At 43.9% G+C, this 72,089-nt stretch overlaps 1 long non-coding RNA gene across 1 annotated transcript; it reads right to left on the bottom strand.

Moving 5' to 3' along the window:
* Positions 1-12,186: 12,186 nt before the first annotated feature.
* LOC138674008 (uncharacterized) lies at positions 12,187-68,969 on the bottom strand. The gene is made up of 3 exons (XR_011320426.1): positions 68,922-68,969; positions 65,026-65,117; positions 12,187-12,414 (listed from the first exon to the last, which is right to left on the bottom strand). It is a non-coding gene; the product is annotated as an uncharacterized lncRNA (long non-coding RNA).
* Between the last annotated feature and the right edge of the window lie 3,120 nt (positions 68,970-72,089).

Here is a 72,089-nt window from a genome sequence, read left to right as displayed (position 1 = left end):
TAAATTTCTGAGTTTCAAAAATAATTGTAAACTATTTCTGGCTTTGAAACCTCGCTCTTCTGGTGACCCAATTCAACAGGTTAGGATCGTCATTTCTTTTTTGCGCGGCGACCCTCAGGACTGGGCGTTTTCTCTTGCGTCAGGAGATCCTGCATTGAGTAATATCGATGCGTTTTTCCTGGCGCTTGGGTTGCTGTACGATGAGCCTAATTCAGTGGATCAGGCAGAAAAAAATTTGCTGGCTCTTTGTCAGGCTCAGGATGAGATAGAGGTATATTGTCAGAAATTTAGAAAGTGGTCAGTGCTCACTCAATGGAATGAATCTGCGCTGGCAGCAATATTCAGAAAGGGTCTCTCTGAAGCCCTTAACCCCTTCCCGACCCATGACGCCACGTAGGCGTCATGAAAGTCGGTGCCAATCCGACCCATGACGCCTATGTGGCGTCATGGAAAGATCGCGTCCCTGCAGGCCGGGTGAAAGGGTTAACTCCCATTTCACCCGATCTGCAGGGACAGGGGGAGTGGTAGTTTAGCCCAGGGGGGGTGGCTTCACCCCCTCGTGGCTACGATCGCTCTGATTGGCTGTTGAAAGTGAAACTGCCAATCAGAGCGATTTGTAATATTTCACCCATTATAACGGGTGAAATATTACAATCCAGCCATGGCCGATGCTGCAATATCATCGGCCATGGCTGGAAATACTAGTGTGCCCCCACCCCACCCCACCGATCACCCCCCCAGCCCCCCGATCTGGCCGGTACACTGCTCCGGCTCCCCTCCATCCAGTGCTCCGCTCCCCCCCGTGCTCTTGTCCGCTCCCCCCGTGCTCCAATCACCCCCCCGTGCTCCAATCACCCCCCCTGCACTCTGATCCACCCCCCCGTGCTCCGTTCCACCCCCCCGTGCTCCGTTCCAGCCCCCCCGTGCTCCGTTCCACGCCTGCCGCGCTCCGATTCCCCCCCCCGTGCTCCGATCCCCCCCCCGTGGCCCCCCCCACCCCATCATACTTACCGATCCTGCCGGGGTCCCGTCCGTCTTCTCCTTGGGCGCCGCCATCTTCCAAAATGGCGGGCGCATGCGCAGTACGCCCGCCGAATCTGCCGGCCGGCAGATTCGTTCCAAAGTGCATTTTGATCACTGAGATAGATTATATCTCAGTGATCAAAATAAAAAAAATAATAAATGACCCCCCCCTTTGTCACCCCCATAGGTAGGGACAATAAAAAAATAAAGAAATTTTTTTTTTCCACTGTTAGAATAGGGTTAGGGGTAGGGTTAGGGTTAGGGGTAGGGTTAGGGGTAGGGTTAGGGGTAGGGTTAGGGATAGGGTTAGGGGTAGGGTTAGGGCTAGGGTGAGGGTTTCGGTATGTGCACACGTATTCTGGTCCTCTGCGGATTTTTCCGCTGCGGATTTGATAAATCCGCAGTGCTAAACCGCTGCGGATTTATGGCGGATTTACCGTGTTTTTTCTGCACATTTCACTGCGGTTTTACAATTGCGATTTTCTATTGGAGCAGTTGTAAAACCGCTGCGGAATCCGCACAAAGAAGTGACATGCTGCGGAATGTAAACCGCTGCGTTTCCGTGCAGTTTTTCCGCAGCATGTGTGCAGCGATTTTTGTTTCCCGTAGGTTTACATTGAACTGTAAGCTCATGGGAAACTGCTGCTTTTCCGCAGCATGTGCACATACCTTTAGAATTAGGCCATGTGCACACGGTGCGGATTTGGCTGCGGATTGGCCGCTGCGGATTCGCAGCAGTGTTCCATCAGGTGTACAGTACCATGTAAACATATGAAAAACCAAATCCGCTGTGCCCATGGTGCGGAAAATACCGTGCGGAAACGCTGCGTTGTATTTTCCGCAGCATGTCAATTCTTTGTGCGGATTCCGCGGCGTTTTACACCTGTTCCTCAATAGGAATCCGCAGGTGAAATCCGCACAAAAAACACTGGAAATCCGCGGAAAATCCGCAGGTAAAACGCAGTGCCTTTTACCCGCGGATTTTTCAAAAATGGTGCGGAAATATCTCACACGAATCCGCAACGTGGGCACATAGCCTTAGGGTTAGGGTTGGAATTTGGGTTGTGATTAGGGTTATGGCTACAGTTGGGATTAGGGTTAGGGGTGTGGGGGGGTTAGTGTTGGAGGTAGAATTGAGGGGTTACCACTGTTTAGGCACATCAGGGGTCTCCAAACGCAACATGGCGCCACCATTGATTCCAGCCAATCTCGTATTCAAAAAGTCAAATGGTGCTCCCTCACTTCCGAGCCCTGACGTGTGCCCAAACAGTGGTTTACCCCCACATATGGGGTACCAGCATACTCAGGATAAACTGCGCAACAATTACTGGGGTCCAATTTCTCCTGTTACCCTTGTGAATCTAAAAAAATGCTTGCTAAAGCAAAATTTTTCAGGAAAGAAAAATGATTTTTTATTTTCACGGCTCTGCGTTGTAAACGTCTGTGAAGCACTTGGGGGTTCAAAGTGCTCACCACATATCTAGATAAGTTCCTTGGGGGGTCTAGTTTCTAAAATGGGGTCACTTGTGGGGGGTTTCTACTGTTTAGGCACACCAGGGGCTCTGCAAACGCAATGTGACGCCCGCAGACCATTCCATCAAAGTCTGCATTTCAAAAGTCACTACTTCCCTTCTGAGCCCCGACGTGTGCCCAAACAGTGGTTTACCCCCACACATGGGGTATCAGCGTACTCAGGAGAAACTGGACAACAACTTTTGGGGTCCAATTTCTCCTGTAACCCTTGGGAAAATAAAAAATTCTGGGCTAAATAATTATTTTTGAGGAAAGAAAACGTATTTATTATTTTCACGGCTCTGCATTATAAACTTCTATGAAGCACTTGGGGGTTCAAAGTGCTCACCACACATCTAGATAAGTTCCTTTCGGGGTCTAGTTTCCAAAATGGGGTCACTTGTGGGGGGTTTCTACTGTTTAGGCACATCAGGGGCTCTGCAAACGCAACGTGACGCCCGCAGAGCATTCCATCAAAGTCTGCATTTCAAAACGTCACTACTTCACTTCCGAGCCCCGGCATGTGCCCAAACACTGATTTACCCCCACATATGGGGTATCAGCGTACTCAGGAGAAACTGGACAACAACTTTTGGGGTCAAATTTCTCCTGTTACCCTTGGGAAAATAAAAAATTGCAGGCTAAAAGATCATTTTTGAGAAAATAATTTTTTATTTTTTATTTTCATGGCTCTGCGTTATAAACTTCTGTGAAGCACTTGGGGGTTCAAAGTCCTCACTACACATCTAGATTAGTTCCTTTGGGGGTCTAGTTTCCAAAATGGAGTCATTTCTGGGGGATCTCCAATGTTTAGGCACACAGGGGCTCTCCAAACGTGACATGGTGTCCGCTAATGATTGGAGCTAATTTTCCATTTAAAAAGCCAAATGGCGTTCCATCCCTTCCGAGCCCTGCCGTGCGCCCAAACAGTGGTTTACCCCCACATATGGGGTATCAGCCTACTCAGGACAAACTGGACAACAATATTTGGGGTCCAATTTCTCCTATTATCCTTGGCAAAATAGGAAATTCCAGGCTAAAAAATCATTTTTGAGGAAAGAAAAATTATTTTTTATTTTCATGGCTCTGCATTATAAACTTCTGTGAAGCACCTGGGGGTTTAAAGTGCTCACTAGGCATCTAAATAAGTTCCTTGGGGGGTCTAGTTTCCAAAATGGGGTCTCTTGTGGGGGAGCGCCAATGCTTAGGCACACAGGAGCTATCCAAACGCGACATGGTGTCCGCTAACGATGGAAATAATTTTTCATTCAAAAAGTCAAATGGCGCTCCTTCCCTTCCGAGCCTTACCATGTGCCCAAACAGTGGTTTACCCCCACATGTGAGGTATTGGTGTACTCAGGAGAAATTGCCCAACACATTTTAGGATCCATTTTATCCTGTTGCCCATGTGAAAATGAAAAAATTGAGGCTAAAAGAATTTTTTTGTGAAAAAAAAGTACTTTTTCATTTTTACGGATCAATTTGTGAAGCACCTGGGGGCTCAAAGTGCTCACTATGCATCTAGATAAGTTCCTTGGGGCGTCTTGTTTCCAAAATGGGGTCACTTGTGGGGGAGCTCCAATGTTTAGGCACACAGGGGCTCTCCAAATGCGACATGGTGTCCGCTAACAATTGGACCTAATTTTCCATTCAAAAAGTCAAATGGCGCGCCTTCCCTTCCGAGCCTTACCATGTGCCCAAACAGTGGTTTACCCCCACATGTGAGGTATTGGTGTACTCAGGAGAAATTGCCCAACACATTTTAGGATCCATTTTATCCTGTTGCCCATGTGAAAATGAAAAAATTGAGGCTAAAAGAATTTTTTTGTGAAAAAAAAGTACTTTTTCATTTTTACGGATCAATTTGTGAAGCACCTGGGGGTTCAAAGTGCTCACTATGCATCTAGATAAGTTCCTTGGGGCGTCTTGTTTCCAAAATGGGGTCACTTGTGGGGGAGCTCCAATGTTTAGGCACACAGGGGCTCTCCAAATGCGACATGGTGTCCGCTAACAATTGGACCTAATTTTCCATTCAAAAAGTCAAATGGCGCGCCTTCCCTTCCGAGCCTTACCATGTGCCCAAACAGTGGTTTACCCCCACATGTGAGGTATTGGTGTACTCAGGAGAAATTGCCCAACACATTTTAGGATCCATTTTATCCTGTTGCCCATGTGAAAATGAAAAAATTGAGGCTAAAAGAATTTTTTTGTGAAAAAAAGTACTTTTTCATTTTTACAGATCAATTTGTGAAGCACCTGAGGGTTTAAAGTGCTCACTAGGCATCTAAATAAGTTCCTTGGGGGGTCTAGTTTCCAAAATGGGGTCTCTTGTGGGGGAGCGCCAATGTTTAGGCACACAGGAGCTATCCAAACGCGACATGGTGTCCGCTAACGATGGAAATAATTTTTCATTCAAAAAGTCAAATGGCGCTCCTTCCCTTCCGAGCCTTACCATGTGCCCAAACAGTGGTTTACCCCCACATGTGAGGTATTGGTGTACTCAGGAGAAATTGCCCAACACATTTTAGAATCCATTTTATCCTGTTGCCCATGTGAAAATGAAAAAATTGAGGCTAAAAGAATTTTTTTGTGAAAAAAAAGTACTTTTTCATTTTTACGGATCAATTTGTGAAGCACCTGGGGGTTCAAAGTGCTCACTATGCATCTAGATAAGTTCCTTGGGGCGTCTTGTTTCCAAAATGGGGTCACTTGTGGGGGAGCTCCAATTTTTAGGCACACGGGGGCTCTCCAAACGTGACATGGTGTCCGCTAAAGAGTGGAGCCAATTTTTGATTCAAAAAGTCAAATGGCGCTCCTTCCCTTCCAAGCCCTGCCGTGTGCCCAAACAGTGGTTTACCCCCACATATGAGGTATCAGCGTACTCAGGACAAATTGGACAACAACTTTCGTGGTTCAGTTTCTCCTTTTACCATTGGGAAAATAAAAAAATTGTTGCTAAAAGATAATTTTTGTGACTAAAAAGTTAAATGTTCATTTTTTCCTTCCATGTTGCTTCTGCTGCTGTGAAGCACCTGAAGGGTTAATAAACTTCTTGAATGTGGTTTTGAGTACCTTGAGGGGTGCAGTTTTTAGAATGGTGTCACTTTTGGGTATTTTCAGCCATATTGACCCCTCAAACTGACTTCAAATGTGAGGTGGTCCCTAAAAAAAATGGTTTTGTAAATTTCGTTGTAAAAATGAGAAATCGATGGTCAAATTTTAACCCTTATAACTTCCTAACAAAAAAAAATTTTGTTTCCAAAATTGTGCTGATGTAAAGTAAACATGTGGGAAATGTTATTTATTAACTATTTTGTGTCACATATCTCTCTGGTTTAACAGAATAAAAATTCAAAATGTGAAAATTGCGAAATTTTCAAAATTTTTGCCAAATTTCCGTTTTTATCACAAATAAACGCATAATTTATTGACCTAAATTTACCACTAACATGAAGCCCAATATGTCACGAAAAAACAATCTCAGAACCGCTAGGATCCGTTGAAGCGTTCCTGAGTTATTACCTCATAAAGGGACACTGGTCAGAATTGCAAAAAACGGCAAGGTCTTTAAGGTCAAAATAGGCTGGGTCATGAAGGGGTTAAGGATGTCATGGTAAGATTTCCTATGCCTGCTGGTTTGAATGAGTCTATGTCTTTGGCCATTCAGATCGGTCGACGCTTGCGTGAGCGTAAACCTGTGCACCATTTGGCGGTATTACCTGAGCTTAAACCTGAGCCTATGCAGTGTGATAGGACCTTGACCAGAGTTGAACGGCAAGAACATAGACGTCTGAATGGTCTGTGTTTCTACTGTGGTGATTCCACTCATGCTATCTCTGATTGTCCTAAGCGCACTAAGCGGTTCGCGAGGTCTGCCACCATTGGTACTGTACAGTCAAAATTTCTTCTGTCCGTTACCTTGATCTGCTCTTTGTCATCATATTCTGTCATGGCATTTGTGGATTCAGGCGCTGCCCTGAATTTGATGGACTTGGAATATGCTAAGCGTTGTGGGTTTTTCTTGGAGCCCTTGCAGTGTCCTATTCCATTGAGAGGAATTGATGCTACGCCTTTGGCCAAGAATAAGCCTCAATACTGGACCCAGCTGACCATGTGCATGGCTCCTGCACAGCAGGAGGTTATTCGCTTTCTGGTGTTGCATAATCTGCATGATGTGGTCGTGTTGGGGTTGCCATGGCTACAAGCCCATAATCCAGTATTAGATTGGAAATCCATGTCGGTGTCCAGCTGGGGTTGTCAGGGGGTACATGGTGATGTTCCATTTCTGTCAATTTCGTCATCCACTCCTTCTGAGGTCCCAGAGTTCTTGTCTGATTACCGGGATGTATTTGATGAGCCCAAGTCCAATACCCTACCTCCGCATAGAGATTGTGATTGTGCTATCAATTTGATTCCTGGTAGTAAATTCCCAAAAGGTCGATTGTTTAATTTGTCCATGCCTGAGCACACCGCTATGCGCAGTTATGTGAAGGAATCCCTGGAGAAGGGGCATATTCGCCCGTCATCGTCGCCATTAGGAGCAGGGTTCTTTTTTGTAGCCAAGAAGGATGGTTCGCTGAGACCTTGTATAGATTACCGCCTTCTTAATAAGATCACGGTTAAATTTCAGTACCCCTTGCCATTGTTATCTGATCTGTTTGCTCGGATTAAGGGGGCTAGTTGGTTCACAAAGATAGATCTTCGTGGTGCGTATAATCTGGTGCGAATTAAGCAAGGTGATGAATGGAAAACTGCATTTAATACGCCCGAGGGTCATTTTGAGTATCTCGTGATGCCGTTCGGACTTGCCAATGCTCCATCAGTGTTTCAGTCCTTTATGCATGACATCTTCCGAGAGTACCTGGATAAATTCCTGATTGTGTACTTGGATGACATTTTGATCTTCTCGGATGATTGGGAGTCTCATGTGAAGCAGGTCAGAACGGTTTTTCAGGTCCTGCGTGCTAATTCTTTGTTTGTGAAGGTATCAAAGTGTCTCTTTGGTGTGCAGAAGGTTTCATTTTTGGGGTTCATCTTTTCCCCTTCTACTATCGAGATGGATCCTGTTAAGGTCCAAGCCATCCATGATTGGACTCAGCCGACATCTCTGAAAAGTCTGCAAAAGTTCCTGGGCTTTGCTAATTTTTATCGTCGCTTCATCTGCAATTTTTCTAGTATTGCTAAACTATTGACCGATTTGACCAAGAAGGGTGCTGATGTGGTCAATTGGTCTTCTGCTGCTGTGGAAGCTTTTCAAGAGTTGAAGCGTCGTTTTTCTTCTGCCCCTGTGTTGTGTCAACCAGCAGGGGCTGTTTTGTCGCAGAGAGGTTCTGGTTGCTCGGTGATGAAACCATGCGCTTTCTTTTCCAGGAAGTTTTCGCCTGCTGAGCGTAATTATGATGTGGGCAACCGAGAGTTGCTGGCCATGAAGTGGGCATTCGAGGAGTGGCGTCATTGGCTTGAAGGAGCTAAGCATCGCGTGGTGGTATTGACTGATCATAAGAACTTGACTTATCTCGAGTCTGCCAAGCGCTTGAATCCTAGACAAGCTCGTTGGTCGTTGTTTTTTGCCCGTTTTGACTTTGTGATTTCGTACCTTCCGGGCTCTAAAAATGTGAAGGCGGATGCTCTGTCTAGGAGTTTTGTACCCGACTCTCCGGGTTTATCTGAGCCGGCGGGTATCCTCAAGGGAGGAGTAATTGTGTCTGCCATCTCCCCTGATTTGCGGCGGGTGCTGCAAAAATTTCAGGCTAATAAACCTGATCGTTGCCCAGCGGAGAAACTGTTTGTCCCTGATAGGTGGACGAATAGAGTTATCTCTGAACTTCATTGTTCGGTGTTGTCTGGTCATCCTGGAATCTTTGGTACCAGAGAGTTAGTGGCTAGATCCTTTTGGTGGCCCTCTCTGTCGCGGGATGTGCATGCTTTTGTGCAGTCCTGTGGGATTTGTGCTCGGGCTAAGCCCTGCTGTTCTCGTGCCAGTGGGTTGCTTTTGCCCTTGCCGGTCCCGAAGAGGCCTTGGACACATATCTCTATGGATTTTATTTCTGACCTTCCCGTTTCTCAAAAGATGTCAGTCATTTGGGTGGTCTGTGATCGCTTTTCTAAGATGGTCCATCTGGTACCCTTGTCTAAATTGCCTTCCTCCTCTGATTTGGTGCCTTTGTTCTTCCAGCATGTGGTTCGTTTGCATGGCATTCCAGAGAATATCGTTTCTGACAGAGGTTCCCAGTTTGTTTCGAGGTTTTGGCGAGCCTTTTGTGGTAGGATGGGCATTGACTTGTCTTTTTCCTCGGCTTTCCATCCTCAGACTAATGGCCAGACCGAGCGAACCAATCAGACCTTGGAAACATATCTGAGGTGCTTTGTTTCTGCTGATCAGGATGACTGGGTGTCCTTTTTGCCTTTGGCTGAGTTCGCCCTTAATAATCGGGCCAGCTCGGCTACCTTGGTTTCACCGTTTTTCTGCAATTCTGGGTTCCATCCTCGTTTCTCTTCTGGACAGGTTGAGTCTTCGGAATGTCATGGTGTGGATACTGTGGTGGACAGGTTGCAGCAGATTTGGACTCAGGTACTGGACAATTTGACCTTGTCCCAGGAGAAGGCTCAACTTTTCGCTAATCGCAGACGCCGTGTGGGTCCCCGACTTCGTGTTGGGGATCTGGTTTGGTTATCTTCTCGTCATATTCCTATGAAGGTTTTCTCTCCTAAGTTTAAACCTCGTTTTATTGGTCCGTATAGGATTTCTGAGGTTCTTAATCCTGAGTCTTTTCGTCTGACCCTTCCAGATTCTTTTTCCATACATAACGTATTCCATAGGTCATTGTTGCGGAGATACGTGGCACCTATGGTTCCATCTGTTGAGCCTCCTGCCCCGGTTTTGGTGGAGGGGGAGTTGGAGTATATTGTGGAGAAGATTTTGGATTCTCGTGTTTCAAGACGGAAACTCCAGTATCTGGTTAAATGGAAGGGTTATGCTCAGGAGGATAATTCCTGGGTTTTTGCCTCTGATGTCCATGCTCCCGATCTTGTTCGTGCCTTTCATGTGGCTCATCCTGGTCGGCCTGGGGGCTCTGGTGAGGGTTCGGTGACCCCTCCTCAAGGGGGGGGGGTACTGTTGTGAATTCTGTGGCAGAGTTCACTCCTGTGGTCACAAGTGGTACTTCGGCTGATTCTCTCTGGGATCTTCCGTTTGTGGAGGAAAGTGGTACTGCAGCTTCTGAGTTTCCTCCCTCAGGTGATCTGGTGAGCTCGTTAGCTTCTTCTCTACTTAACTCCACCTGATGCTTTGATCTATGCTTCCTGTCAATGTTTCAGTGTGGGACTTGTTTTTTCCCTGGATCATTCCTGTGGCCTGCTGCTCTGCAAAGCTAAGTTTTGCTTATGTTATTTTGTTGCTATTTTTCTGTCCAGCTTGCTTTATTGGTTTTTCTCGCCTGCTGGAAGCTCTGAGACGCAGAGGGACCACCTCCGTACCGTTAGTCGGTGCGGAGGGTCTTTTTGTCCCCTCTGCGTGGTTTTTTATAGGTTTTTGTGCTGACCGCAAAGTTATCTTCCCTATCCTCGTTCTGTTCAGCTAGTCGGGCCTCACTTTGCTAATTCTGTTTCATCTCTATGTTTGTGTTTTCATCTTACTCACAGTCATTATATGTGGGGGGCTGCCTTTTCCTTTGGGGAATTTCTCTGAGGCAAGGTAGGCTTATTTTTCTATCTTCAGGATTAGCTAGTTTCTCAGGCTGTGACGAGGCGCCTAGGTTCTGGTCAGGAGCGCTCCACGGCTACCTTTAGTGTGGTTTGATAGGCTTAGGGATTGCGGTCTGCAGAGTTCCCACGTCTCAGAGCTCGTTCTATTATTTTGGGTTATTGTCAGTTCACTGTATGTGCTCTGACCTCCATGTCCATTGTGATTCTGAATTGCCTTTCATAACAATAAACTCCCTTTCATCCATGATTTCTTCCATTTTAATTCTCTTAACCTCCTGGCTCTAACTGAAACCTGGATCCAGCAGTCAGACACCACCGCTGCTGCTGCTCTTTCATATGGTGGACTACACTTTTCTCATACCCCAAGATTGGACAACAGAGCAGGTGGAGGTGTTGGTCTGCTCCTATCAACCAAATGTACCTTCCAAGTTATCCCCCAAATACCCTCACTTGTCTTCCGATCTATTGAGGTCCATGCTGTCAGACTCTACATCCCCTTCTCCATGTGAGTGGTGGTGGTGGTGTGTCATCCTCCCGGCCCCTCTCATCAGTTCCTGGATCACTTTGCCACTTGGCTTCCACACTTTCTATCCTGTGACATCCCCACCCTCATCATGGGTGATTTCAACATCCCCATTGCTTTTCCCCTCTCCCCATCTGCTTCTCACCTTTTATCTCTTACCTCCTCTTTCGGCCTCTCGCAGCATACTAACTCTCCAACGCATGAAGACGGACACTCCCTAGACTTGGTCTTCCCCCAGCTTTGCTCAGTGGACGATTTCACAAACTCACCTCTCCAGCTCTCTGACCACAAGCTTCTTTCATTCTCTATCAAGAACTGTCATCCCGCTCAGGTCACCCCCACTTTCCACATTTATAGAAACATACAGGCCATTAACATCCAGGAACTTATGAAGAACTTACAGTCATCATTGTCCCCTATCTCCTCCATCTCATGTCCTGATTCTGCACTGAAGCATTACCATGAAACCCTACAAAGTGCCCTGGACAAAATTGCACCTCCTATACATAGAACAACTCGGCACAGACGGCGACCACCGTGGCACACGCTGCAGACACGTTTCCTGCAGTGGTGCTCCAGGTGCTCCGAACGTCTGTGGAGAAAATCTAATCTTCCAGAAGATTTCATCCATTATAAGTTCATGCTTAAAATATGCAACTCTGCCCTTCACCTCTCTAAACTAACCTATTTTAACACCCTCATCACCTCACTGTTCAATAACCCCAAACGACTCTTTGACACTTTTCATTCCCTACTCAACCCAAGAGTGCAGACCCCAACCACGGATCTCCGTGTTGATAATCTGGCCAACTACTTCAAAGAAAAAATTGACCACATCCGACAGGAAATGATCTCCCAATCCCTTCATACCATGCACTGTCCTCCCTCCCCCACTGCATCTAGTTCACTCTCTCACTTTGAACCAGTTATAGAAGAAGTAATCAGGCTCCTTGCATCTTCTCACCCGACCACTTGTACCAGTGACCCCATTCCATCACATCTCCTCCAGTCCCTTTCCAATGCTGTTACCTCTCACCGAACAAAAATATTCAGCCTTTCTCTCTCTTCCGGTATCTTTCCCTCCTCATTTAAGCATGCCATCATACATCCATTACTTAAAAAACCATCCCATGACCAAAACTGTGCCGCTAATTACACGGGTCAACGCAATTTTTCTTGCAAAAGGTTTTAAAACATATTTTAAGTCAATTTTGGCTGCTGATTACGAATATAAACTCCATTTTTGGCTATCACATCAGGATTTCGAGATATTTTCAATTTTTGATGAAAATTACTCCTAATGTTTTATGATAAAAACACATGACTTTCGGTACTACATTTTGTATATTTTTAATCAAGGAATAACAAAGGTTACAAAGTCTATGTACGGCAAATCAAATATACTTACAGAATTAAACTACAAAATATAAAACACATATTTATGGCACACAGATGAATGACAAATGGCAGTTATTTGAACTTTCTTTTCTTGGCTGATCTGTGATGTACAGCTTCTGGGTTGTCTCTCATTAAGCTTCAGCAATTGTCAGCCATCATATGTGAGTCCCACAGGCCTTGATACCATTCTTCCATTGTTTTAATGTCCTGATGAAAATGCTCCCCTTGTTCCTCGCTCACATCCCCAAGGTTCTCTGAAAAAAAGTCCAAATGTGTAAATAGTGAATCTTGATACTCAATCTACATCCAAGATTTCACAGACTCAGTAGTAGCTCTTCCACAATCTCTTCATAGTTGTCTGCTTTCTTATTCCATAGAAAATTCTGCACCACATTACAAAATGCATTACAAGCTCTTTCTTCTGTCTCATTCATTGATGTGATAAAATTTGGGTCTCTCATAAGTGTTCTTATTTGAAGTCCATCAAATATTCCAGCCTTTTTCTTCTCTTCACTAAGACCAGGAAAAGTTGAACATATATAGTTAAAGCATTCTCCCCTGTGATTGAGAGCTTTGACGAACTGCTTCATCAATCCAAGTTTTATGTGGAAGGGAGGAAAGACAATGTCCTTCCTATCCACTAGAGGATCATGGATGACATTCTTATCGCCAGATGCCAAACTCTGTCACTGAAGCCATTCAGTTTTCCTTCAATGCTCTGCTGTAGCTCTACTGTCCCAGTAGCACAAAAAACAAAGGTGTTATCATAACAAATGGGAATTATGCATGTTCAAAGAAAACAAAGATATTCTCACATTTATTGGGAGACTAAATGAAAACTAAATTTACCTTAGTGAACCGTATAAACCGGCACTTTTTATACACTACTTATATTTATCATAGAATTCATGAAAATGGGCTTTATAACTATAGCGCAAAAACGTGATGTGATAGAGAAATTATAAGATCAGATTTGAATTCAGCACCCTCAAATTAGTCTAAAACTGTTCTTAAAGTCCATGCGAGAAATTTTTTTTTTTTGTAGACCAGTGTTAAAGACCTGTCTCTAATCTTGAACACCAAAAAACCCGGAGTATATATATATATAAAAACAGCAAATGTTTAATCCAAAAATATACATAAATGCATAATTTACATCAGAGAGACACAAACAATGAAGGATCAGGTAGACCGGCTAATGTGTCCTGACCAGAAACCAGTGGGAGCATAATATAAAGTGCTTAGTGCTTTATGCTGCCAACGCAGGAATTAAAGGGGGTCTCTAATCTTCCCTTCATTTCCAAACTCCTCAAGCACCTGATCCACTCACGTCTTATCCGCTATCTCTCAGATAACTCTCTTCTCAACCCTCCTCAATCTGGTTTCCGCTCCTTACACTCTACTGAAACTACCCTCACTAAAGTCACTAATGATCTACTAACAGCTAAATCTAATGATCACTACTCCATGCTAATTCTCTTGGATGTCTCCGCAGCACTCGATACTGTGGATCATCAGCTCCTCCTCACTATGCTACACTCCATCGGCCTCAAGGACACCATTCTCTCCTGGTTCTCCTCCTATCTATCTGACCGCTCTTTCACTGTATATTTTGCTGGTTCCTCTTCCTCTCACCTTCCCCTTACTGTTGGGGTTCCTCAAGGATCAGTCCTAGACCCCCTTCTCTTCTCTTTGTATACTGCCCTGTATTGGACAAACAATCAGTAGATTTGGTTTCCAGTACCATCTCTGTGGTGATGACACCCAATTATACTCATACACTTCTAATATCACGCCTGCCTTTTTAGAAAACACCAGTGATTGTCTTACCGCTGTCTTCCCCTATCTGAAACTGAACCTGCCAAAACTGAAGACCTCGTGTTTTCTCCCTCTACTAACCTACCCATTCCTGACATTGTCATCTCCATGTGTGGTTCCACCATTACTCCCAAGCAACATGCCTGCTGCTGTGGGGTCATAATTGATTCCAAGCTTTCATTCACCCCCCACATCCGATCACTGGCTCGCTCTTCTTATCTGCATCTCAAAAACATTTCTAGAATTCGCCCTTTTTTCTTTAGACTCTGTAAAAAACTCTTACTGTTTCACTTATTCATTCTTGTCTGGGCTATTTTAACTCTCTACTAATCAGCCTCCCTCTTGCAAAACTCTCCCCTCTCCAATCTGTCTTGAATGCTGCAGCCAGGATCATATTCCTCACCAATCATTATACCGATGCCTCTACCTTGTGCCAGCCATTACACTGTTTACCCAGCCACTCCAGAGTCCAGTACAAAACTATTACCCTCATCCACAAAGCACTCCATGGCTCAGCACCACCCTACATCTCGTCCTTGGTCTCAGTCTACCACCCTACCCGTGCCCTCCGTTCTGCTAATGACCTGAGATTAACATCCTCAATAATCAGAACCTCCCACTCCCGTCTCCAAGACTTTTCATGTGCTACGCCAATTCTTTGGAATACACTACCCAGGTTACTACAATTAATCCCCAATCCTCACAATTTTAAGCGTGCCCTAAAAAAGCATTTTATTATTGTCATACTGTAATGTCTATTGTCTGTACAAATCCCTTCTATAATGTAAAGCGCTGCAGAATATGTTGGCGCTATATAAATAAAATTATTATTATTAGATTCAGTGTTGTAATGTATCTCGCAGGTCCAAGTTTGTCAATAAGTTCATCCACATGAGGCATCGGGTAAGCATCAAAACTAGAGACTTCATTCAGCTTGCAGTAGTCATTGCAAAACCACCACTCACCGTCGACCATCCACTTTTCGACTCCTCTATCACCTATCATCCTGAGGTCTAGCATCCTCTTCACCTCATTGAATATCACCTCTCTCCATGCTTCCGGAATTCTAAAGGGCTTGAGGTTCACCTTTATATGCAGTTCCATCACCACATCATGCATGACCACCTGCGTATGCCTCGGCAACTCTTATAATAGGTCCCGCTTCAGCTGCAACAGCTCCAGACAGCTCCCTGGGTGTAGTATGTCTCTGACTACCTCAACCTCATGGATCTCCATACCATGACTCATTTTAATCAGCACTCTGGCAACAGGGTAGTCTTTGGCATCCAAAAGAAAAAAATGTCCAGCTTCACCGAATCCGTGAAAAAAAGTTTTCTTTATTCACAAACTTAAACATGGAGCAGTACAAACCATATGGGTAAGAAACTAAACTCGTTTCTGGAGACTAAGCTCCCTTAAAAGTTTTATTAACGGATTCGGTGAAGCTGGATATTTTTTTCTTTTGGATTCAACACGCCTGGACACAGCGGGTCCGTGATCCCGAAACTCAGCTTATGCATCACGGGTGAGCTGGTTTATATTCCTTCTCTTCATAGTCTTTGTCATCCCCGTGGATACAGCAGATGCCCACGTTTCCCTGTGATCAACTGGTTGGGATGCGTGGCCCTTATCAGGGTCACCAAACTCCCAGAGTCCAAGAGTTCTGACACCAGTACTCCGTTTATGGTAACGGGACATGACTGTGGACCGTCTCCGGGCTGACAGTCGACACTGCAGGCTGGGTAGGGATAATACGAGGCTGCAATCCATCTGCTCAGAAGACATAGGACAATGGACCGCTATGTATCCCGAACTGTTACACTGCTAGCAGATCAGGTCTTTAGCAACAGTCTCTGGTAGCCCCTCAGCAGCTCCTGGGGACCTCAGATGCCATCCAGTGGTTGCACTGTTATCCCTCTTCTGAAACTCAGACTCCTGCTGGGTACCCCAGTATGGAGATGTACCACCCCAATTTTTCCTTATGGACCTCTCGATCACCTTTTACCTTTCTACGAGGCCCATCAGGTCATCTGCATTCCGGGGTTCTCCCTGAGCAACTGGCCTGGGGAGGAATTGAATAAACCAGTCCATGACCACCTGCTCGACCATCTGGGATGGAGTGGAGGACTCAGCTGCAACCATTTCTGTACTAAATGCAACAAGTCAAACATTTGTGAGCATGGAGGTTTATCACCACAATACACCCAGTGATTAACCCTTTGGGCTCTGTCAAATATAGTGACCCTTGAGTGTGCCAGTATCTCTGTTTTCAACTTGGCATATTCCTGGTCATCCTGTTAAATCATAATAGACCTTCTGGAGCTCACCAGTCAAATAGGAGGCCAGCATCTCTGCCCACTGCTCTTGTGGTAGCTTCTCACGCACTGCCACCCACTCAAACACAGTCAAAAATGCCTTTATATCATCCACTGGGGTCAACTTTTGCATGGCTTGTCTTACCGCTTTTGGGACGCAGGATTCATCACCTTGATGTGGGAGGGTGGTTTCTCTGCTGCGGACATCCCCTGCCAGGAGTTCCATATGCCTTTGTTGTTGTTGTATCTGTTGTATTAGGAGTTTATTAGTCTCCTGCTGTACCTGGTGCTGCTGCTGTTGGCTCAGGATGAGGTGCTTGAGTAGGTTCCATTCCTGTAGCAGCCTTCATCAAGGACATACGGTTTATCCACTGCTGCGACACATGTTCCTGGAACATTGCCCGCATCTGAAACACCATGTGTGAGGGGTTGAGATGCCTAGCTGCTCCTCGAGGTAGACACCTGACCACATTTGGTTAAAGACTCTGGGTGGTTTATTGCATCATTAACCCGGAATCAAAACTGGTAACACAAAACAGTCTGTCTTGCTCAAAAAAAGAAAGTAAAATGTTCCTATAAAGTCCTGCCCAGTACTAATGGGACAACACCTATGACAGCTCTCAAATGAGCTTCAGTATGTAGACTGCCTTTCTCCACACAATACAGACAGAGAAAAAAATGGCTGGACATTTAACTCCCTCCAGCCACACCCTGGAGGTGGAGATGTGGTGGGTAGGTGTCCCGCCCATCTCTGACCTACCCACCATGAAAGCCAGGCCCATATAGCAACTGGATTGCTCTCAGCACATATCATGCTGGAGAAAAGACTTATGGCTTTCACATCACACAGGAAAACAATCTTTGTGACACATATCTCCACTCATGTATGACACCAGTGAATCTGTCACAATATATACACAGTAAATACTCATGTATAAGCTGACCTGAGTATAAGCAGAGGCACCTAATTTTGCCACGAAAAACTGGGAAAACTTGTTGATTCGAGTATAAGTAAGCTGGATATGTATTGTCCCCTCATCCCCATCCTTGTCTGCATGGCTCTTTGTCCCCATCCTTGTCTGCATGGCTCCTTATCCCCATACTTGTCTGCATGGCTCCTTATCCCCATCCTTGTGTGCATGGCTTCTTATCCTCATCCTTGCCTGCATGGCTCCGCATCCCCACCCTAGTATGCATGGGTCCTCATCCCTATCATTGTATGCATGGTTCCTCATTCCTATCCTTGTATGCATGGTTCCACATCCCTAGCATAAAAAAAATCCTACTTACGATTCACTGCGTTGAGAAACACGTGATGGTGTCTCCGCAGTGTTGGATGTTTTGATTTCCCCGAGGTCATTCATCCTTATGTTTATACTACTTACATTCCCTGCGTTCCCTCGCAGCATCCTTGTTCCCGGTGCCAGCAGCTCTAGCGGCAATCATGTGTCCCCGCTCATTAAGGAAATGAGTGACGGATGCGAGTGACAATATGCAGAGAAAGAGTGAGAGAAATGAATATTTACTGCCAGTGCAGTGAATATAAATTTCGCTTTAGCAGCGGGAACAGGCTTTAGCCACAGCCGCCAGCTCCTGCCTCCTGTGATCTGCTGCACCGCCACTCCCCCTCCCCCACTGTCTTCTGGGACAATGAATTGCGTGTAAGCCAAGGTGGGCATATTCAGCACAACAAATGTGCTAAAAAAATCTGCTTATACTCGAGTAGATATGGAACATATCAGTCCATGTCCATAGAAACGTGACTATGAGGTATATGGATGTTTTGTGCTTTTAATTGCAATACCACTTGACTGGCCATATAAGACTGGTATAGTGTAATGGCTAAGTGAACAGCCTGGGAGACTGGGGTTCAAATGCTGGCTCTGTGGAAGATTAATTGAATAAATTATATACCAAGGCTCCTATCACTATAATACCTACCTTAGGTGGCTATTATAGCATAGTGGTTAAAGTGCACAACCACCAATTGGGTTCAAATCTGAGTAGTGATATATTCTTCGGCAAGACTACTAACTCTATAGTGCCTACCTCAATAAACATGAGAGTGTCACAAAAAAGAGTCATGCCAGCTCACTAGTTGCCCAGATTAACAAGGTCTGCAAGATGTTGAGTAACCAGGACGATCTGATGATAAATGGGCTACTGGAACCAACCATACATTGGCAAGCCAAGAGAACCTGGATCTGATGAAATGCTACTATAACAGCAGACCAAATGAGAGAGAATATATGAAGCATATGAGGAAACTCTGGATGGATACAAGACCTGCTTGTCCTGCTTGTCCACTGACTGAGAAACAACTAGTCACCTAACCTTTCAATGTCATAAAGATGCACATTGTCTCTTCAGAGAGGAAGAGGACTAGAACTCTAGTGCCACATATTGGAAGTAGCAATCCTAGCAGCTAATGTCGACCCTTTAACCTTCGTCCGGCTGAGTAGGTACAATTGTAACTATTCCGTTTTAAAATTGCAATAACTTTTTTTTTCGAAAAGCCGTAGAGGGTTGAAATTTTGTGACATCTCTGCAGTTTTGGTCCAGAATATATTGTCCAAATTTCAATAAAATATATATGAAGGTACAATTGTACCTCTGCAGCCTGTTAACGTTGTAAAATTATGCAGCCTGACGAAGTTAATGAGCCTTGTCACATGACTTGGGATAAATGCCAAACCAGAATCTCAATTTGCAGACACTGTGTTTCGGGTACTGCCCCTCATCAGTGCAAAATGATGATCTGATTTGGCTGAGTGAGAGGCGTCTGACCGGGATCCAAGAAGTATAATTTCTCCTTGCGGAGAGTGACATGTTAAGCATGTCGAGGTGAGGAGACTTAAAGCCGCAATGCTCCTCTGGGAAATATGCAAATTGTTTCTTCAGAGAGGAAGAGGACTAGAATTCTAGTGCTACATATTGAAAGTAGCAATCCTAACAGTCAATGTTGATCTTTTTACTAACCCTGTCACATGACTTAGGATAAAAGCCTAACCAGAATCTCAATTTGAAGACACTGTGTTTTGGGGTACTGCCCCTCATCAGTGCAAAGTGGAGATCTGGTTTGGCTGAGTGAGAGGTTCAATGTCATAAAGAGAAAGGTGTTATCACAACTTCAGATGGATCAACTGTAGATCCACCCCACATGAAGACCTGGAAAAACAACATGTGCAATCCCCTGAAAATCATAATCCAATTTTGCAACTAGAGAACGCTGCAGCTGATCTGAAACACAAGTTCTTGGATAAACTAAATACCATCAACACCAGAGATCGACAGCCAAGGCTAAGCAAATAAACATTACCAGACAGTATGCCAGAAGATGCCAATAGACCACTTTAATCAAGACCTGCCACCACCATAACGCAAACTAATAAACTGATCTACTGTATACTACTGCCTCAGCAATCATGGAAATGCTTGTCTATACAACCAGCAAGAACAACAGAAGTACGTGCCCCCTTGGAAAAAAAGACTGGAGACAAAGATCAAGGTGACAAGAAGGTAGTCACTAGTGTTGAGCATTCCAATACCGCAAGTATCGGGTATCGGCCGATACTTGCGGTATCGGAATTCCAATACCGAGATCCGATACTTTTGTGGTATCGGGTATCGGTATCGGATCAATAGGGATGTGTAAAATAAAGAATTAAAATAAAAAATATTGATATGCTCACCTCTCCGGCGGCCCCTGGACATCATGCTGGTAACCGGCCGGCTTTTTTGTTTAAAATGAGCGCCTTCAGGACCTGCGAATGACGTCGCGGCTTCTGATTGGTCGCGTGCTGCCCATGTGACCGGCACGCGACCAATCAGAAGCCGCGACGTCATTCTCATTCACAAAACTCCTAATTCTAGGAATTAAGGACCTGCGAATGACATCGCGGCTTCTGATTGGTCGCGTGCTGGTCACATGGGCAGCACGCGACCAATCAGAAGCCGCGACGTCATTCGCAGGTCCTGAAGGCGCTCATTTTAAACAAAGAAGCCGGCCGGTTACCAGCGTGAAGTCCAGGGGCCGCCGGAGAGGTGAGCATATCAATATTTTTTATTTTAATTCTTTATTTTACACATCCCTATGGATCCCAGGGCCTGAAGGAGAGTTTCCTCTCCTTCAGACCCTGGGAACCATGAGAATACCTTCCGATACTTGATGTCCCATTGACTTGTATTGGTATCGGATATCGGTATCGGCGATATCCGATATTTTTCGGGTATCGGCCGATACTATCCGATACCGATACTTTCAAGTATCGGACGGTATCGCTCAAAACTAGTAGTCACCCAACTAACAGAAATACAGAAGGGTGTAAAGATCAAGAATAAGACCAAGCTGGACAAGTACAAAAGCCTGAGCCCAACTAAAGCACTAGAGAGACTACTAAACAAAGGCTCAAAGCTCACGCTGCAAGACTAGGGTGATATACTAGAAAAGCTGAGGCCAAGAAGATAAATGCCCTGTTCTCCAAAGATTAATCCAAGATGTATTCCAAACTACAGAGTAATAGCACAAAGGCAGCAAATCTACCAATAGCAGAGACTGAACAATACTGGAGGAACATATGGGAGAAGGGAAAGAAACAAAATACCAGTGCAGTGTGGCTGCAAGATCTGAGAATGAAACACAGAAACCACCTAGAAAAAGAACCAGTCACCATTACAGAAGCAGACATCCAACAGTGGGTCAAGAACATGAAGAGCTAGACAGCACCTGGCCCAGACATGATCCACACCTACTGGTTAAAGAAATTAACAGCAGTACATGAACGCATGGCAAAGCAGATGAACCAATGGCTAAAAGCAGGCCACCACCCAGCTTGGCTAACACAAGAAAGAACAGCGGCAATCATGAAGAATCCTCACAAAGGAAAATTTCTATCAAACTACTACCTAATACTGCCTTGCAACAACAAGGAAACTCCTGTCAGGCATCATAGCCACCAAGCTACGGAACCATATGAACCAGTACATGAATCCAGTTCGCAAAGGCTGGACCAACACCAGAGGCTCTAAGCACCAGCTCCTAGTAGATGGAGCAGGCACTCAAGACTCAGGATCCAGACAGACCAATCTCCGCACAGCCTGGATTGAATACAGGAAAGCCCATGACTCAATGCCACACACATGTATCTGTGAATGCTTGGCTCTCTACAATGTCAACAGGAAATTAAAAACCTTCCTCAAAAACTGATTGGGGCTATGGAGAACAAAATTGGAAGTCAAGACAACTAGCACAAGTGACCATCAAATGCTGCATATACTAAGGTGATGCACTGTCCCCATTGCTGTTCTGCATAGTCTTGAACCCCCTCAGTGAGATAATTACAGAGTATTGTTTAGGATACAAGTGGATACAAGAGAGGAAGTTCCATCAGGCTCCCTCTCTACACGGATGACATCAGGCTGCATGCGAAAAATGAACGAGACATCAATTCACTGATCCACCTGACAAGGATCTACAGCAAAGACATTGGGATGTCCTTCAGACTGGAGAAGTGCGGATGTTGGTAATAAAGAGAGGCAATGTAGTCAAGATTGATGTCCTGGAATTACCAGTAGGGCACATAGCAGATGTACAGACATGCTATAAGTACCTTGGCATCCCACAGGGATATGGTAACCATGATGAGGAGGCAAACAAGGCAGCAACATCCAAATACCATCTGTAATGAATACATAGCGTGTGTGTAACCGGAGATGAAGTCTAGGGGGTGCTTAAGCAGAGAACACAGTCCAGTGAGGAAGTAGCAAGAGCAATGCAAGTGCCGTGAGTACCATACCCAAGCCCAGCAGGACTTGCGAGGTCATGAGGGAAGGATGGGGGTGGAGCCAACCACGCGATGAAATGGGAGCCGGCTGGAAGTGGTAATGGGGGCATAGTCAGGAGCAAGAAGAGGGTCGGAAGCCAGACGGGGCTCATTGGTGCCGAAGGGTGAAACAAGAGAGAAGCCAATAACAAGCCGTGGGTCAGAGACCAGGAGGGAGCACGGTATCCGAAGTGCAGGACAGGAGAATAGACAGGAAAGGAGCCAAGTGTCAGAAACAGCGAAGTCAGGATGGTACAGAAACAGGAGACAGAAACGAGTTAAGGAACAAACCGGGCCTTTCACAGATAAGCACATGTATACAGAGGAACAACAATAGTTAACTGAGTAACCTGGGTCAGCTACACTAGCCTAGTGAAACAAAAGTATTATCAACACCAGACCCAGGAACAACCAGTATTAAATAGCCACCCCAGAACCCAAGAGAGACTAACTAGAATTAACCCAGACCTGACCAAGATGGAGGCAGAACCATCCCATCCTGAGTCATGACAGTACACCCCTCTCAACGGGGGGTGTTGTGAATTCTGCTTTTGGGCTCCCTCCAGTGGTTGTAGGTGGGAATGCAGTTGTCTCTGAGTCGCAGTGCTGGCCAGGTGTATCTGCTGATTGCAGTTCTGACTGGCATATTTAGGTGTGCAGGATTCATTAGTCCTTGCCAGTTGTCAATGTTTCATGTGAAGTGTTGGATCTTTGTCTGGCTTCTCCTGCTTTGCTGCCAATTCAGCAAAGATAAGTGTCTGTTTCTTTTTCTGTGGCACACATGCAGTGTGTTTATATTCTGTGCTATTCATTTGTTTTCTCTTGTCCAGCTTAGACTGTGTCAGTGTTTTCTCAGTCTTGTTGGACTCTCTGGAGTTGCAGATATACGCTCCACATCTTTAGTTAGATGGTGGAGTTTTTGTATTTTCTGCTGTGGATATTTTTGGAAGGATTTTAATACTGACTGCTTAGTATCCTGTCCTATCCTTTCCTATTTTAGCTAGTGTGGCCTCTTTTGCTAAATCCTGTTTCCTGCCTGCGTGTGTCTTTTCCCCTACTACTCACAGTCATTATTTGTGGGGGCTGCCTATTCTTTGGGGTTCTGCTCTGAGGCAAGGTAGAATTCCTATTTCCATCTATAGGGGTATTTAGTCCTCCGGCTGTGTCGAGGTGTCTAGGTTTTGTTAGGCACACCCCACGGCTACTTCTAGTTGCGGTGTTAAGATCAGGGTTTGCGGTCAGTATAGTTACCACCTACTCCAGTGAAAGTTTTCATGCTGCTCCAAGGTCACCTGATCATAACAGTACAACTGGCCAATAATGAGTTAAATGCATCTCAGAAGAAAGGAAGAAAGGTCTTGAGCCATTTTTTTTTTCTTCAGTCTACTTTGTCTTCTCCTCCCTCTTAATCTCTGGGTGGCTGAGGAGCCTTGTGCAAGCATGAATGTTCAGGAATTAGCTTCTCATGTAGACCAGCTTGCTGCTAGGGTACAGGGTATTTCTGATTATATTGTTTAGACTCCTGTTTTAGAACCTAAGATTCCTACTCCTGATTTGTTTTTCGGTCACAGGTCCAAATTTTTGAGTTTTAAAATCAACTGTAAACTGTTTTTTGCTTTGAGACCTCGATCCTCCGGTGATTCCATTCAGCAGGATAAAATCGTCATCTCTCTGCTGCGTGGCGACCCGCAGGATTGGGCATTTTCCCTGGAATCTGGGGATCCGGCTTTGCTTAATGTAGACTCCTTTTTTCAGGCCTTAGGATTATTATATGATGAACCTAATTCTGTGGATCAAGCTGAGAAGACCTTGTTGGCCCTGTCTCAGGGTCAAGAGGTGGCAGAATTGTATTGTCAGAAATTCAGAAAATGGTCTGTGTTGACTAAATGGAATAATGATGCTTTGGCGGCAATTTTCAGAAAGGGTCTTTCTGAATCCATTAAAGATGTTATGGTGGGGTTTCACACGCCTTCCGGTCTGAGTGATTCTATGTCTCTGGCCATTCAGATTGACCGGCGCTTGCGGGAGCGCAGAACTGTGCGCACTGTGGCGCTATCCTCAGAGCAAATTCTTGAGCCAATGCAGTGTGATATGATTCTGTCTAGAACGGAACGACAAGGTTTCAGACGTCAGAATAGGTTGTGTTATTATTGTGGCGACGCTTCTCATGTCATTTCTGTCTGCCCTAAGCGGACAAAGAGGATCGCCAGTTCAATTACCATCAGTACTGTACAACCTAAATTTTTGTTATCTGTGTCCTTGATCTGCTCATTGTCATCATTTTCTGTCATGGCGTTTGTGGATTCAGGCGCCGCCTTGAACTTAATGGACTTTGAGTTTGCCAAGTGTTGTGGTTTTCCCTTGCAGCTTTTGCAGAACCCTATTCCTTTAAGGGGCATTGATGCTACACCCTTGGCTAAAAATAAGCCCCAGTTTTGGACACAGGGGACCATGCGCATGGCGCCAGCCCATCAGGAAGATTGTCGATTTCTGGTGTTGCATAATTTGCATGATGCTATCGTGCTGGGTTTTCCGTGGTTGCAGGTACATAATCCTGTGTTGGATTGGAAGTCCATGTCTGTGACTAGTTGGGGTTGTCAGGGGGTTCATAATGATGTTCCTTTGATGTCAATCTCCTCTTCTTCCTCTTCTGAAATTACAGAGTTTTTGTTTGATTTTCAGGATGTATTCGATGAGCCCAAGTCCAGTTTCCTTCCACTGCACAGGGACTGCGATTGTGCTATTGACTTGATTCCAGGCTGTAAGTTTCCTAAGGGTCGACTTTTCAACCTGTCTGTGCCTGAACATACCAACATGCGGAGCTGTATTAAGGAGTCTTTGGAGAAAGGGCATATTCGACCATCTTCTTCACCGTTGGGAGCGGGGTTCTTTTTTGTTGCTAAAAAAGATGGTTCCTTGAGATCCTGTATTGATTATCGCCTCTTGAATAAGATCACGGTCAAGTTTCAATACCCTCTACCTTTGCTTTCCGATTTATTTGCTAGGATTAAGGGAGCTAATTGGTTTACGAAGATTGACCTTCGGGGGGCTTATAATCTTGTTCGTATTAAGAAGGGTGATGAATGGAAAACTGCGTTTAACACGCCTGAAGGCCATTTTGAATACCTTGGGATGCCATTCGGACTCTCTAATGCTCCATCTGTTTTTCAGTCCCTCATGCATGATATCATCCGGAATTATCTTGATAAATTCTTGATTGTATATTTGGACGATATTTTGATTTTTTCCGATGATTGGGAGTCTCATGTGCAACAGGTCAGGATGGTATTTCAGATCCTTTGTGACAATGCTTTGTTTGTGAAAGGATCTAAGTGTCTCTTTGGGGTGCAGAAGGTTTCTTTTTTGGGCTTTATTTTTTCTCCCTCGTCTATAGAGATGGATCCGGTTAAGGTTCAGGCCATTTATGATTGGATTCAGCCCACAAATCCGTGAAGAGCCTTCAGAAATTTTTGGGTTTTGCAAATTTTTATCGCCGTTTCATTGCTAATTTTTCCAGTGTGGTTAAACCCTTGACTGATTTGACGAAGAAAGGTACTGATGTGGCGAATTGGTCCTCTGCGGCTGTCTCTGCCTTTCAGGAGCTTAAACGTCGATTTACTTCTGCTCCGGTGTTGCGCCAACCGGATGTTTCTGTTCCGTTTCAGGTTGAGGTTGACGCTTCTGAGATTGGGGCAGGGGCCGTTGTGTCTCAGAGGGATCCTGTTGGTTCCTTGATGAAACCGTGTGCCTTCTTTTCCCGTGAGTTTTCGCCTGCTGAACGCAATTATGATGTCGGCAATCAGGAGTTGTTGGCTATGAAGTGGGCGTTTGAGGAGTGGCGCCATTGGCTTGAGGGAGCTAAGCACTGTATTGTGGTCTTGACCGATCATAAGAATTTGATTTACCTCGAGTCTGCCAAACGGCTGAATCCTAGACAGGCTCGATGGTCTTTGTTTTTTTCCCGTTTTGATTTTGTGGTCTCGTACCTTTCAGGTTCTAAGAATATTAAGGCTAATGCCCTCTTTAGGAGTTTTTTGCCTGATTCTCCTGAGGTCTTAGAACCGGTCGGTATTCTGAAAGAAGGGGTGGTCCTTTCTGCCATTTCCCCTGATTTACGACGGGTTCTTCAGGAATTTCAGGCTGACAAACCTGACCGCTGTCCTGTGGGGAAACTGTTTGTTCCTGACAGATGGACTAGTAGAGTGATTTCTGAGGTTCACTGTTCCGTGTTGGCTGGTCATCCTGGCATTTTTGGTACCAGAGACTTGGTTGGTAGGTCCTTTTGGTGGCCTTCTTTGTTGCGTGATGTGCGTTCTTTTGTACAGTGCTGTGGGACTTGTGCGTGGGCCAAGCCTTGTTGTTCCCGTGCTAGTGGGTTGCTTTTGCCATTGCCAGTCCCTGAGAGGCCCTGGACGCATATTTCGATGGATTTTATTTCTGACCTTCCGGTCTCCCAGAAGATGTCTGTTATCTGGGTTGTTTGTGACCGGTTCTCTAAGATGGTTCATTTGGTGCCTTTGCCTAAATTGCCTTCCTCTTCAGATTTGGTTCCGTTGTTTTTTCAGCATGTGGTTCGTTTGCATGGTATTCCGGAGAATATTGTGTACGACAGAGGTTCCCAGTTTGTTTCTAGGTTTTGGCGGGCCTTTTGTGCTAGGCTGGGCATTGATTTGTCTTTTTCTTCTGCATTTCATCCTCAGACAAATGACCAGACCGAGCGAACTAATCAGACTTTGGAGACTTATTTGAGATGCTTTGTGTCTGCTGATCAGGATGATTGGGTGGCCTTCTTGCCATTGGCCGAGTTTGCCCTTAATAATCGGGCTAGTTCGGCTACTTTGGTTTCGCCTTTCTTTTGTAATTTTGGTTTTCATCCTCGTTTTTCTTCTGGGCAGGTTGAGCCTTCTGACTGTCCTGGTGTGGATTCTGTGGTTGACAGGTTGCAGCAGATTTGGGCTCATGTGGTGGACAATTTGGTGTTGCCTCAGGAGGAGGCTCAACGTTTTGCTAACCGTCGTCGTTGTGTGTTGGTTCCCGGCTTCGGGTTGGGGATCTGGTCTGGTTGTCTTCCGTCATGTTCCTATGAAGGTTTCTTCCCCTAAGTTTAAGCCTCGGTTTATTGGTCCTTATAAGATTTCTGAGATTATTAATCCGTTGTCTTTTCGTTTGGCGCTTCCGGCCTCTTTTGCTATCCATAATGTCTTCCATAGATCTTTATTGTGGAAATATGTGGTGCCCGTTGTTCCCTCTGTTGATCCTCCGGCCCCTGTGTTGGTTGATGGAGAGTTGGAGTATGTAGTTGAGAAGACTTTGGATTCTCGTTTTTCGAGGCGGAGGCTTCACTACCTTGTCAAATGGAAGGGTTATGGCCAGGAGAACAATTCTTGGGTTTTTGCCTCTGATGTCCATGCTGCTGATTTGGTCTGTGCCTTTCATCTGGCTTATCCTGATCGTCCTGGGGGCCCTGGTGAGGGTTCGGTGACCCCTCCTCAAGGGGGGGGTACTGTTGTGAATTCTGCTTTTGGGCTCCCTCCAGTGGTTGTAGGTGGGAATGCAGTTGTCTCTGAGGCGCAGTCCTGGCCAGGTGTATCTGCTGATTGCAGTTCTGACAGGGATATTTAGGTGTGCAGGATTCATTAGTCCTTTCCAGTTGTCAATGTTTCATGTGAAGTGTTGGATCTTTGTCTGGCTTCTCCTGCTTTGCTGCCAATTCAGCAAAGATAAGTGTCTGTTTCTTTTTCTGTGGCACACATGCAGTGTGTTTATATTCTGTGCTATTCATTTGTTTTCTCTTGTCCAGCTTAGACTGTGTCAGTGTTTTCTCAGTCTTGTTGGACTCTCTGGAGTTGCAGATATACGCTCCACATCTTTAGTTAGATGGTGGAGTTTTTGTATTTTCTGCTGTGGATATTTTTGGAAGGATTTTAATACTGACTGCTTAGTATACTGTCCTATCCTTTCCTATTTTAGCTAGTGTGGCCTCTTTTGCTAAATCCTGTTTCCTGCCTGCGTGTGTCTTTTCCCCTACTACTCACAGTCATTATTTGTGGGGGCTGCCTATTCTTTGGGGTTCTGCTCTGAGGCAAGGTAGAATTCCTATTTCCATCTATAGGGGTATTTAGTCCTCCGGCTGTGTCGAGGTGTCTAGGTTTTGTTAGGCACACCCCACGGCTACTTCTAGTTGCGGTGTTAAGATCAGGGTTTGCGGTCAATATAGTTACCACCTACTCCAGTGAAAGTTTTCATGCTGCTCCAAGGTCACCTGATCATAACAGGGGGGACACCAAACCCCCAGGTTTCCCACGATATAGGGCATGAAAGGAGCAAAGCAAATGATCAGCATTAACCGACCGGGCTGGAACCCAAGTATGGTCATCTGGGCCATAACCTTTCCAGCTTACAAGATACTAAAGGGTATGATGGACAATCCGAGAATCCACTATGTGTTCCACTTCATACTCCATCTGATCCTCAACCGAAATGGGTGGCAAGGGAACCAGTGATTTCCCCTCAACAGCCCCCAATGGTTTCAACTGGACCCTATGGATACATTGGGGATCCTAAAGGACAACGGACGACGCAACCGAAATGACACTGAGTTAACTACTTCTATGATTTCATATGGACCAATAAACTTAGGCCCCAGTTTCACCAAGGGAAACTTAGGTTTAATATTCTTAGGGGACAGCCAAACTGTATCCCCAGCCCGGAGAATGGGTCCCACAGCCTGTCTTCTGCCCGCAAAAACCTTAAACTTCCACTGAACCTTCCCCATATTCTTCTGGACCTGCCGCCATAATTTCCCCAACAGTTTTACCGCAACGTCAGCCCAAGGGCAACCAGAGTCCAAATGGGAGAACTGCCTGAATTGTGGGATGAACCTGTAATTGCAGAAAAACGGGGACATGCCTATGGAGTGATTAAGATGGTTATTGAATGCAATCTCTGCTAACCGCATGGCATCAAACCAATCATCCTATCTAGTAGTAGAAATACAGCACAAAATTTGCTCCAGTGACAGGTTGGTCTGCTCAGTCTGACCATTGGACTCTGGGTGGTATGCAGATGAAAAGGACAACATAACACCCAACCTCCTACAAAATGCCCTCCAAAACCTGGCCACAAACTGCACTCCTCTATCAGACACCACACTCAAGGGTACCCCATGCAACCAAATCACATGCTGCACAATCAACCTACAAAAGGTCTCTGCAGAGGGCAAAGCCACCAAAGGTACGAAGTGTGCTTGTTTAGAAAACCTGTCCACCACCACCCATATGAAAGTATTCCCCTTGAAAGGGGGAAGATTGGTGATAAAATCCAAGGACAAATGTGTTCATGGTCTATCAGGAATTGGCAAAGGCACCAATTCCCCGGCTGGCCAGTTGTGGGAGCTCTTAGCATGGGCATAAACTTCACAGGTATACACAAACCTCCTTAAATCTGACGCAAGCGAGGACCACCAAAAATCCCTTGCGATGGCCCAACGAGTAACAGAGAACCCCAGATGTTCACTCAGAACCTAGTCGAGGAACTCCCTGAGAACCTTGAGACAAAACTGAATGGGAACAACCAAATTATCCATTGGTTTAGATGGAGGAGCCTATGACTGAGCCTCTCAAATCTCCTGTTCCAACCCCGATGACACATCAGCCACCACCACCCCAGGTTGAAGAACAGAGGATGGAGGTTTGGGGGAGATACCGGATCCAGACTCCGGGACAAGGTATTGGCTTTAACATTCTTGGACTCAGGGTGAAAAGTGATCGAGAACTGGAACCAGAAAAAAAAGCAACCACCTAGCCTGCCTCGGGGTAAATCTTTTGGCAAACTCAATGTACGCTAGGTTCTTGTGACCAGTAACCACATTAATGGGATGAACCACCCCTTCCAAAAAATGCCTCCACTCTTCAAAAGCCAATTTAATGGCCAGAAGTTCCCGATTGTCCACGTCATAGTTCCTCTCTGCTGGGAGAAAACGTCTTAGAAAAGAAGGCGCATGGCCTCAGATTAGTCAACGTGGCGGGCCCCTGAGACAACACCACCCCCATCTCTGAGATATCCACCTCTACCACAAAGGGTTCTGGTTAAACCAGGACCGGAGCAGTCATGAAGCATTTTTTCAAAGATGAAAATGCCGCAACAGCTGAGACTGACCAGTTCTTAACATCAGCCCCCTTCGTAGTCAAATCAGTGAGGGTTTTGACGACTTGAGAGAACCACTTAATAAACCTCCCGTAATAATTGGCAAATCCCAAAATGCACTGAAATCCTTTCGGGTCACGGGGCTGCACCCAATTCACAATGGATTGAACCTTCTTGGGATCCATACGAAACCCCTCACCTGATACAATGAACCCCAAAAAAGACAGTTCTTGGACAAAAATTTGCATTTTTCTAACTTAGCGAAGAGCTTGTTCTCCCTGAGTCTCTGGAGAACTGCTCGCAGATGACCAATATGGGCCTGCCTATCTGAAGAATAAACCAGAATATCATCTACGTAAATGACCACAAACCACTCTATGAAATCAGAAAACACATAATTGATGAAATTATGGAAGGCCGCTGGCACGTTAGTCAGACCGAATGGCATCACAAGATCACAAATAAACCCTCAGAAGTGAGAAATGCAGACTTCCACTCAAAACCCCGTGCCCAGATAAGGTTATATGTAGTGATGAGCGAGTATACTCATTGCTCAGGTTTTCCCGAGCATGCTTGGGTGGTCTCTGAGTATTGGTAACTGCTTGGAGGTTAAGTTTTTGTTAAGTTGATGCAGCTGCATGATTTCCAGCTGATAGACAGCTTGAATACATGTGGGGATTCCCTAGCAAAGAGGCAATCCCCACATGTACTCAGGCTGGCTAGCAGCCGTAAATCATGCAGCTGCACCAACAAAAACTTAATCTCCGAGCAGTTACAAATACTCGGAGACCATCCGAGCGTGCTCGGGAAAACCCGAGCAATGAGTACACTCGCTCATTACTAGTTATATGCCCCCCCGCAAGTCCAACTTCGAAAACCATTTGGCCCCGGACAATTGATTACACAAATCGGGAATGAGTGGAAGAGGGTATGTGTTTCTTACAGTAATCTTATTAAGTTCCAGAAAGTTGAGACATGGGCAGAGACCACTGTCTTTTTTTTGCAAAGAAAGAATCCTGCAGCTACAGGAGATGCAGAAGGGCAGATATGACCCTTGCAGAGACTCTCGGATATATATTTCTTCATGGCAGTCTGCTCAGGGCCAGAAAGGTTGAAGAATCGGGCCTTAGGCAATGTAGCCCCAGGAATCAGGTCAATAACAAAATCAAAAGGGCAGTGCGGTGGTAACACCTCAGCCTCACTTTCGGAGAACACGTCCTCGAAGTCCTTCAGGTAGTCCAGAATACTCTTCAGACCGATGGACACCACAGATGCAGACATTAGACATTTATTAACACACTAAGGGCCCCACTTAACATTCTCACGGGCCTCCCAGTCAATGACTGGATTATGACATTGCAACCAAGGGAACCTGAAAACCAACCCAGCTGGGAGGTTGTCCAGAGCAAAACAGGCTATGTGCTCCAGATGAACAGAGCCCACATTAAGTATGAATTCTTTAGAAACAGAACGGACCCCATCCTTGGTGAGAGGAGTAGAGTCATTAGCAACAACCTTCATGGGGGTCCCCAACCTAGCTGTCCCTATCTCACAATGGTCCACCAGCTTAGAGTCATTCAAATTCACTGAGGAACTGCAATGCACAAAAGAAGATGTGGGAAAAACACAATTGTTCACACCAATTTCCACTTTAAGCAACAATTTTAATACTGAGGAAAAAAGTACCTGAGGGTCTGGGTAGCCTCCTCAGCAGCCAACCAGACCTAAGCATTTTCCGAGACCTTGGGAACAGGAGGGACAGTCCTTTCTCAAATGTCCTGGGGCTCCACAGTAAAAGCAGAGATTTTTTTCTCCCTTCGACATCTCCTCTCTTTTTCCTTCACAGAGACGGTTCCCACATCCATGGGCTCTACTGATGGTGAAGGTTCAGACTTAGTCAGGAAAAAAGGAAAGTCACATTGCACCACTCCTCTCTCTGGCAACCTGCGGTCCATGCGGATGGCCTGTGTCACGGCCTCCTCCAAAGAGTCGGGAGGTGGGTGTAGAGCCAACGTGTCCTTTAGTTGCTCGGAAAGGGCCCATTCGGAAAAGCCTGTACAATCCTGTAAAATCGTCTGTACTCAGAACAGTACCACTCGGCAGAGCGCTTTCCCTGGGTCAGATCCATAATCATGTCCTCAGTCAACCTCACTCGATCAGGTTCATCATAAATCAGACCCAAGGCCTCAAAGAACCGATCCACAGACAATCTCCTAGGGGAGGTGGGGGATGTGGAGAAGGCCCAAGCCTGTGGCTCTTACTGTAAAAGAGTTATAATTATCCCCACCACGTTTGCCTCTCATCACCCCAGGACCGAGGACACAGAGAAAACAGTAACTTGCAATTCTCTTTAAAAAAACGGAATTTACTTTTATTCCCAGAAAAGGTATCCAGAAGTTTGACAGAGGGTTCAGGACAGGGTAGGGAAACATCTGACACACCACCAGATGAAAAGAAGGCACCCCACACAGCGTTAACAGTTTCAGACAACTATCTCTGCACCTGTTGGTGAGAAGCAACCAGGGCCTTTGTTCCACAGACAAATTTTGCATCATTTCAGTCAGGTAGGTCACCTGATCCAATAGAGTACTGAGCAGATCCATGACATACGAAAGGTGCCCCCTGAAAAGTTCAGGTCAGTGAACGGAGGTGGAGTCTAGGGGATGTTTAAGCACAGAACACAGGCCAGCGAGGAAGTAGGGAGAGCACCGCAAGGTGCAGTGAGGACCGTACCGAAGCCGAAGCCCAGCAGTTCTAAATTTCCCACAGTAGGAGCCCTCCTTGAAACTACAAGCTGTCAATAGCTGTCAGACAAGTAGAGATGGTGATTTTTAGAAAACTGTGCAGTGGTCTCTTAAGTTTTGCCAGAGCTGTACATATCAGATGAGGTGAGAGGCTCTCTCAGTTAAAATATGTGTAGAAAACAAATTCACATTCATTAATTCTGTTTAGCATATAGTCCACACAGGGTGTGTGTACCAACTTCAAAACTATAGCGCACTTAAACATAGTGCAGCACCCCAGGTGACCGGTTGCTGCAGTGATGTTTATTTCCTTTCGGTGAGGGTAATGTCATGCTCAGAGGCAATGGAGTTCTCTTTACCAGGTAAGACACTCACACACAACATATTTCAAATCCAGGCCAGGAAGGGGAGCTCAGTACAAGGATTCAGGAAAGCTTCCCTAAGCTATATGCATCCTGACCTGGAGGAGGAGCTAGGCAGTTGGTCCAGGGAGACCAAAGGGACAGGACAGTGGTTCAGAGCCACTGAAGTAGAAGGAACTCTGGAACTGAGAGCAGACAGAAAGGCCCGGCAACCACAAGGGAGCTGCAGCCTCTGGAAGGAGAAAGACCTGAGGAGTTGAATTTGGAGGAGCCAGAAGGGAAGGAGCAAAGGAGAGGAACAGGGCTCAGAGGGGAACTGTGACTGGGCACCCTCAGAGCCATAGTGCAGAAGCCGAGTACCGGGAGCCCGAGGCCTTAGTGGAACTGTACGACACTTGGCAGAACCGGAGGGCATAAGATCATACAGACATTGCCCACACCTCACCTGAGTCTCAGATGCACCTGATGAGCCCGGAGCATGATAGAGTCCCTGTAAAAAGTCTCAAGCTGCCCATCATGCAGGTACCTGTCTCAGGACAGGGGGGATAGAGGACTCTGCAGGAAGCTTCAGGCAGCAGGGACCTCACATACAGCAAGCGCTAGTTGGAAAGGCTCACAGACCTCTACTGGACCAATGGAACCCTCTATTGCCTCTAGGCCGGCAGGGACATACCATCATCCATGCCTGGTACCCTGGACTGTGGCCTGCTAACTACAGCAAACCAGGTAAAGACTTTACAACTTGCGTCCTCCACTTATTCGTCGGCATTCCCCACCTTGCCACACACCTTAGGACCCCTTTACCACAATTCCCCTTACAAGACCTTTCCCCTTTAATTGGATGCCCAGGGCCACGGACCGGGTTGCAGCCACCGTGACATCCCTTTTATGACTGGACCCGGCATCGAGTACCCCGCTGCTATGGTTAGGAGCGCTCCAATAACACTTAAAGAGAACTTGACACCTGCTACATGATATCCAAGTCATGGGTAGTATGTTTCAGACAATGTCTGCATGATATAAGCAAGGTATGCTTGACTCTGAAACTCTACTTTGTTTCAGAGAAAAACATGCTTTAGGGTATGTGCACACATTGCAGATTCCATTGCGTTTTTTTCAACTCAGATTCTACAGAATCCGCAGGTAAAATAACCTGCGTTTTACCTGCAGATTCCCTGCGGGTTTTCTGCGGATTTAGTGCAGATTTTGCGCAGATTTCGCCTGCTTTTTAACACCTGCGGATTCCAATAATGAAATGGGTATAAAATCCGCACAAAGAATTGACATGCTGCGGAAAATAAACTGCTGCGTTTCTGCGCGGAATTTTCTGCAGCATGGGCACAGCGGATTTGGTTTTCCATAGGTTTACATTGTACTGTACACCACATGGAAAACTGTTGCGGATCCGCAGAGCCAAATCCACAATGTGTGCACATACCCTTAATAGCAGCAAAGACGGATCCCAGTCAGTTTCTCCCTACCCACTAGCTCTGGATTGACAGATTTCTGCCTACGTGAGCATACCCGCCTGTCCACCTGACAGGGCCCACTTGTCCGACTAGTCTATAGCACAATCTTGGCCCCCAGCAGCTAATAATGTATGTTTTTCTTTGAAATGACGCAGTGTGACAATAGAGATCTATTTTGCACCAGAATCCTCAATGCAGAGCAAGGCATAAAAAAAAAGACTGCACGCAAAAACAAGAGGCACAAAGAACTGGACAGCAGTGTTGAGTATTAAATCACTTTTTTTTACATCCTATGTATTTTATGCCCAGGTGTCTGGAGAGACTCCAGAACATAATAAGGTACTTTCAATTCGCATTGAATAACGTTGATTTGAATTGAATTAACCTGTTAAATTTGTGTGATTTACCACATTTGAATCTTGTCAGATTCAATTCATCTCTAGGTAATAAAATATTAACAATATATTCTAAAATTATTTTAACAATAATATTTCTGAAATTTAAAACTAGAGGTATGCAAATTAAAAGTAAATAATGATATTGAATCAGATCATATGTAATGTCATTTTAGGCTTGTTTCATTATTGCATTTGCACCTTTTTTTGTCTAGATTACCTTGTTCCTTTTTTCCAGTTTTTCATTTGCTTCTTATTGCTCTTTTCATTTTTGCATTCAGATAACTTTGTGCAGTGGTCAAATATTCAGCCAGGAAAAATATCATATCCATCATGCACAATGAGGAATGCTCCCATAAAAAGGTTTGGGAAATATTTTTAATTGCTGGGATTCAACATAATTTTAGCACTAAATACAAGTGCTTCTCACAAAATTAGAATATCATCAAAAAGTTAATTTATTTCAGTTCTTCAATACAAAAAGTGAAACTCATATATTATACAAAGTCATTGCAAACAGAGTGATATATTTCAAGTGTTTATTTCTGTTAATGTTGATGATTACGGCTTACAGCCAATGAAAACCCAACAGTCATTATCTCAGTAAATTAGAATAATTAACAAAAACACATACAAAGGCTTCCTAAGCATTTGAAAGGTTCCTTATTCAGTTTCAGTTGGCTCCACAATCATGGGGAAGACTGTTGACTTTACAGATGTCCAGAAGGCAGTCAATGACACACTCCACAAGGAAGGTAAGCCATAAAAGGTAATTGCTAAAGAAGCTGGCTGTTCACAGAGTGCTGTATCCAAGCATATTAATTAAAAGTTAAGTGGAAGGAAAAAGTGTGGTAGAAAAAGGTACCCCAGCAACTGGGATAACCACAGCCTTGACAGGATTGTTAAGAAAAGGCCAACCAAAAATTTGGGTGAGATTCACAGGGAGTGGACTGCTGATGGAGTCATTGCTTCAAGAGCCACCAGACACAGGTATATCCAGGACATGGGCTACAAATGTCGCATTCCTTGTGTCAAGCCACTAATGACTAATAGACAACACAAGAAACATCTTACCTGGGCCAAGGAGAAAAAGAACTGGACTGTTGCTCAGTAGAGAAGAGCGAGTATACTCATTACTCGGGTTTCCCCAAGCATGATCCGGTGGTCTCCGAGTATTTTGGCATGCTCGGAGAATTAGTTTTCGTCACTGCAGCTGCATGATTTGCGGCTGCTAGGCAGGCTGAATACATGTGGGAATTTCCTAACTAACAGGCAACTCCCACATGTATTCAGGCTGTCTAGCAGTCACAAATCATGCAGCTTCGGCATGCTCTGGAAAACCCAAGTAACAAGTATACTCGCTCATCACTATTGCTCAGTGGTCCCAGGTATTGTTTTCAAATGAAAGTAAATTTTGCATTTCATTTTGAAATCAAGGTCTCAGAGTCTGGAGAAAGAATGGAGAGGCCACAATCCAAGCTGCCTGAGGTCTAGAGTGAAGTTTCCACAATCAGTGATGGTTTGGGGAGCCATGTTATCTGCTGGTGTAGGTCCACTGTGTTTTATCAAGACCAAAGTCAGTGCAGCCGTCTAAAAGGAAATGTTAGAGCACTTCATGCTTCCCTCTGCCGACAAGCATTTTGGAGATATAAAATTTAATTCTCCAGCAGGACTTGGCACCTGTCCACAATGCCAAAAGTACCAATACATAGTTTAAAAACAGCAGTATCACTGTGCTCGATTGGCCAGCAAACTCACCTGTCCTTATCCCCATAATCTATGGGGTATTGTCAAGAGGAAGATGAGAGACACCAGACTCAGTAATGCAGACGAGCTGAATGCTGCTATCAAAGCAACCTGGGTTTCCATAACACCTCAGCAGTGCCACAGTCTGATCGCTTCCATGTCACGCCGCATTGATGCAGTAATTGATGCAAAGGAGCCCCAACCAAGTATTGAGTGCATTTACTGAAGTGAATTTACTGAACATACATTTCAGTAGGCCAACAATTTCGGATATTATAATAATTTTTCCAGCTGGTGTTATAAAGTATTCTAATTTACTGAGAAAGTGACTTTTCATTGGCAGTAAGCAATTATCATCAACATTAACAGAAATAAACACTTGAAATAGATCGCTCTGTTTGTAATGACTCTATAAAATGTATGTGTTTCACTTTTTGTATTGAAGAAGTTAAATAATGTAACTTTTTGATGATATTCTAATATTGTGAGAAGCACCTGAATATGGTTGCCGAACATATTGCAGTACAGCCATTCGAATGCAACATAAGGCAGATTTTACATGAGCTCATTATCGCTGTATATTTACAGCAACGGATAGGATTAGATCCTGCCCTATGAGATCAGGTAAGCCCCATACTCAAAATGTACGGTTCCTGCACTGAGCCTTAATACGTTGGTGTAAAACTGGATTTAGACAAAAACGATTCATCTAATATTATATTCAAATCAATTTTGCTTTCACTCGCCACCTGCAGAAGATGACAATTGTAAGGATTTACCATCTAATCCTCTGAAATCCAAACAGGCAAAAACATTAATTACCCTTTACATACAACAGGGAGAAAGAGATGATCCTGCAGACTCACCACCTACTGACACAAGAAGATGTCTATTTATTAAAGTGCATCTTTATGCACATGGTCATATTACAGTCCATATTGGTTGGAGGCCATAATAATGCACCCATAAAATTATGTGATTCCTGGTAGTTTCATATGGAATCATGGCATACTTCATCTGATGTTGTATTACGGGAATCAGGTGCTAATGTGTTCTGTAAAAGACTAAACTAATCTGAAATCTGTTACTGTATTTTTTATAGTCATAACTACTTGGTCTCACATCCCGTTGAATGCATTCCTTGCTAAACAAAAAGAAAAAGGAAAAGATTATATTTTTTTAGTAAATATATCAATTTTGTCTGAATGAAAAATTAAATTTAAAATAAAAAAATCCTGATTAAAGTCAATTGAAAATGCCAATGTGTAAAAATAAGTCACTCAATTCTCAACATGATGTGAAAGAAGAAATGTTCATTTAAGCATGGTTCATGAGCTTTGAAGCTATGAGGATAACTTATCCACTTTATTATTAAAAGATAAGCTATTTGGATATATTGTGCCATATGTCAGGACACACATCCAGGCACAGCATATTATCTTTGAATTACATGCCATAGTACCTGCCAGTGGGAGGATGCATACTGTACATTAATGTAATGAATTCGTGGTTCATTGAAACTCACAGGTTCACTGCAATATTGATGGTCGGGGAGAATTTAGGAGTATTGCAAAGTAGTGTTTACTTACAATGGGCACAAAGCTTATTGGTACACACTGAGAGTATCAATATACAGTCATGGATGAAAGTGCTTGCACCATTGAAATTTTTCCAGAAAATTAAGTATTTCTCCCAGAAAATTATTGAAATAGCACACGTTTATTTCCAATGTGTAATGAAACAACCCCAAAAAACTGAGAAAAAAAGTCAAATTAGAAATATTTCACACAAAACCCTAAAAATGGGCAGGACAAATTTGTTGGCACCCTAAGCTTTGGTTGCACAACATTTGAAATAAATAACTGTAATCAGTCACTTCCTATAACCACCAACAAGCTTCTTACACTTCTAAACTGGAATTTTGGACCACTCTTGTTTTGCAAGATGCTGCAGATCTCTCATATTCAAAGAATGCCTTCTCCCAACATTTTAAGATCTCTCCACAGGTGTTCAATGGGACTTAGATCCGGACTCATTGCTGGCCTCTTCCGAACTCTTAAGTGCTTTGTTTCCATCCATTTCTGGGTGCTTCTCGGAGTTATTGTCCTTCTGAAAGACCCATAAACAAAGATGCAAACCCAGCTTTCTGACACTAGGCACTACATTTCAATCCAAAATCCTTTTATAATCTTCAGATTTTATGATGCCTTGCACACAGTCAACGCACATAGTGCCAGAGGCAGCAAAACAACCCCAAAACATCTTTGAACCTCAACCATATTTGAATGTAGGTTCTGTGTTCTTTTCTTTGTATTACTCATTCCATTTTTGATTGAACAGTAGAATGATGTGTTTACCAAAAAGCTCTATCTTGGTCTATCTGCCGACAAGACACTTTCCAAGAAGGATTTTTGCTTACTCACATATAATGATGGCTGAATCCGAATGGTAAAGTTTGCTGTTTGACTTCTCAGGAAAGCCCATATTACTGTTCTGGTTCAACGCTTGTTGAAAGACTGCAGTGCAGCCAATCAACAATCTTTTCCGATGTGGGCACTTCCGGACCTATCACAGCCATGCCAAGTATTGGCATGGCTGTGATTGATCGGCTCAGTATGTAAAAATAAAATAAAAAAAAAAGACATTGGGTCCCCATCTATTTCATATAACATGAGTTTCATTCTCAGAAAGTGCACAGAACTAGACTTTATAGTTGACACCCGTTCAGTGGCAGGCAAGGAAATCTCTCATGATTGTGACTGTGAGTAACTCTATTGAGCCTCGTTCTCAGAGCGAGGCTCAGTAGTCTTACTCGCAGGCAGTGGCAGGCACAAGCGTTTGAATTTCAGTGCCTGCTGCTGACCGAGAGTTAACTATAAAGTCTTGTTCTTAGAACTTTCTCGTAACAAGACTCCATAGGATTCAATGGGCATCATGGGACATTTCACTATTGAATTACCGTCAGAACTTCCTGGATTTATTTTTAACTAATAAATGGGAAAACAAAGGAGTGGGGGAGCCTTAATTCAAATAAAGTTTTTTCGTGTGTGTGTTGTTTTAACTACTCACTTGCCGTGTTAGTAATGGCAATGTCTCATAGGTGCTGCCCCATAACTATCCTCTGGACTTGATGTCAGTGGACATTACACAGCTGAAATCAATCCCAAAATATTACTCTGCATGCCAACACATTAAGGCAAGTGGAAAGAGACAGAATTGATGCATCTTACGGACAAAATGGAAAGGGACAAAATCCATTGACCTTTCCAGCCTATTAATATCAGCCCCCAGCTGTTTGTCTGCCTTAGCTGGCTATTAAAAATAAGGGGGATTAATAATAACCAGCAAATGCAAAGCATGCAGCTGGAGGATGATAGTAATAGGTTGGGAATGTCCATGGATATTGGCCTCTTCCCAGAATAATAAGACCAGCTCACAGATGTCTGTTTTCCCTTGGCTGGTAATTAAAAATAACCCCTATTTTTAATAACCAGCTGAGGGAAAACAGACAGCTGCTACCTGACTATTTATTTTTTAGCATTTTTAATGTATCTGTTTATTAGTATTAAATAAATAAATTAAAAAACGACATGTGGTCTCCTTTATTTTTAATAACCAGCTAAGGGATTACAGACAGCTGCGGACTGATAATGGGGTTGTCAGTCAGACACCCTCAGCCAAGTAGTAAAAATAAACACACACAGAAAAAAATCTTTATTTGAATAAAGATTCTCCCACACTTCCCCTCGTTCTCCAATTTACTAAGAAAATGATCCCACAAAGTTTTTTACGTTCATCTTCTTCTATGTCTCCAGTGCCTTTGGATGGCAGTAAAACTACCACTATGCACAGGCTCCAGCTGATGAATACCTTCATCAGCGTCAACTGCTTTCACTGCTATCAGCAAGCGCAAGAGACGCTCATGACAGTAGTAGTCATCACCCAAAGTCTGTGCATAGCGGTAGCTTTACTGCCTTCCATAGGCACCGGAGACATAGAAGAAGATGAATGTGGATTACTTTGCAGGATCATTTTATTATCAACCTTGCCAAGCAGGCCCCCCCATTCACTTGAATGGGATTTGGGCTCGGGATCAAGTTTAGGTTCCCAAACCAAAACTTTTTTAAAGTTTATCTGCACCCAAAGGACCCGAACATCCACAGGTTCGCCCATCCCTACTCACGTATTTGACACCCCAGGGTCCTGCTTGTCACAGTGGCATTGCTTTCCTCACGGGGAGAGTGATGTCACGCTTGGAAGCGAAGGAAGATCTCTTTCACCAGGTAAACACAAGCATACAACATGTTCACACTCCATGCCAGAAGGAGGAGCTCTGATCCAGCTTTTGGGTGGCTCCCCTAGATATATACATTCTGGTTTGGAGGGAAAGTCAGTCAGTGAGTCAGAGGAAGCCAGAGAGGAGCTTGTCATGGAACTTCAGCTAGGCGGATCTGGTAAGAAAGGAGTATAGCTGAGCAGATGTGGCAGTCTGCAGCTCCTGGCAGAAAAAGAGTTAAAGGACTGAGGGGCCGTACAGCCACGAGAAAGAGCTGCAGCTTCTGGACAGAGATAACACAGAAAGACTAACAGATTTGTAGTGAGCATGCAGGAGAGCAAAGCACAAGTGAGCAACACCAGGGGAGAACAGCTGTGATTGAGCAACCTCCCTGAAAAGCGCAGATACCGGTAGCCGGAAGACTGAGGTTGTGTCGGACTCCAAGACTTACAGCAGAAACCAGCAGGAGGAAGGACAGCTGGACTACATGTCACCTGTCCACTATAACACCTGAAGATAGAGTGGTGCATAGAGCTCAGGTCATGATAGAGACCCTGTAAAAAGGCTCAAGCCACCTGTCATACGGGTTTGTGCCCCACCTTTAACGAGGACAGAGAGAACTGTGAGGACCTTGCCAGAAGTCATAGGCAGTAAGGGACTACAACACCACCACGCTAGTAGGAAGGCTTCTAACTCCACCTGGTAAAGGGGGCTCAGAACTCGCTTCCAAGCTGGCTAGACCCTGCTTGTACCTGTGATCTGGTGCCCTGGACTGTGGCTGCCTGAAGTCTTCTGTAAACCAGGTAAAGAGACTGCAAACCTGTGTCCTCCGTTCTTTACTGCCCCACTCACATTCATCCATACACCGGGAGCCCTGGGGACCTACTCCACCTGTGAGAATTTATACCATCTAGCTGCCATAAAATTACCCAGTGGACCCCTTTTAAGCAGCGTCAGTCCCCTCTGACCGAATACCACAGGTGGCATCACAAACACAAACTTTATTACAAACCCCTTTAGGGACATTCCCTTTTACATGCGCGCTCAGGGCCATGGACTGGGACCCCGCCACCATGACATTCCCCTTTAAGTACAAGACCCAGTACCGAGTACCCCACGGACCTGGCGGGCGACTCACGAACATTTTGGCTAAATGTAGTCAAGCTTTTTTATGTATATGTCAGCAGTGAGGTCCTCCTGGGTCTCCGGCTACAGTGTTTCATTTAATTCAAATGTCGACAGATAGTTCTTGCTGACAATTATACACCCTGAGCCTACAAGACAGCTTCAATTTCTTTGGAACTTGGTTGGAGGTGCTTATCAACTATCTGGACTAACCTGCATTTCAGCCTTTCATTAATTTTTCTCGGCCGTCCATGTCCAGGGAGATTATCTACAGGGCCATGGATTGTAAACTTGATTATGTTGAGCACCGTAGACAAAGAAAAACCAAGATAATTGGAGATGGTCTTGTAACCTTGCGATTGTTCTTTTTTTTTTTTACATTTTGTGTTCTCAATTCTTTAGACTGTTCTCTTCGCCTCTTTCTGTTCTCCATGCTTAGTGTGCCACACACAGATACACAATGCAAAGATTGCGTCAAATTCTATCCTTTTTAACTGATTTCAGGTGTTATTTTCTGTTACTTGCCACAGGTGAGTTTGAACAAGCATCACATGCTTGAAGCAAAGTTGTTTACCCACATTTTTGGAAAAGTGCTAGTAATTTTGTACAATTTGCCCTTTTTCAGTTTTATTGTCTTGTTCCAATAAGCACAAAGGAACTAAGCATGTGTATAACAAAACATGCGCAATTGTAATAATTTTCTGGGATAAATAATTTTGTCGAATAATTTCAAGGGTTCCACTGCCAACGCTTTCGGCCATGATTGTTTAGTCAAGAGCAATCCATGTTAGAATCGACAACGTGGCAGAAATACAGGGAAGTCCTTTAGCCAGTTAGAACCTGTTCAAATTTATATTCTCCTCAAAGGTCACTAATCTGGCATAAAACAAATGAATTTACATTAGCTGCTGATCATTAAGTCGTGGTGGTGGCTTTCCACCATTCTGTTGTACCAGAAGACTCGGTGGTCTCTTGTGCACATTACTGGCTCATTACAGTTTTTACAATGATTTTCTCTTCCTACTGCCACTAGACCTTGGTTAGACCTTGTCTTTCTCTAGCTATTTACATACATGCTAGCCACCTTAGGGAGAGACCCAAGTTGGGCTAAATGTAGCGGGACGAAAGAGACCGAAAAGCCCTCTACTTAAAGGAAATACATAGTGGATGCTTTCCTGAAACGGAAAGTACTTGCAAGCAGCATAATACAAAGAATAGCAGGTTTACCCAGAATCCTTTGCAGTAGGCGGAGCTATGCAAATCATCTCTTTCCACCCCAGTCTAATCCACAGCGCTCGGAATCGCCAAGCGTGCAATGCTGCGGATTAGTTTCTAAATTTACACAGCCAACCAATTCCTACCTGTGGACACGTGTTTCGGGCTTTAGGCCCTCATCAGCACAGGGCTGGAATTGGTTGGCTGTATGGAGTGAGGCTCGGTGAGCAAGCGATACATACATGCTAGCCACCTTAGGGAGAGACCCAAGTTGGGCTAAATGTAGCGGGACGAAAGAGACCGAAAAGCCCTCTACTTAAAGGAAATACATAGTGGATGCTTTCCTTCCAGCCCTGTGCTGATGAGGGCCTAAAGCCCGAAACACGTGTCCACAGGTAGGAATTGGTTGGCTGTGTAAATTTAGAAACTAATCCGCAGCATTGCACGCTTGGCGATTCCGAGCGCTGTGGATTAGACTGGGGTGGAAAGAGATGATTTGCATAGCTCCGCCTACTGCAAAGGATTCTGGGTAAACCTGCTATTCTTTGTATTATGCTGCTTGCAAGTACTTTCCGTTTCAGGAAAGCATCCACTATCTAGCTATTTAGTCACTATTTTACAGTCCATGTAGGCATCTGCTGCATCCTGCAACAATCTTGCTTTCTGTTCCAGCACATATTTTCTTTCTACTGCTTCACATAATTTATATCTATTCCTGCATAAACCTATGCATACAATATGCTTCTACCCAACCACCCTATTGGTGTGAATTTAACTCTCTTGACAAAGTTCTTTTCTACATGTTCTATTAACACTGTGATACATCACTGAATTTGAAGATTGTCATCATAGGGTTCTCAGCTAATGGAATCTGTGCCTGACAAACCTGGGAAATGGTGGAAAGGACTTCTGTTCTTTCCATCACGCCTCCACTTACAAATAGGAGATCGCTCCTAAAGTACTGTAAGGTACCTTCACACTCAGCGACGCTGCAGCGATACCAACAACGATGTCGATCGCTGCAGCATCGCTGTTTGGTCGCTGGAGAGCTGTCACACAGACAGCTCTCCAGCGACCAACGATGCCGGTAACCAGGGTAAACATCGGGTTACTAAGCGCAGGGCCGCGCTTAGTAACCCGATGTTTACCATGGTTACCATCGTAAAAGTAAAAAAAACAAACACTACATACTTACCTTCAGCTGTCTGTCCCCGGCGCTCTGCTTTCCTGCACTGAATGTGAGCACAGCGGCCGGAAAGCACAGCGGTGACGTCACCGCTGTGCTTTCCGGCTGGCCGACGCTGACACAGGATGCAGGAGGAGTGCAGAGAAGCAGAGCGCCGGGGACAGACAGCGGAAGGTAAGTATGTACTGTTTGTTTTTTTTACTTTTACGATGATAACCAGGGTAAACATTGGGTTACAAAGCGCGGCCTTGCGCTTAGTAACCCGATGTTTACCCTGGTTACCAGTGAAGACATCGCTGAATCGGTGTCACACACGCCGATTCAGCGATGTCTGCAGGGAGTCCAGCGACGAAATAAAGTTCTGGACTTTCTGCAGCGACCAACGACAGCACAACAGGATCCAGATCGCTGCTGAGTGTCAAACACAACGATATCGCTAGCCAGGACGCTGCAACGTCACAGATCGCTAGCGATATCGTTGTGAAGTTGTTTAGTGTGAAGGTACCTTTACCCCAGGCTAATCTATGTCCTTGGGACAATCACAACCACTACACAATGCAAACATAACAAAGTGCAATGTAGCAATACTGTCATCCTAATCATGTGTAACATGCTTGAATGCACAGTAAATCAATGGAACAGAATAAATATAAACTTTGTACATATCAAAAATATATGAGTAGTCATTTGGACATACTGTAGAAGGCCTACATTATTTTCTATGAGCGCTGTGCTAGAATTTCTCAGGCAGTCCCATAGATAATAAATGAAATGGAGATTACACACCACTGCTCCATTCAATATGATACTCTGCAATGATTGGTTCCTAGGTTTTATAACCCTATTCTTGGGATTCCTGGAAGTCCCAATTTTTGGTACCTCTTCTACCAGTTTCTTTCATATAATAACAATAATAATAATAATAATAATAATAGTCATAATAATAATCCCTTGATTATTTAAAGACACTCTCTCATCTTAAGTTGTAATGACATATCAATGGGTTGAAATATGGTCAGCACACATGGTGAGCTTCTTGTGCTTCGTGTCTTTGGGGTGCCAGGGCCACATAGCAACCATCTCTTCCCTTCATCAAAAGCTGTAAGTGTTGCCTTTAGTGTAAATTGCATGACGCTTTTGCATTGTCCACAGGGACACACATTTTGGCACTGGGATATATCGTATACAATTTACAAATATTCCTACACATTGCTTTTGTGGTCCTCCATTGGGTTTCTCTACCATTTATTTAATTGTTGTTACTTATTTACCAAAGTCACTATAATAAAATATGTAATTTATGAGACTTTTGTGCACTATTCTTTAAGCCGGTATTACTAGTTCTCAGGTGCTCAGTGACCATATCTTATTATCTGCTCAGATCCTTGTTGGTCTTAATGAGCTTCTTGCGCTGAAGACTAGGATATAGATATCCAATGAATATAGAGTAGGCAACTACGGCACTCAATATGTAATAGGGAAAATGGAATCACATGAAGCAGCCACTTTTTGGACATGTCCTTCCATTTGTCTGTTGTGATATTTGCGTTTGTGAAAAATATGTGGTCATTGTAGTGAAGATGCAGAATCACTGCTTCAACATGATGAGCCTCTGTTGCTATTGTCACACATACGGGTGGTGCACGTGGTTCATGGACCTACTGTGCCAAAGGGCCGGGCTTACCTAAGATGGGCATAGTTAAAGGGCTACCTGGTTTTTACTGGAGCTCCTGATGATGCATTCATGCTTGAGCTGCAGGTAGCCGCCAGGTACCACTACTAGGCAGTCACCGGCAGGGCTATCACCAGGAGTTTCGTTGCACCACACTGGCAAATTTTTTGACCCCCTTGAGACTCCAACCAGGCTCCACCCCAGCTCCACCTCTAACCTTCCACAGTCCCAACACCCACACATAGAAAAATTAGACATCTGCACCACATCCTCTCCAATCACACGTTATCAGTCCCCATCTAACACCAGATCACATATACAACCATCAGCATTTGTTTTGGCCAAAAAAAAAATTAAAAGCTGCCATCACGACTAGGTAGTCTCTTTTTGCCAGGCCATATTGTTAAAATATCCTATACTCTTTTTAGCCATATTTTTATTTATGCTTCTTTAAGAGAATGTGTCATATACAATTTTTAAAATGAACAATAACACTATATACTAGGGATAAATATTGTCACACCATGACCAGACCACATTATTACCACATAGTAACCAAATAATACCACATACAAGGCAAAAATACTGCCACACCATGGCTGGACAACAGGTATTGGCCTATAATACCACATTCAAGGGACAAGTACCACCACACTATGATCAGACCACATATTACTACCACATAGTGACCGAATAATACCACATACAAGGGACAAATATGGCCACACCCTGGCTGGACCACATATTACAACCACATAGTGACCGAATACTACAATACTGATCATTAATAAAAAAAAATACAAATTTAACCATAAGCACCATTATACACAGGAGCTTTGTATATAGTACACAGTGTTTAGTGTCAGCATACATGTCATACAGTGATCACCGGTGATATACACGGAATAGTGTAAGTGTACAAGTAATACAGTGAACACCAGTGACATTATACACAGGAACTCTGCATATTATTGTCAGTGTACAGGTAATACAGCAATCACCAGTGACATTATACACAGGAGCTCTGTGTATAGTATACAGTATATAGTGTCAGTGTACAGGTAAGGCCAGGGTCACACTGCCATAAAATACAGATGAGTGCTAGGCGAGAAAACATCGCCTAGCACTCGGACTAGTGTTAATCTATGAGACAGTTCACATCACCATATTTTTTCTCAGGCGTATTCAACATGCATGTCAGCGTATATCGTCTGAGACTCTCCAATGCATGCCTATGCGTGTGAGAAAAACTCAGACACCACACGGACCATTTGTGTGACTTGCGGCAAATACGCACATATTTTCCTCATTTCAGCCCATTGAGCCAACAAATTCAATGGGAAAAGCAGTGAGAAATGTAAAACCATACACATGTCATACAGATGTCATACGGATGTCATACGGATGCATAGGTGCAAGAAAATTGCATAATCTCATTGCAAACGCATTACACATGGAAGGCCATATGGAGAAAACTTGTGTGACTCTTAGCAGGGAGACTCGGACTGATTTTCCATACGTTAAGTATAATCCCGGCCTAACACAATGACTCACCAGTGACGTCTCTAGTTGAAATCCTTCATCTTTGCTTTTCATCTTCATCCAGCGCACACCACCATCACTTTCTCCAGCCAGGACTCGTCTCTGCAGAAAATGACAGTTATCTAGAGAACATTCCCCAATTTTTCCCCAACCTCTATACTACGCCAGATGAAGAATAAAAGCGACCATGTCACCCTGCACAGTAACACGACCTCTCCTCCCCCACACTGAAAGCAGTATCCTCAAAAATAATATCCTTTAACTAGCCCCTACAGGAATAATATTCCACATTCTGGACCCCACATGTCCTCCCATTCTGGACCTCACATTTCCTCCCATTGTGCCTCATGTCTCTCCATACTTCTCCCATGTCTCTCCATATTGACCCCATCATCATTTACAATAGTATAATGTACCCTATAGTCATATGTAGCAGTATAATACACCCCCGTAGTAGTATAATGCACCCCCATAGCAGAATAATGCACTCCCAGTCATATATAGTATAATTCAGCCCCTTACATATATAGTATAATGCAGTCCTGGCATTTCTGGCTCCCATTATGGATCTCAGACCGTAAGTATATACATCACACCACATTACACATATGCTTTTTAGGGTCATATGTCTAAATTTTTATTTTTAAAATAACATTTCCAAACAGAACTCAGTCCAACCTCACTGAGAGGGAGACAGGGTCGGATTCTGAGGCCATTATTGATCCTGTTGGGGAAGGTGAAGAGGTGGCTAGCCCATCTTCTCAGCCTTCCAGCTTCATCACCCAAGGTCCACCTGAACCAGCTTCAGTAGCTGCAACAGGGCCTGGACCAGCAGCTGCACCAGCACCCATCAGCCTTGAAGAACAAGGCAACAGCAGCAGCCCTACTGTTCCTCTGGAGGCCTCCTCGCAGCCTGCTGTCATATCCCGCCTTGGGCGACGAAGGCGAGAGATCCCTGCCTCTGATACCAGGAGGCATGTTGACATGGAGGTTCTCAATTACCTGTCCAGGGCTGCCCAGGATGAGGGTAAGGAGGCATATTCCCGCAGTCTGGCCCGATACCTCCGTCCCCTACCCCGTGAGGTGAGGCTACGTGTGTGAGGATCAATACAGATCCTCATTGATGCATATACACTCCCCAATACCCCATATGAGGTCTTTGAGTTCTTGGAGAGGTGGCAGCTGTCACCCCGTCACCTGCTCAGACTTAACCTAAACCCAGAAGTGCATGGGCAACATGGATCTGATGCACCTGCTCCACGGGTTCCTACACCTCAACCCATTCCCCCCAAAAACCAACCTTGGCCACAACAGGCCCAAATGGCATCCTATAACCAACCTGCCCAATATGGCCACTTGTGCAGACCCAGTGTTGGAGGCTGGTCCCAACCTGGCTTTGAACGACATGGCCATATTGGGGGTATGAGTCCAGAATCCCCAGGAGTCTCATCTCCATTTTCCCTATGGTCACTTTTCCGCTCACCAATCTGACCTGGCCAGAACATACATCATGGCCAAGATTATGCACCCACACAGGGTGAAGGCCAAGTTGTACACCAAAGCCAGCAAGAAAGAGAGGCTGAACTCCTGCCATCACCTCCACCAACGTTCCAAAATTTATAATGTATTTTGTTATGTGATTTTGCTCTTGCAAAGTAATGTGTAAGTTTTATTGTTATGTTTTATAACATTTGAAAAAAGGGTATGGCCAAAGTTCTATAGCCACAAAAGCCATATGACTTAAATATGGTTTTTCTAAAAAAGAGTCTTGTTTTGGATTGATAAAAATTTTTGAAATGCCAACTTTTGTCTCCTCTTACAGTAATTAATACAAGATACCAAATGAAAAACAAAAACATCTAGTACATAAATCAAATGAACACACCCAACAACTTAAATGTAAAAAGTAGATGTATATACACAAACATTTTAAACTTACAACATAGATGCAGCATGCTCTTGCCAGAGAGTAGCACCCTGAGGTATCACAAAATAATTAGTGAAAACATCATGTACTTTCAGTCCAGAAAGCGGATGACGCTGAGGGATCAAATGTGGTCTAGGCCTACCCACATTGCCCAAAACACCTTCAGCACCATCAGATGATGAGCATTAATGAAGTCAGGTGAAGTTATGTAGGACCACACATGCTTTGATTACCTCATTTGATGACATTCATTCAGCTGAATCGCTGACTGGAGGACCCGCCATTTGGCACAAAGAATGCCAAAGGCGCACTCCACCAGATGCCGTGCGCGTGATAGGCGCAAGTTAAAGATCCTATGCCGGTGGTCCAGGTTTCGACAAGGATATTGCCTCATCACATGCCTGGTTAATTGAAAGGCCTCATCTGCAACAAGGACATAAGGCACAGAATCTTGATTGGAGCCTGGAAGCTGACGAGGTGGTGGTAGGTCCAACTGATTATTGCGCAGCCGCCAACCCATAATGGAAGAATTTAAGACTCTAGAGTCTCCAGTTCTCTCATAGCCACCAATGTCTACATTTATAAACCTGTAGTGACTGGCAACCAGATCCAACAACACTACAGAAAAATATTGTTTATAATTATAGAATTGGGACCCTGAGTTTGGCAACTTACGCACATGGATGTGCTTCCCATCAGGCCATGTTCACACTTTGCGGTTTTTACCGCAGAACCACGGTGATTTTGCAGCTGCGAGTCCGCAGCAGTTTCCATAGCGTTTACAGTAACCTGTAAACCCTATGGAAACCGCAAACCGCTGTGCACATGCTGCGGGAAAAACCGTGCGGGAACGCAGCGGTTTACAACCCGCAGCATGTCACTTCTTTGTGCAGAATCGCAGCGATTCTGCACTCATATAAATGCATTGATCCGCTTACTTTCCGCATGGGGCTGTGCCCACCATGCGGGAAGTAAGCGGATAATGTGCGGGTGGTACCCGGGGTGGAGGAGAAGAGACTCTCCTCCAGGCCCCTGGAACCATATTTGTGGGTAAAAAAAAAGAATTAAAATAAAAAATAATGATATACTCACCTCTCAGTGCTACACGCGGCCGTCCGGCCTCAGGTGTGCTATGCGACCAGGACCTGCGGTGACGTCGCGGTCACATGACAGTGATGTCACGAAGGTCCTTCTCGCACAGCATCTTTGGAACCGGACCGCCGCCTGCAGCGCCGAGGCGATCGGGATGTCAGAAGGTGAGTATATCATTATTTTTATTATTTTTAACATTACTATTGATGCTGCATATTGCTGCATATGCAGCATCAATAGTAGGAGTAAATCCAGCAGCGGAACCCGCAACACAAACCGCGATAAATCTGCAGGGATAACCGCAGCGGGTTTGCCCTGCAGATTTATCAAATCCGCTGCGGGAAAACCCGTGGGAGAACCCGCAGCCCGCATCCTAGGTGTGAACATAGCCTTAAGGGCTCCAATACAATTGGGAAATTGGCAGTGCTCCTCAAATCCACAGGCAATCTGCAACCAGTCTTCCATCTTGGGCTCAGGCATGACCACTTGATGAAGTCGGGACCAGATTACTTAACAGATAAACTGGACTATGCCTGAGATTGTAGTAAATTCATGATGGAGTGCTGCATAGGATAGACCAGTTGTCAGGAAGCTAAAAGAAAAGCAAAACATTAAATGTGTTTCAAGGTTTTAAACAATTCATATAGAGCACAAGTACTGTGTGGAACTAACAAGCCAGGCTATCACTACCTTAAAAAATTGACACTGGCTATGTGATTTTCACATTAATAAAATATTCTTATTACTAAGAGTAGAGATTTGAGATATATTAAGAAAAAAGTAGCAGAAGCTAGTAAGCAGAACTAGATAAGACATTTAGAGACACATCATCAACATAGAGTATGAGGAGGAGGAATATATACCGTAACATAAGGAGAAGATGCTCCTCAGCAGATATACATTTATGCATCCTGGTGTCCTGAAAGGTGATCCCAGGGCGCACTGTTTCCAACAAAAGATCAAGGGTGGCAAGACTCGTGACAATATTGATAAAACTTTTCGGAATGTGTCCGCAGAGATGCATAGAGACGGTGGAAATGGCCTTTAGTGAGACGTTGCCTCAAAAGCGGATGGACCCACATTCGTCTCCTCCTCCTCATATCCACTATCACTGGGTATGGCTGGCCAAAGTGGCATGACAAAACCCAGTTGTATAGAACACGCTCAGATGGGGTGAACCTAAGTCTGTCTGACATGTTGCCAACAAACCACCAATACACAAACACAAGAACAGCAATAAAATGGCCAGATTGGAGGCTGCCACCTGTTGTAGAGGCAATAAATAGGGTTGCTGATGATGATTTAAATTATTTGCAGGCCTCAAAACCGTTAAATGTCCATTTTGGAAGGTTGCAAGAAAAAATGCTATAGGGATGGCATACAGATGACATACTGTATATTCTTTTTAAATGGTAATATTATTTTTAGATGGTAATCTTCATTGTTCTCTATAAATGTGTTATCTACTGTATTTTATTCTTGTCTTGTATTAGGCCGGGGTCACACTAGAGAAAAATACGGATGAGTGAGAGGCGCAAAAACACGCCAATGCATGTCTATGAGGGCAAGAAAAATACGGAATACACATGGGCCATGCGTATGACGTGCGAGAAAAACGCATTACTTTTCCAGGTGACAGGAAATGGGCCAAGCCATCAGGAAGCTTAGACATGCTAATTAGCTCAAAATTACATACGCAAAATACGCAGCCACACCTTGCCAACAGTTGACATACGGATCACTGTTCAGGGAACATTTCTGCGCATTAAGACTGTAAAAAATGGACCGTATTTTCATACGTTAGTGGTGACCCCGGCCTTAAGGTCTTCAAGACTAAAACAGGAGAATGTCAGAGGCAGGAGTCAGGCAGCAGTCATGGAATAGGTAGAGAAACAGGAGAACTGCAAATCTAATGTCCAACCCCATTGCACTTGTGATTCATTAGCATACAATTTCGAGTATGTGTGCTGGACTCATGTTTTCCATCCATTTTTTTGCATGCACCCATTATAATCTACGGTGCTATTCACATGACTGTGTTTTTTCATGGACTGTATGTATCTGTGCAAAAGTAACGGAGACATCTCCGTTTATTTCTGTTATCACTAAACTTCAGACAGAAAGGCCCACAAATAAACAGCAACTGAAAACCACCACAGTGAAGGCCTGGCAGAGCATCAAAAAGGAGGAAACACAGCGTCTGGTGATGTCCATGAGTTCAAGACTTCAGGCAGTCATTGCCAACAAAGGGTTTTCAACCAAGTACTAAAAATGAACATTTTATTTACAATTATTGAATCTGTCCAATTACTTTTGGTCCCTTTAAAAATGGGGTGGCACATGGTAAGGAGCTGAAACTCCTAAACCCTTCATCCAATTTTAATGTGGATACCCTCAAATGAAAGCTGAAAGTCTGAACTTCAACTGCATCTGAAATGTTTTGTTTAAAATTCATTGTGGTAATGTCTATAACCAAAATTAGAAAAATGTTGTCTCTGTCCAAATATATGGACCTAACTGTATATGTACGTCTAAGGTCACTTCCCCCATTTGCTGCATTCTCCAGGGGTGGGTCCGCAACTTTTCAGGCACAAGTCAGCTGATTTAATTATCTGACATGTGTCCCTAACAGCCACAGATGGAATCGCCTTCCACCCGTGGCTGTTAACATGTTAAAAGCCACTGTCAATCTCTGACAGCGGCATTTAACATGCCGGAAGAGCGTCACGAACCCCTCTGTTATATGCCCGCGGGTCACCGATGACTTGGCATGAAAACCCAGGGTCTGCATGAGACCCCTGTGGTTGTCATTGCTGTTTAGTTATGAGCGCTGCCCAGCAGGTGATCATTTTAGCTATACATAGCAGGGCTGCACCCCATGCCGACATGCTGTAAATTCTGCTGTCAGACATAAACAACAGCATTTAACAACATTACAGCTCCACTGGATCTGTGGCTGTTAGAGGCAGCTTATGGCTGACTATCACCGCCATCTTCTGCCGGGAAAGATGTAGGCTCACCTTCTGAGCCTGTATCAAAGTCAGGGAACTGCGATAGAATGTAACTGTATGCCCTATAGTGGCAAGGAGTTAAAGCAAAATGTCAACTATGCTGTCATTTATTTAATTTTTTCTTAGCAAGCTAAAGTAAATTATTTTTCTTGGAAATTCCCCTGGAATCTCTTGGAGACTCTAAAAAAATAGAGAAAATCCCTCAGAAAATGCATCAAAACTTTTGGGTTCCAGCAGCAAGACTTTCTTTACCAACTCTAGGAATGTTATGGGCAGTTGTGCAGGGAGAGGCACAACAAGAAGGTGCTTCTTCTAATTCAGGAAAACTAGCTTCTGCAAGTGACACTAGCTGTACCCAGGACAAGATGTGGCTGACTATAGCACATTGTTCCCCAACTCAGGTCCTCAAGAGCCACACACAGGTCATGTTTTCAGGATTTGCTCAGTATTTCCCAGATGAAAATTGTATCACCTGGACAGCCAAAAATTGCATCACTTCAATACTAAGGAAATCCTGAAAACATGACCTGTGTGTGGCTCTTGAGGACCGGAGTTGGGGACCACTGCTATAGCAAAAGAAATGTTTAGGGAAAAGTTTTTGTATGCAACACGCAGCAACCAGAGTCACATGAACAACCCAGACATAACCTCTGCTCTTTCTTATGTTTGTCCAGATATGAGGAAAAGATGGGTAAGAAGAGCTACTTTTGAATCCTCCATGCAGACATTTTGTAATCTGCTCATAAACTTTCACTTAAAAGGAAAGGAGCTCAGCTCCTGAACTAGCATTAAAATACTAACTGTGAGTCCCTTTAAAAAGTAGGTATGCAGCCATACTCACTCTTGTTGATAGTAGTCATTGGTGTCAGTGTACAGAGGTGGCAGGTCCCCTCAGTTGCACTCTCTCCTTGTCAGTGTGGCCCCCGTGCATGATATATAAATATGTTGCATACCGTATTGTAAAATGTCTGTGTATTGTCATGTGTAATGCTATGTACCATTTAATTTAGTTGATAGTTAAATTGTGGGCTGGGCCAGCAGCAGGAAAGGCGGCAGGAAGCTGCTGTCCCTAGTCAGAAGCTCGGGTACATTAGCCCTGAGCAGATGTATTGTAACAGCCAGGGCATTGCCAAACTCCCAGATGGGGAGAGATCTGTTGCCCCAGGCTCAAGGGACTCAGAGGAGCTTGAAAGGACACGAGAGGACTCAAGAGGGGTACCAAAGACTAAAAAGGACTAAAGACAGCAACACGGGCCCCAGGACTCTGGAAGGGCACCCGCTGAATGGGGTTTTAAGTGTCCAGATTCCAGCGTGTAGACAACTGAACATCTTTGGCCGCTGCAGTTGCTGTGGGTGCTGCTGTAGAGAGTGCAGGGAGAGATCAGGAAATTCAGTGTTGTACTCTTTTCATTTTATTCCATCTCTATTCATTAAACGTTATTCCCTGTTGGACAACAGTTGCCTTATTGGACTCTACCTGGACTACCATGGCTGGAGAGAGAACAAGGTAAACTGTGGGAGAAGCTGTGTCAGTACCGTCTATTTATGTACAAGGGGCCTAGGGGTTCGCTAACCATTTGCTCAGTGGACTCTGTGAACTGTGTCTTTAAATAACACGGCCATAACTATCCTCCCGGTTGCCCTTGCTACACTTGGCATAGCGCAGCAGGATGGACCTGAACAGCCTTGCAACTCGGGGACTGATGGAAGACCTAAGACTAGTGATTTTCTAATGCTGTCTGCTATAGAAGAAATAGAGATGGTGGCTGACCGTGACTGTGAGCTTGAAGTTTGTGATGTGCTGCCCATACTGGAAGAAATGGAGCTGTTGGCTGACAGCAATCCTGAGATTTGTGACTGTGAATTTGGGACTTGTGTTTTCACTCGCAGGTGACTGTCAGAGTCTTTGAGCAGTGGACTGCTTTAAAAGAAGTGAAGATGGTGGATGTTGCTGATTTACAAATGGCGCCGACCGCTACGTAAAAGATGGCGGTCGTTGGAGCGTAAACTAAGGATGAGGCTGTTTGTCGTGGGCATCAACTAAGCAGTCTGGCACTAAAAGAAGAAAGCCACGTCCCTTGGTGAAGTGTGTCAGTCCTAAATGGGTGCGGGAGAAGAAGAAGGTGTTAGAATCTGTTTTGTTTTTTGACCATCTGCCATCTTGTTGTGGTTTTCTGGCTGCTGGTCTTTTTCCCCTGGTGCTGGGTTGTCTTAGGTCAGGTGACTGAATCACTCTTTATTACCCAGCACCTGCCTCCCATTCCTTGCTGGACAACAGTGTTTATCCGCTAGAGTTCTGGCTAGGTGCTTTGATAGCTTTCTGTGTTTGATATTGTGCAGTTCTGGGATCTCTGGTTCTGCCATCCTTAGTTTCTGTTTTCGGTTGGTTCCTGCAACCATCTCTGTGTTTTCTATTAGGAGGTGACCTGTTTTTATACCCAGTCCTTAGTTCTTTCAGGGACCTCCTCCCCCTGTCTATAGGTCTTTGCTTGAGTTTAACCTAGGATCTTCTGTGGGTCTGTTCGCTAGGAATGGGTCGCCCACTCCATCGTAGGGTATCAGCCTAGTCTCATTGCAGGGTCAGTTTCCCCCCTTCTATTCTAGTTCTGTGTTGCAGTTCCCTAACAGTTTGTCCAGCCACACATATAAAAAAATATATTTTTTTAATATATATTTAATAAATGCAGCATCCAAGAACTTGCTCAATGCTTGCAAGGGTTAACTGTGGAAGTAGCCGACCTGCAACAGCATGTAAGTAATTACTCTGGAGCATGCTCTGAAGAACCTAAGGTAGGATTACCTGAGTTTTTTTCTGGTAAACGGCAGGATTTTGTTACGTTTTAAAATGCATGTATACTATTTTTCGGCTTAGACCCAGATCCTCTGGGAGTGAATTACAGCATGTGGGGATTATTATGTCTTTATTGCAAAATGAACCCCAAATCTGGGCTTTTTCATTACATCCTGATGATCCTTGTTTGACATCAGTAGAAGCATTTTTTTCTGCTATGGGGTTGTTATATGATGATCCTGATCGGGTGACATCAGCTGAGGCAGAGCTCAGACGGCTTAACCAGTGTTCTGTTGAGGCTGAGAGTTATTGCACCCAGTTCAGACGATGGTCCGCAGAGGTCAGATGGAATCAGCCAGCACTCAAGAGTCAATTTTTAGCAGGTTTGAGTGAAAGAGTTAAAGATTTGCTCATTGCATATCCTGCACCTGATACTTTGGAAACTGCTATGCAGTTAGCTATCCGTATGGATAGAAGATTGAGAGGCAGACAGAATGAAGAGAAGGCTCTTATAATGCTGAGCCCCATCTCTCAGGATAGCCCCGTCAACTGCGGGGAAAAGATGCCACTTGGGGCGATGCCCTCTCGTTCCCAGGAGAGGGAGAAGAGGTTTTCAGAAGGGCTATGCTTGTATTGTGGTAAGGCTGACCATTTTATTAAGCAATGTGAGGTTCGCATAAGGAAAGAAAAAAAAAGGTCAGTAGGAGTAACACTCAAAAATAGCTGGATTATAGGTATTTTTGGGTTATTAAGTGAGCGGTCTCTTTGCCCTACATCCACATTTATGGAGCGGTCAGAGATCTAGCAAAAGCCCCCATGAGAATACTGTCGATCTGGTAAACAGAACCTCTCTTGTTGTCTCAGATATATGCAGCATGGTGACTATGTGTATAATTATTGTCGTGCAAACTAATATTGATGGCCAGATGTACTGAATTGGAACATGGAATTTTGGTTACATCTACTCGTTGGAGTAGCTTTTTAGATGTTTTTATCTGTGTGTAGTACTTTTTTTGTGTTTAAATAAAATTTGATATATTTTGAAACTATTGAACAGTGGTGTTCCAACCGTTTTTGTGCATGTGCTGCTCTTCTTTCTTCATGCTCTACCACCCCATAGAGATTACGACTGCACTATTGAGTTCGTCCCAGGTGCCACACTTCCTAAGAGTCGTTTATTTAATCTGATGATTCCCGAGAGGGAGGCATTAAAGGAATACCTTAAGACTAGTTTAGCTGCAGGTCATATAAGACCCTCTAAGTCCCTTGTGGCTGTAGGATTCTTTTTTGTCAAAAAGAATGATGGAGCCGTATCTGGGATTTTGGGAGATTAATAAGATCACTGTGCTCAATCCTTACCCGTTGCCACTGATTCTGGATTTGTTTAACCAACTAACCGGAGCGAAGTGGTTCTCTAAGATTGACCTTCGTGGGGCAAATAATTTGCTGCAGGTGAAGGAGGGTGATGAATGGAAGACAGCTCTTAATACCCTGGAAGGTCATTTTGAGTGTCTGGTTATGCCATTCTGAGGTCGTCGATCAGTAGGAGTGTTATTGTTTATATGGATGATATTTTGAGTTACTCACCTGATCTGGAGTCACATTGGCAGAGAGTCCACGAAGTTCTACAGATTTTGAGAGAAAACTCACTCTTTGCTAAATTGGAGAAGTGTGTGTTTGCGGTACAGAAAATGAGTTTTTTTGGGTACCTTGACTCCAGTGATGGGTTTGAGATGGACCCGGTGAAGGTTCAGGCAGTGCTGGAGTGGCCTAGGCCTGAATGTTTGAAATCGGTTCAGAGATTTTTAGGGTTTGCTAATTATTACAGAAAATTCATAAAGAATGTTTCTGTGATCGCTAAACCTATAACTTATCTCACCAAGAAGGGTTCCAATACTGTCCAATGGTCCTCTGATGCTGTTAAGGCTTTTGAGCATCTCAAGGAGAGGTTTAGCTCTGCTCCTGTTTTGATCCAGACAGATGAGACCAAGCCATTTCTGGTAGAGGTTGATGCCTCTTCAATAGGGGTGGGGCAGTTATGTTTCAAGAGGGAGAGGATGGGGTGCATCCCTGTGCTTCTATGATGTTGGGAACAGAGAGTTGCTGGCTATTAAACTTTCGTTTGAGCATTGGCGACATTTTTTTGAGGGGGCTAGACATCTGACACAGGTTTTTATTGATCATAAGAATCTGATATGTCTGGATGCTGCTAAACGTTTGAATGCCCGTCAAGCTAGGTGGGCACTGTTTTTTGCCCGGTTTCATTTCTCCGTAACATGTATCCCTGGGACGAAGAATTTAAAGCGGATGCTTTGTCTCGTAGTTTATCTCCAGCAGTTAATACTGAGAAGGAGCAATGTATTTTGCTGAGAGGGGTGGTGGTGGCAGCATTGGGCTCTGAGTTGGAGAGTAGCATCTTAGAGGCCCCAAATGCTGCACCAAATAACACTCCGTATGGTAAATTACTTGTGCCTCGAGCCTTGCGGAGAGCTTTGTTTGCTGAATGTCATGAGTCTTGGTTGGCGGGTCATCCAGGGATTTCAGAAACTAGAAAGTCGATCGGTCGAAGTTTCTGGTGGCCAGGGTGGCAAAGAGAAATCATCAAGTGGGTGCATCAGTGTACTGTTTGCACTAGGTCTAAGGCCCCACATGCCCCGGCTGCAGGGTTGCTGTGCCCTTTGGAGGTTCCTAGTTCACCATGGTCACATCTTGCTATGGATTTTATCACTGATCTGCCGGTCTCTGAGGGTTTTTCTGTCATCTGGGTTGTTGTGGACCGGTTTAGTAAGATGTGTCATCTGGTCCCGTTCAATAAATTACCCTGCGCCAAGACTCTAGCTAAGGCATTTGTTAATGAGATTGTCAGGCTCCATGGGCTTTCCACGGACATTGTCTCCATAGTGTGTGGCTCGCTTTTGGCGTGCTTTTTGTGAAAGATTAAAGGTTCATTTGTTATTTTTGTCAGGTTATTATCCGGAGTCCAATGAACAGACCGAAACGAAGAACCAGGACATCTAGCAGTTTCTGAGATGTTTTGTAGCAGACAATCAGGAGATGTTGTCGAAATATCTACCACTAGCTGAGTTTGCTCTTAATAATCATACGTCTTCCTTGGCTGGGTGTTCTCCTTTTTTTGCTGTACAGGGAGGCATCCATCTTTTGGTCCATTTTCAAAGATTGGAAGATTGGGGCAGCAGTGCCTGAGGAGGAGATTTTTTCTGCAAATTTGGACAGGGTTTGGACCAATGTACGCCATAATCTGGAAGAGGCAAATAGGAGGTCAAAGAAATATTTTGACAAGAAAAGAAGGGAGGCATCGTTTGCATTTGGGGACATGGTCTAGTTATCCTCTAGGAATCTGTGTTTGAAGATCTCTTCTAAAAAACTGGGGCCAAAGTTTGTAGTATGCAGTGCGACAATTTCCAATTGTTTGTGAGTTTCTGGATAGAACATTCCCCCGGTGGTGGATAGGCAGGCATTCTGCCAAGCCATGGCCACCACGATCCCCAGATCTGACGCACTTAAACTTTTACTTTTGGGGTTATGTGAAGCAACATGTATACACTGAACGTATCAACAACATTAATCACTTAAACCAGAGAATCACAGACGTTATTTCACTCTGTTAAACCAGACGTCCTTACCCATGTGTGGCAAGAATTTCATTATCGTTTGGATGTGTGTAGGGCAACAAATGGAGCCCATATGGAACTGCACTGAATACGTATGAAACTGGGAGAGTTTTTCTTTTATTTGGAGCAGATTTCACATTTCTATCGTTTTTTGTTTCTTTCCATTGACTGGTCAAAAGTGCACCATGACTTTACGGACACGCTATAATAATATTTTACTTGTATTATTATAAAAGTCACAAGGATTTTTTTTATTATTAGTTATTTTTATTTTGAAGTGAGTCATTTTAGTTTATCTATAAAATATGTTGTGAATGGTTTGTTTGAATATTTTTTTCCTTTATTTTTGTTTTCTAAGAGAGAAAATTGATCATTTTGAATGAACTTGATAAAAATTTGAGTTTTCATGAACTAGGCAGAGTTATATTTTTCTTACTATTTTATTATATATTTATGCCTGTCATTTTTTTCTCCTTGTGTGCTTTGAAACAGATGGATTATTATTTAAGGAGTTAAGTCTGCAAGGTATAACACAAATTAATTTACTCACTGGAAGGCATGTCATCAATCTGCAACATGATACTTGGCTTCTATGAGGGGTCACAAATGACGTCAATCTCCAGGCGTTAAGTCTAGTTGTGATATCCATCCAACCCAGCTCCCACTAAAAACACAGTGCCAAGCTTCCAAGAGGGTGATCAAATCTCATTTAGATATTTTGGCTCTTCTGTGTATAGTATTTACTGTGTATCAATAGAATATATTTGTCACTTATTAGAAAATGTAGCTCCACTGATACACAACAAGACTGATACACACAAAATCCTTTGCATTTGGCCATGGAACCAGGACACTTAGATACGTTAAGGTTCTATAGTAACTGTGTTTTGTATATACATATCATGTCTTTGTGACCTTTGGCAATTTACTTTATGACCTACTGACTTACTGGCTAAATACTGATCTAGACAGTAAACAGTCATGAGCCAGACCGGTTGTTGAGTCCTGTCTTCCCTTTTCCCGGTTTGGTTCATGACAGTTTACTCATGTCAAGGGTTAACTTTTCTCGGCCTCAATCTGGTCACAGGTTTGCTATTGAGCCGTGCTGTGTCCTGCAGATCATGTCAGTTATAGTTTGTGCCTGGTGCTGCTGTAAGCTGACTCTGGTTGCTCTGATTTGTCCTGCTGCGTTTGCTTTCTGAACCCGTGTCTCTGTTTTCCCCTGTTCCCGTCTTGGCTCAGTATTCCCCTTTAGTGTGCAGACTCCCCGGGTTTTAACTTGGCTTGTATCCTGACCCGTTTCTGTCATTTGTCTTTTGGCTTATCCGCTCCTGACTGTTACTGAACCCTGGCATATCTCTGACCTCGATTTTCCTTTTTTTTCTGGTACTGCGCTACAGTCTAGGATTTGACCCTGCTTGTTTTGACTATTCTGCTGCCACCTGTGGTGGCCTCACTGTTGCACTGTAGGTAAGCTCTGATAGGTGCAGACCTGCTTCCTCTCTACTAATAATCTTTATTTTTTATATAGTGCTAACATATTCTGCAGCGCTTTACAGTTTGCACACATTATCATCGCTGTCCCTGATGGGGCTCACAATCTAAATTCCCTATCAGTATGTCTTTGGAATGTGGGAGGAAGCTGGAGTACCCCGAGAAAACCCACGCAAACACTTTGAGAACATACAAACTCCTTGCAGATGTATTAATTGTATTTGTTTTCAACATTTTTTTTTTCAAAGTTTATTTTTTTTTGCATTTTTTGTTTAATCTCCCTAGGAGATTTCAATCTGTGGACATTTGAATGCTGATATAATACAATGGGATACTACAGCTCAGGCAAAAATTATGAGACCACCACATCAAAACCCTGTCATGGCAGCCCAATGTCCAGACCTGAACCATATTGAAAACGTCTGGAATGTAATCAAGAGGATGGTGATTTCTGAACTCTTCCTGTCATAGGGCTACCGCGACAGAGAGGTTCCAGAGAACCGCAGCGCTCTGGGCCTCGTTTACACATGATGAACAGAAGCTCTTCTCCTGAATTCTTACCTGGCTGTCTTGTGCCAGCAGGGCAGGAGTTAAACCTTGTTACTGAAGTTACTGAGAGCTTGGTCTCTCAGCTGATTTGGTTTTTGTAATCTCCGCTCCTATATAGACTCAGCTTTGACTACAACTGTTGTCAGTGATCAGTTCTGCTGCCTGGCTTGAAGTGGGAAGGAGCGTGGAGTTAGGAGCTTGGAGGTTTTTTTTTACAGAGATTGGTGTCTGCTGTTTTGCTTGCATGTTAAACCTGTTTTACTTCCTAGTTTTTTCCTTCTCTTCCCTTCTCTGTGTTTCCTCTGTGGTTGTGTGAGCATTTGGTGAGTTTAAGATTTTAGTTACCTTGTCTGCATACCCTGTTTAATTGTTGTATTTATACACTGGTGCAGTCCACCTCCCTTGAGGGGGAGAGGGGGCCACTGATAGGGCCTGCACAGGAGACAGGGATACGCTGGCGGCTCAGGCCTCCTAACCATTATAGGTACCCCTGAGATAAAGGAAAGTCAGGGCCCCATTATAATGGCAGGGACAGGTGCGGGTCCCAGTATGCCGTCCTGCCCCTTAATCGCCGTTAATGGTGTGACAGTGACACTTCCTGAGTTAAAACATTAGTATTGTTGTTTCTAATGATTATGAACTTGTTTTCTTTGCATTATTTGAGGTCTGAAAGCACTGTTTTTTTATTTTGACCATTTTTCTTTGTCAGAAAAAAAGACAAAATTTATTGCTTGGAAATTCAGAGACATGTTGGCAGTAGAATAAAAGAACAATTTACATTTTACTCAAAAATATACCTATATAAAAATCAGACAAACTGAACATTTTGCAGTGGTCTCAATTTTTGCCAGAGCTGTATTGGGCTGATTTTAGCCATTTACTATTTGGAGTATGAAGATTGTAGACCAGATCAATCCCTAGAATGGGGTTTTAAAATGCCCTGTTTGAATGGAGTAGTGGACGCCTGGGTCACCACTCAATTCATTGTCTAATGGACTTCCCAATATAGCTGAAAATTCAGCATGTGTGTCCATCAATTCATTATAACAGAGCATTTTAAAGCCCTTTCTTAAAATTGGTGGTGGTCCCAGTGGCTGGACCTCCAGCGATCTATGGATAAGTAGATAACTTGCAGAATTGGGAATAACCCTTTAATGATAACCTGTCAGCACAATTTTGTAATGTGAAAGAAATACATGACTGTAAGGGTACTGCAACGCTGATGACATTGATACCTTTGGTGAATAAATCCACTTAGTGCTTCTTTAGTAATCATCATTTGAAATTTTCATCTTCCGCCTGCCTCCAGTTTTGAATGACAGGTCACTGCTGAGATTTCAAACAGAGGAGGCAGGTTATTGACATACCGAGGGAATGGGGAATTGTAGACTGAGAGGAGAAGACTCAGTGCACTGTCCGGCCCCTGTGCACCAAAACCTAATTAGCAGATAACTTCAAATGGTGATTAAAGAAGAACTACAAAGTTGATTTCTCCATCCAAGCTATCAACGTAATCAGTATTACAGCACCATTACAGCCATGTCTGTATTTTACATAGCAAAATCCTGTTGGCAGGTTCTTTTTAAGAACATTCATAAAGAGCAACACAAGGGCAAGCTTATATGAACACAGAAGAGAATCATTTCGGCATTAATATGTATATTTAGACTAAAGATATTAAGGTTTTATGTATCAAATATTGTGCATAAAGAACAAATATTAGCTAAAGGTATTTGTATCACGTGGAAAAACAAAGCCAATGTATACAATTTTCTTCACTGTAGACGTTTTACAGACTTTGACCATGATCTAAAGGAAGTAAGAGCAATTTTTCATTAGCTTACAGACATTTGTTTGATTTGCTGGCCAGTGATAGTTTTTATGTCATTCTATTCACACATGGTATTGATTGAAACGTTGGGCGTATTTATCAACATTTTACGTTGCCTAGAACTGTATAATTAACGTCAGATAAAACTAGATATATTTAGCAGCTGTAAAATATCAGCTATGTCATTAGAAAGATTTTTAAGCCGCTTGCCAAACCCGAACTCCAAAATTCAGGAGCGTTTGTGCTCGCCTTATGTTCTGGTGTAACTGCAGTAACACAGGCAGCAGTGATGGGGCAAATTTACTACTGCTGCATAACATTTAGGATACATTCAGAGGCGTAGACAGGGTTTTGGTTCAGGGGGCAAAACTTCTCAGTGGGCCCCTAACCAGGTAACGTTGATTACAACTGGGTGACGCACCCTAATAATGGATGTCGGAGAAGCTCCTCCTGTACCAGTCATAACTTTTATTGTTTAAGATCACTGTACTCGTTTTTTATTTTGTATAACCCTCCTCACATGTAAAGCGCCACGGAATAAATGGTGCTTTAATAATAATATTAACCTCGGACGATGACCACACTGTTGCTGAAAATAATCTCTATATAAAGAGCAATATTGATATTACTGCCATATGGTCAATAGTAGATACCAGTCCTACAGAACATATAAAAGATCACAGCATTGTTATAGATGGTGACTTACTGCTGACGTTCTTTCTGATGGAATCGCTCATTTTTCCCGTCTTCTCCATCTGGCCCAGACCGACACGACAACTTTTTCCAGCCACGACTGGGCTGCAGAGATTACAACAAACACACATTTCACTTCTCACATTTTCAGCACTGTCACCAATGGGACTATTGCCAACATGCACAAACTCCTCATTCTGCTGATACCCCAATACTGAGCTGCTGCTGCCATATGTGACCCTATTACTGCACCTACCGTGTGGTTCTGTGTGCCCTGTAGATGATAAAACAAACCTCTAGAATATATCAATGCTGTGTGCAAGTGCTCGAGAAAATCGTGCCCACATTTTGTCCCCTAGAAAGTAATAATGCCCTCTGTGTGCCCCTTTGACAGTCACAATAACCTGAGTTCCTCTATAACAATAAGTGCTCACTTTACATTTAATAATGTCCCGAGTGTGCCCCCCTGTACAGCTATCCTCTACACTAGGGGTCCCCAACCCGTAGCTCGCGAGCCACATGTGGCTCACCAATGGTCACAGAAAAGAAGTCCCCAGGGAGCTGCCCCGCTGCCTGTAATACCCGCCCAGGGCCGGCGTCAGCACCCAAGCAAGTGCCGGGGCCCTGAGCAGGCAGGGGCCCCACTCGTCATCGGGGACACTGTCGTGCTTTGGTGCCGCCCCCCGCTTGCTCCGGGCCCCAGCACTTGCGATACTTTCCTCTCCCTGTTCCAGCGCTGCAACCTCTTCCATCCTCTGACTGTGACGTCCAGGTCAGAGGGCGCGATGATGTCCCCAGAGTGCGCCCTCTGCCTGAGCAGTCACAGCACAGAGCAGGAAGATGCTGAGGACTCCAGAGCAGAGCAGCGACAAGCAATGAGAGGTGAGTATTTCATTTTTTTATATTTGGAGCGATATATGGGGACCATCAGAAGGGGCCCATATATGGAGCATTATATGAGGCTAATTCTATATGGAGCATCTTAGGGGGCCAATAATATAGGGAGCATCGTATGGGGCCAATTCTATAGGAAGCATCTTATGGGGCCAATTGAATATGGAGCATCTTATGGGGCCAATTCTATATGGAGCATCTCATGGGGCCAATTCTATATGGAGCTTCTTAATGGAACCAATTCTATATAGAGCTTCTTAATGGGGCCAATTCTATATGGAGCTTCTTAATTGGGCCAATTCTATATGGAGTTTCTTAATGGGGTGAATTCTACATGGAGCATCTTATGGGGCATATTCTATATGGAGCTTCTTAATGGGGCCAATTCTAAATGGAGCCTCTTAATGGGGCCAATTTAATATGGAGCATCTTATGGGGCCTATTCTATATGGAGCTTCTTATGGGGCCAATTCTATACGGAGCTTCTTAATGGGACCAATTCTATATGGATCTTCTTAATGGGGCCAATGCTATATGGAGCATCTTATGGGGCCAATTCTATACAGAGCTTCTTAATGGGGCCAATTCTATATGGAGCTTCTTAATGGGGCCAATGCTATATGGAGCACCTTATGGGGCCAATTCTATATGGAGCTTTTTAATGGGGCCAATTCTATATGGAGCATTTAATGGGGCCAATTCTATATGGAGCTTCTTAATGGGGCCAATGTATTATGGAGCTTCTTAATGTGGCCAATTCTATATGGAGCTTCTTATGGGGCCAATTCTATATGGAGCTTCTTAATGGGGCCAATTCTATTTGGGCCATCTTATGGGGCCAATTCTATATGGAGCATCTTATGGGGCCAATTCCATATGGAGCAGTATATGGGGCCAATTACATATGGAGCTGTATATGGGGCCAATAATATATGAAGCATCTTATGGGACTGTTAAAGGGTATTGACTTTTAAGATTGCTACTTCCAATAGGTGGCACTAGAGTTCAAGTCCTCTTTGACTAAGCAATTTGCATAACAATAATGTAAAATACATAAGGCTAGAGTGAAAGTGAAAATCTGCATGTTATTATTTGTGCCTTCTCTAGATTTTTCTATGACTTTATCTGCATTGTGGCTCTCGACCAAATTTTCATAGCGGAATGTGGCTCTCAAGATAAGAAAGGTTGGGGACCCCTGCTCTACACAATATGATCCTCTCTTCTCTTATACAGTCTAATGCCCCCTTACTGTATATATAATGATGCCTTAGTTCCCCCAAACTGTTTGATGGCTCCAATACTGTACTGTATGATGGCCCTATCACTGTAGTCTCTACACTGTATGATGGCCCCCTAAATAACCTCCATATAGTACAGTATAATGCACCCCCATAGGCAGACTCTATAGTATAATGCACCCCTCATAGGCAGACTCTATAGTATAATGCATTCCCCATAGGCAGACTCTTTAGTATAATGCACCCCCCATAGGCAGACTCTATAGTATAATGCACCCCCCATACACAGACTCTATAGTATAATGCACTTGCCATAGGCAGACTCTATATAGTATAATGCACTCCCGAAAGGCAGACTCTATAGTATAATGCACTACCCATAGGCAGACTCTTTAGTATAATGCACCTCCCATAGGCAGACTATATAGAATAATGCACCCCCCATAGACAGACTCTATATTTTATAATGCACCCCCATAGGCAGACTCTATACAATATAATGCACCCCATTGGCAAAATCTATAGTATAATGTAGCCCTCCATAGGCAGACTCTATATAATAAAAAGCACCATCATAAAAAGTAAATACAATACTCCCCTCTCTTCATGGTTCCCCTGCCGCTCTGACAGCCTACACATTTCCATACAGTGGACGCCGAGTAGTGACATCATCGCGCCCACTGTCAGTGGCAGACTCTGTATATTATAATCCACTCCCCATTGGCAGGCTCTATAGTATAATGTACTCACCATAAACATAGTCTATATAGTATAATTCACCCCATAGACAGACTCTATAATATAATTCAGACTCTATCATATAATGCACCCCTCATAGGCAGACTCTATAGTATAATGCACTTCCCATAGGCAGACTCTATGTATTATAATGCACTACTCATAGCAGACTCTATAGTATAATGCACTCCCCATAGGCAGACTCTATAGTATAATGCACTTCTCATAGGCAGACGCTTTAGTATACTGCTCTCCCCATAGGCAGACTATATAGTATAATACACATCCCATATTCAGACTTTATAGTATAATACACACCCCATAGGCAGACTCTATATAATATAATGCGCTCCCCATAGGTAGACTCTATATTGTATAATGGCACCATTTTTAACCAAATTTTGGATTATTTTTTCGCCACATAAATGAAAAAGAACCTTGACATGTTTGGTGTCTATTAACTCATACTGACCTGGAAAATCATAGTGACAGGTCAGTTTTAGCATGTAATGACCATGGTGAAAAAAACTAACTGTTGAATTGCATTTTTTTGCAGTTTCACCGGACTTGGAATTTTTTTTCCTGTTTTCCAGTACACAATATGTTAAAAGAAATGGTGTCTTTCAAAAGTACAACTTGTCCCACAAAAAACAATCCCTCACATGGCCATATTGACCAAAAAATGTAAACGATATGGCTCTGGGAAGAAGGGGAGCAAAAAACGAAAATTCAAAAACTGAAATACCCCTGGTCTTTAAGGGGTTAAGAGGTTATTTTGTACCAGAACTTTGTGAAAGAATTGTAATATAATACATCTGCACCAGTATTTTTATTATTCCCTTCACAAATATGATTATTATTGCTATACACCATTATTTTACCCCAAAGTTTCCATATTGATATATAGTAATTATACTAAATACTATCAAAACTTTGAAAATGAGTTGGACCAGAGCAAGATAAAAAGTTTTTATGATCTTTAAAAATCTCAGTCAAGTAGCTTAAAATGTCAAAAGGCTAAAATAACTATTATACTTACCACATAGTGTTGTTCGATAGAGTCTCTTGCTGCTTTCTGTTGAACATATCTTCTATAGTGACATTGTGAAAAGTGTGTCGGCTCATTAGAGTGGTATAATTGAGTATACCTGTATCCACAACAGTATAACCTCTGTACCTGTTGTAAATAGATTTGCTTACCTACTGTAAATGTTATTCAGTCAAAAGATATCGCTGTTGCCTAAGCATTGCCCAAAGACTGTGATATGCTTATAAAATGTGACTGATGCAAAATACAGGAAGAGGATGTGGGTCCATCTTAAGGGCAGTCTGTAGGTACTGAGAACAGGGAGAGGATGTGCTGGAGAGGAATCTGACAACATACTCTTGTGGAAGCACCTCAAGGAGACCAGAGCAGCAGCAGATTGGAGCTGAACTTGCCCATGACCAGAACCTGTCCAGATTTGAGGAAATTACTGCCAGTAACACTGCTAAGACTAAGAGACGGAAAAGGTCCCTACCTAGTGTGAATGTGGTGATCTGGCCAATTGAAAAATACGAAAGGGAAGTATTGCGGCAATTGAGTAATAAGGACACATATCGTGTATTACCTCAGAACCCCACTCAAATTTTCTATGATAAATTGGAACACATCTTGGGATTGGCGAACGAGTGGGGTATTGTTCCTAAGAAGGTCTTTGATGGACTTATGCCCAAATTTCCCAGGGTTGCTATTTTTTATGCCCTGCCCAAGATACACAAGGACGCTGTTAACCCGCCTGGTCGGCCAATTGTCTCTGGCATAGGGGGGTTGTGTGATAACATTTGTAAATTTGTTGATTTCTATTTGAAACCTTTGGTGGAGACACTCCCCTCCTATGTCAGAGACACTACTGATGTGCTGAGGAGGGTTGATGGGCTGTCTCTTGAAGCGGGTATGATTTTGGTCACTATCGATTTTGAATCCTTGTATACATCAATTAGACACGAGGATGGACTAAGAGCTGCCCGCTTTTTCCTTGAGACCGCCAACTGGGATGGTCATTTTACTGAATTCATTGTGGATTTGCTTGAATTTATTTTGACTCACAATTATTTTGTTTTTAAAGACAGGTTTTATTTACAGTTGCAAGGTACTGCGATGGGCGCGGCATGTGCTCCATCGTATGCAAATCTCTTTCTGGGCTACTGGGAGAGACATATCTTCCAGGGCGATGGGGCACATGCCGCGGACCCTGTGGTGGGCTGGTTTCGCTACATTGACTATGTTCTAATGATCTGGAACGGTGGCGAGACCAGCCTATCCAAATTTATGCAGGAGTTAAACAATAATATATTTAATTTAAAATTCAGTTACACTTGGCATGTTAACAAAATTGATTTTTTTGGATATTACTTTGTGTGTTGCCGAGGATGGCTCCATTGAAACTGATCTTTATCGTAAAGAGTCATCCATACATTTGTTGTTACATGCCTCCTCGGCACACAACTACTCGGTTATTAAGGCCATCCCAGTTGGGCAGTTCTTGAGGAATAGGCGGGTATGCTCTACAGAGGCCCGCTTCGAGAGGCAGTCTGCCATCCTCACTGAATGTTTCAAGGCACGGGGATACAGTCGCCGGTGTATCAGGGCAGGGTATGGACAGGCTAAGTCAACACGAAGAGATGATTTATTGTTACTGTCTAAGAAGTTCAGATCAGACAATGGATAGGAGTTAGATTTATTTCTACCTCTAATTGCCAGAGGAATTGTATCCGGGAAATATTTAATAGACACTGGCCCATACTACATACTGATGGTGTCTTGGCTTCACATTTGACAGAGTTCCCCTTGATGACACAGCGAAGGGGAAAGAATTTGAAAGACAATTTGGTGAGGAGTCACTATATAGAGATCAATAAAAACTTCTTTGATGTGAGGAGTCCAAGACAGGGATGTTTTCTCTGTGGATCATGTGTCGCGTGTCCGAACATTCTCAGATGTGAGACCTTTAAAACCTCAGATGGGAGCAGGGAATTCAAAATACGGGAATTTATCTCGTGTAATACGACATTTGTGATATACTATGCCACCTGTCCCTGCTCCTTGATCTATATTGGTCTCACTTCTAGGTAACTGAAAGTTCGGACATGCGAACATGTACGAGATATCCTGGCTGCTAAAGAAGTGGTGGATCTTTCTAGTCTGAAGACGTTGCCGAGACACTTTCGAACGTTTCACGGATCAGATCCCCGAGGCCTAAAAGTGAGAGGCATAGATAGGATACATGGAGGGATCAGGGGTGGCAATATGATTAAAATATTGGCACAATGTGAGTGCAAATGGATTATCACCCTTGATACCCTTGCCCCTAAAGGACTGAACGAGAAGCTTAGCTTCACCCCTTTCCTGTGACTAACCCCGCCTTATAATTTTATATGGTATACTGGGCACCACTTTTTTTGTTCCATTGTGCCTGTGTGATATTAGATGAATTGCAGATATTTTGACGTATTTGTCTCCCTTCTCTCCCTAATGCGAGTCTATCCACCATTCTTTTTAATATTTTTGCATTAATTGTTGTCTTGTGTGTCTTTTTTATTTTAGTATATAGTCTGTAGATGACCATGGCTTTAGACGTTATATAGGCTGCGCTGGATTCTCCTGCTTCCACATGTGGAAATTATAAAGAAATAAGAAGTTATTGCTGTCCACCAATTATGTCCACTACGATGTATGTGCACTAATTATATTATTACTTGTCACTTTATCTTTTGTAATATGTGTGATTTGCGTATATTGCACTTGTTTATGTTCATGATTATAGAATATTATGATTGCAGTCCCCCACATTAGCAGATTTATATAAATGCGTTGGTTAATTATATCCCCTTATTTTACTCACTGCCCTGCACGAGGTATTCATTTCATATAGTGATTTTATTTGGAAATCTGCAGCAATTTTATCACTACAAATATGGCCGCCGCCGTGGTCTTCTAGAGTATGGCTGCCGGGTGTTGCGCATGCCCGCTGCCGTCCACCGTGCTCGTCTCTCACTATGGCTATCAGTATAAGCTGGGCGTGCGTGTCACTGGACATCCTATGGCAGAGTTACGCCTCCTGTTGTGAATTCTGTGGCAGAGCTCCCTCCTGTGGTCACAAGTGGTACTTCGGCTGGTTCTCTCTGTGAGCTTCCGTTGGTGGAGGAAAGTGGTACTGCGGCTTCT

This window comes from Ranitomeya imitator, chromosome 4, assembly GCF_032444005.1.
Source record: "Ranitomeya imitator isolate aRanImi1 chromosome 4, aRanImi1.pri, whole genome shotgun sequence".
NCBI classification, from domain to species: Eukaryota; Metazoa; Chordata; class Amphibia; order Anura; family Dendrobatidae; genus Ranitomeya; species Ranitomeya imitator.
The sequence above is the reverse complement of the archived record's forward strand: the minus strand, read 5'-3'. Positions and strand labels throughout refer to the sequence as shown.